Source organism: Squalius cephalus (genome assembly GCF_949319135.1).
Source record: "Squalius cephalus genome assembly, chromosome: 18".
Lineage (NCBI taxonomy): Eukaryota > Metazoa > Chordata > Actinopteri > Cypriniformes > Leuciscidae > Squalius > Squalius cephalus.
This window is the reverse complement of record NC_137139.1, coordinates 33913633-33985721: the sequence shown is the minus strand read 5'-3', so window position 1 is coordinate 33985721 and position 72089 is coordinate 33913633. Positions and strand designations below refer to the sequence as shown.

The 72089-nt window shown below is 41.4% G+C and overlaps 2 protein-coding genes and 1 long non-coding RNA gene across 3 annotated transcripts; 2 read left to right on the top strand and 1 right to left on the bottom strand.

Annotated features, from left to right (window-relative positions):
• Positions 1-16449: 16449 nt before the first annotated feature.
• Positions 16450-45626, bottom strand: LOC307146010. Its single transcript, XR_013819035.1, has 3 exons — positions 45531-45626; positions 44143-44357; positions 16450-17544 (listed from the first exon to the last, which is right to left on the bottom strand). It is a non-coding gene; the product is annotated as an uncharacterized lncRNA (long non-coding RNA).
• LOC307146006 (uncharacterized protein) lies at positions 16805-46036 on the top strand. Its single transcript, XM_079849729.1, has 7 exons — positions 16805-16874; positions 17385-17938; positions 18168-18224; positions 18345-18479; positions 36854-37154; positions 37606-37701; positions 44185-46036. Exons 2-7 carry the CDS (start codon positions 17387-17389, stop codon positions 44241-44243), a joined length of 1200 nt encoding a protein of 399 aa, XP_079705855.1. The 5' UTR covers positions 16805-16874; positions 17385-17386; the 3' UTR covers positions 44244-46036.
• A 12459-nt stretch (positions 46037-58495) lies between these two features.
• LOC307146308 (E3 ubiquitin-protein ligase TRIM39-like) lies at positions 58496-69029 on the top strand (the record flags this gene model as incomplete). Its single annotated transcript, XM_079850206.1, has 6 exons — positions 58496-59050; positions 59979-60059; positions 63651-64070; positions 66365-66482; positions 68260-68286; positions 68409-69029. The coding sequence occupies 6 exons, from the start codon at positions 58496-58498 to the stop codon at positions 68960-68962; spliced, it is 1755 nt and encodes a 584-aa protein (XP_079706332.1). The 3' UTR covers positions 68963-69029.
• Between the last annotated feature and the right edge of the window lie 3060 nt (positions 69030-72089).

Genomic DNA, 72089 nt, shown 5'->3' with positions numbered 1-72089 from the left:
ATTGCTTTGAAAAACTCAAATGTAAATGTGTCTTGCCTGAAAATTTAGTAGAGTTTGATAAACTTCCTTTTTCTTTATTACATCTTAACACAAGAAGCCTAATAAAGCATCATAATGGCTTACTATCTCTCTTAGCTTGCGATAATGATGAAGGTAAAAACTCAAGCCCACTGATCATCACACCTGTCAGATAAAACGGACAAAATAACTTTAAAGTCTGAAAAGATTAACTATGGATGTGCTGTTTTTAGAATATGTAAATAAAAACTAAAAAAGAATTTGCACTAATCACAATCAAGTAGATTGTACTTACAAATATAAAGAAAATGAACGTGATACTAGTGCAAAAATGAAATGTATATACAGGCCCTTAAAAACATCAACTATAATGAAATATTTGTAAGTTATGTGTACGTGTAAATGGCTAATTTGTTACAAATGCCTCATCCCCTCTTTGGATCTCTCCGTGGTCCTGACGGCCTTACAGAGAGCACCCTCTGAGCCTCTGCAGTCAGTGGAGATTAAAATCCTGTCCCTTAAGACAGCGCTCCTGACTGCGCTCACTTCTATTACAAGGGTGGGAGACCTGCGGGCATTTTCAGTCTACAAAGTTTCAGGACTTTGCAACAGCTCTTTGTCTGCTATGGAGGACAGCTGAAGGGAAAGGCTGACACTAAACAGAGGTTACCCCACTGGATATCGGATGCCATCTTCTTGGCGTATCAATCCCAAGATCAGCCGTGCCCACTTGGAGTGAGAGCTCACTCAACATGCGGTGTGAGCGTTTGTGCACGGCACGTCTCTGGCAGACATATGCATAGCTGCACGCTGGGTGACACCCAACACACTCGCCAGATTTTATAATCTCCGAGTGGAACCGGTGTCCTCCCGTGTGCTGTCTACAAGTAGATTGCCACAGGTCCCGTTTGCAGCACCATTCCCCACCAAGGATGGGATGCAAGCCCTTATTTTGCTCCTCAGATGAGCTCCCCAGACGGTGAACCCTGTTGGAGTTCCTCCAGCATCCTCGGCAGTCAGGTGTTGTGAAGACACACAACTACTCGTGGATATGCCAGGTTGGTCGGCCCCTGTACTAGACTAGATGCCCATATGTTGTGATTCCCCTCCTTAGGTGATACAATACGTGTAACCTCCGTGATAACGGAGTTACTCTTTCCATCGGCAGAGCCTCTCTGCCATCTCTGTATAGCATTGAGTCCTCCCCTGAAACAGGCCGGATCTACTTCTGAGATACTCCACATGTAGTACTGCCCTGAAGGTCAGTCCATACGAGTAATTCCACGTTACCTAGGGCAGGTTGTGGCATCTTCCATAGGGATCCCAATTCGTCAGTCACTGACGATTATGTCAGATGTGTCTGACTGATAGGGAACATCTAGGTTACTAAGTTAACCCCTGTTCCCTGAAGGAGGGAACGGAAACGTTAATACCCGTCGCAAAAACTGTCCCTCCGCTGACAGCTGGGACCTCGTCTCGGCTCCTCAGCGGAAACTGAATGCGAGTATTGCCCGCACGCCCTTATATACCCCGAAGCGATGCTGCTGTTTGCAATCCAAATCTCACTTGCCAACGTGCTGTGGTAGATTTCCCCCTACGCACCTGAATTAAGTTTAACCAAAAGTCCCTGACACCTGCAAAATTATACCCAGGTGACTTCCCCTCTGTGTTGGTTGATACCGAAGTGTAGCTACTCTGACCGCATAAAATGCCTAAGAATTATAGTTTTACTGCATCTAACCCGACCTAAAAGTCTTACACTGAGTCTTACGTCGTTCCTTTTTGAAAACTATCACTAGGGAATAAGGTCTCTAGTGTTCCACTAACCTGCTGCGCAATAGCCTGACGTCGTCATACTCAGATTCTAGTCAGAATATGAGTCTGATCTGCTCCATTGGGCTGTGATTATGGGGCGTTTCAATCGAACCAGGAAAGAAAATGCCTCTGCACTCAATTGGATAGACCAACAACCAATCAGAGCAACGGAGTGAGTGACGTATGTTCTTCAATCATCTTTCCGATTCAATCGACAAATGCCTTGATTGCGGTTCTCGGTTCCTCTTTTAAAATGAATGCGCTGTCGATATCTTCTATAACAGACGCGATGCTGGAATCTAAACATGATGTTTCATAAACAAAGTTCGGGAGGAGCACGTTCACATAATCAATCCAATCAACTTATCATCAAACTATCACCATGTCTACCCTATCAGCATGCAACATGACATCATGACTTTGCGTAAACATACACGCCACTTTCAAGTCAAAAGTGGCGTGTTATTTATACGCATTTTGAGCTATTCGCGTGTATGTCCACGCCGAAACGAAACGTCATCTTCCACGTGTATGTCTACGCCGTTAAATGTCCGAGCGAAACGGAGCAAAATGTACGTGAAATAATCATGTTGGTCCCCTTTGGAAAACGTGTAGATGTCACAGTTTAACAGCCTCAGACGTGAATCTTACACGTAAGTTACCATTATCCCCGGACGTTTGCTAATCCTACCATCTAATCATAACCATTTCTTAAAACTATGTTTTAAAAACAACAGACAGACAAATATAATCACAATAATTTATTTAATGAGAAAATGTCAAAATCGGTACCAAAAGTTGATCACGTGACGATGTGTCGCAGTCCTCTCTGGCAGTGTTTGTGTATGAGGTAACAGAGCAGAATTTAAGTTATTAATTCAAATCCATGAAAATTTAATCCGTCTTCGGTTCGGTTCGGTTCGCTCTGAGGGCTGCGCGGCAGTGCGCGCTTCATTTCAAATGTGAAGTGAATGTGCATGACGCAATCTGTGACGAAGCAAGCGAGGCGAGAGCCAATGAGCGTTTGATATTACTGCCGTAACCATAGTAACCTGTCGTAACGCTTCTTGAGGGCGCAATTTTTGAATTTGAATTCATAACAAGCGCGGGGTTTGACGTTTACGGTCAAGATGACGATTACTGGATAAAGGGCTGAGTTTGGATCTTTTTCTTGCAAATATGGATTCTGAAGGTTTGGATTACATCAAGCTAATAAAATTGGCGTATTTTGTGAATCGATGTTGTGTTGTAAGGTTAATTATTGTGATTATACTCGTCTGTCTGTTGTTTTTCTTTATAATCGTTGCCTAGGTAGTTTTAAGAAATGGTTAGGGTTAGGTTTAGGGGTAGGATTCGTGGCTCAAACTATATTTTAATGCCATATTGTTCATAAAAATGCCATTTTCCTATATCTGTCCATTACGTTTTATAATTTTAATATTGTCCATAAAATGGGTATGTTTAGGTGTGGGAGTAGAGTTAAGGGATCTTACATTTATAATCTATTGTATTGGTATTAACCCCAGTGACGAGTAGGTTAAGGGACGGAGTTGGGGTAGGTCATATTTATAATGAAGGCTAACGTTAAGTCAACGGCGTTGATAAACACGCTGAAAAGCGATTATGCGTGTTGATAGCACGCCAAAAATAGAAATCGAATTGGCGTGTCATACATACGCCATTTCATGAGATCAGTCTGCAGCATGAGAGGAAGCTTATATTTATTAACTCTGTCAACTCACCTAACATTCCTTGACAGTTTCCAGCATCCCTCCACTCACTCTCGGCCTGTTCTTCCACAGCCTGGAATACAGGGGGAGTACTTTGGGTTCGGGCCGATACCGATCCCGGAGCCTCTGCTCGGACAGCACGCCAAATATGCATTTATTCGATCTGACTTATTTGTAAGTGTGAACTCGTGAAATCTCAATTCTCCAGCGGCAGCCATCTTTGTTGTAAACGAATTCAACCCAAGCGCTCTTTGGTGACGTGGATGATTACGTTACTGTTGATCATCTGTCCATCATCGTATAAAGCCCGCCCTGACAATTTGATTGGTCTGAACAGCTCTGGTTCGAGCATAGTTGCTCCACAACGGATCAAGTCCAGACCGAACTTCCCGACCTAAAAACGGGGCTAAGTTCGGCTGGCATCCAGGCTAGCTGCGCAGCATTAACTAGACAGACTCCAGTAAATGCCTTAGAACAGTGATTCTAAAACTTTACACCAAGTACCACCTCAGCAAATATTTGCTTTTTACAATATTTGGTTCACCATAATGACCAATATTAAAATAGAGTAGTAGACCTAACTATTCAGCTACGCACAGCTCATAACAATGCTTCTAACCACATTTCGAGAGCTGTCATTCCAACCACACAACTTTGCAATGCTGTTTGTGAATGTTCATTGTGCCTTTCCCAAAAGCATCGTTAGCCAACTATGCTCGCAAGTTCCGTCGTTATCAGCAGTTCAACGAGCCTGTGTTTCCCGAAAGAATTGTTCCAAACGAACATTTGCAAACAGCATTGCAAAGTTGTGTGTTCGGAACGATCTGTAGTTTCTTGTTTGCATGAATGACATGTGGACTCAATAAATCCTTATCTTGAGCAAAATAAGCAAGCTGACATTCAGTACAATCTGTATCTTTTACTTAGAATACATACAAATGTAATTTAAGTCTTTTAGTTTGTCAAGTGATTTAAAGCATAATTTTTTAAAGAGTGCACATGTGTGAATATGCTCTACTAAGAACAAGCGTGGAAATAAAGCAAAATAACTGAGAAAAATGAGAAATAGTCCTCAGATGCCATGTCCGTAATTAATAGCAAAACATCTAGCATTAAAGGGGTAGTTCACCCAAAAATTAAAATTCTGTCAGTAATTACTCTCCCTCATGTTGTTCCAACCCCGTAAGACCTTCGTTCATCTTCGGAATACAAATTAAGATATTTTGGATTAAATCTGAGAGCTGTCTCGCTCCCTCGAGTTTTTTCACATAGTAAATCTGCGCAGCGCATCTGTGTTGTATGTCACACGTAGGCTCACTATTGGCCGACGCTGGTCATGTGTGTGATGCGTGTGACGTGCAACACAGACGCGCTGCGCAGATTTACTATGTGAAAAAACTCGAGGCCCAGAGAGAAGGAAATGAAAAGTGGAATAAAGTCGTTATTTTTTTTGCACAAAAAGTATTCTCGTCGCTTTATAAAATTAAGATTGAGCCAGTGTAGTCACTTGGACTATATTAACGATGTCTTTAATGCATTTTCTAGGCCAGCAAGTTATAATGTTTTAGAAGCCTATGGAGAAGTGATCCAGCACTCATATCTTATGATATCTTATCATATCTCATATCTCATAATACCTTAATTTTAGTTCCGAAGATGAACGAAAGTCTTACGGGGTTGAAACAACATGAGGGTGAGTAATTACTGACAGAATTTTCATTTTTGGGTGAACTAACCCTTTAATTCGATCTCAAACAGATTCGATAAAAGTAGTTATTATTCCACCACCTGCGTGACGTCAATTACCAGCGTGGTTGAACGACCAATTTGCAACCAGTTAAGCATCGAGTTACTTCATTGTGCGGGAAACACACCCCTGATCCGCACTCTCTTGCCAGATTGAAGCCATGATAGCAGTTATATTGAACTTTTCATAATTTCATCATTCACCAATAACATTAATTTAAAATGTATTCAGTGATTCCACTGCATACCACTAGAGAGAGAACCACACTTTGAGAACCAGTGCCTTACATTATGCTTTAATCACGACCGGAGGACCTCAGACAAATTTCAGAGAGAGTCCCACCTGAAGAAAAAAATACAACAGTTTTTATAGAAGAGGAGCACGGCAAAGGTGACATGATACATTACATAATTTTTCTGCAATATGATTGGTTCTTCTTCATATAATTGTGAGCTCTTTCTTTAGTGGTTTTACCACTTTAAATCAGATTTCCCTCAGACGGACCACCAAAACATCCGTTAAATTTAAATGTCTGAGATTCGCGCTTCAGGATCGTGACGTGTGTGTGCACTCGTGCAGAGGTCAGACAACAGACAGCATTGCTCTTGTATTTTCTGCAATCAATTCTGGTATAATTTCCTTATAGAGGTGTGTTGAAATCAGTTGATATGCCCATAATTAACCCAACTGACAGAGTATGTGGTAAAATTTGTTTTTTTACAGTCCAAGAACAATAACAAATCTATTCGTTCTCTATGTTTAAAGGAGGTTGTCGCCAAATCTTGCTCTATTGCTTATTGGACTAAATTTGTTAATGACCTTGATTGGGAAAGTGTCTGGTTATTACCTCATAAGTTTTTTGTTACAAACAAGGTCAAAGAAATCTCTTTCAAGATAATAGTTTTTCTACAATATGATTGGTTCTTCATATGTATAATTCAGCAAACATTCTGTTACTTTGTTACTTGAAGTCATAAGTTTATATATTTTGACATCTGTCTAGTTTAATTTCCCTTTTTGTTATATCAGAGATGATTCACACACACACACACACACACACACACACACACACACACACACACACACACTAACTGACTGAATGTTTGGGGACATTTCAGGTTTCAAAAGCATATAATTGTTAATCCTGCAAGAAAAATAAATGTTAGTTATGATTAATAAAAAAAAATCCATCACAGTGCATTGGCTCGTTCTGTTACCACTTGAAGGTGATTGAGCTCTCAGTCGAGATCACAATTCATCAGTCACTGATGATTAACGTATCTGTTCCCTCATTCAGGGAACGGGGGATTCATTAGTAACCTAGACGTTATTTTATATAATTATTATCATTTGAGATAACTGCAACTTTGCACTTTACTGTCACCAAATAAGTGAATGTTAAAGGAGAACTCCGGTCAATTTTAACATTGAGCTCATTTTTTTGTACATTTGGAGTGCTGTCAATACAGAGAACAACGACAAAAATCGGTGTTGCCTACACCGTGTTATCCTCTTTTTAAAATTTGCACTCTGTTGACTTCAATAGGGCAAGTACTAAACCTGCTTTTAGCCTCTTAACATCCTTTAAGTGTCATTACAAGTGCCCAGCCAATGTGAGTGATTCCTTCCGAGTGAACACGGGTGAGTCTGACTGCAGTAGATGTGAGAGATATTAATAAAAATGAAGTTAATTCAGCCAGCGCTCAAACCTGTTTACATCCTGTTTTCGGTCGAAGGCCATAGTAATCGATTGTCGAGTTCACGCGCGTGATCATAGGTAACTAAACCTATGCGCATGAACTCGACAATCGACTACTTTGGACTTCAACCGAAAACATAATGTAAACACAGGTTTGTGCGCTGGCTGAATTAACGTCACTTTTATTGATATCTTTCACATCTACTGCTGTCAGATTCACCTGTGTTCACTCGGAAGGAATCACTCACATTAGCTGTGCATTTGTAATGACACATTAAGGATGTTAAGAGGCTAAAAGCAGGTTTAGTACTTGCCCCATTGAAGTCAACATAGTGCAAATTTTTTAAATAGAATAACTCGGTGTAGGCAACACCGATTTTTGTCGTTGTTCTCTGTACTGACAGCACTCCAAATGTACAAAAAAATGAGCTCAGTGTTAAAATTGACCGGAGTTCTCCTTTAAGCAAAGATAAAGATGCCATGAAATGTGTTTTTACATCTCGTTTTACAGTCTGGGAGCACATTAATTGAGCGCTGCAAATCATCTCACATCTTCTCTGGGAAGTTCTTGGTTTTGTTAAGAAACTCATACGTAGGCATCATTTATATTCGTCTGTGTTTATTAATTGTATTAATTTCGAAATGTGAGAGATGGCAGAAGGCAGTAGATGTGGCTTGAGTTAGGCAGAATAACACTGAGAAAAACTTGAAAAATCATCATGTCCTTTTACGTGCTGTGTCTAGATAACACTAGTTGTGTGTTGTTAAATGTCTGCGCTTCATAACACAGAGTCAGTTCTCCTGCAGAACTGCTGTAGCTTAAAATAATTATCGCAAATAAAAAGTGCACATGTTAAAAAGGTACTGACAACTTTTGAAGCTACAATAAAAATCACACTTTTTAGCTTTTTTAAATTTTTATTTTTTATTTTTTTATTTTACCTTTATTTAACCAGGTGAGCACGTAGAGAACACGTTCTCAATTGAAACGGCGACCTGGCCAAGATAAAGCGAAGGTGCAAGATAACATAAAGTTACACAAAGTACACAAGGGGATAAAAATTATGAATAAAATACAAGTTTTCTAGGCAGTAATAAAAGGAGCCTTGGTATGTAAACAATTAGTGCATCATAATCTACAATAAAGGATCAAAAATGATAAAAAAAAAAATATCAAGGCAACTACATAAGTAGTAATAATACTGGGCATAATTGTGCAAGGAGAGATTGTGCAAATAGCATACAACACACAAACAGAGTGCATGAGACTCTCAGCAGGGCACCAACGGACAAAAAGGCACCAGAGCAGAGGTAAATTGAGTGCGATATTATAATAAGGGAAATCAACATGTGCAACGAAGAGGAAAAAGCTCTGATAGTCGTGCTTTAAAAGACGTGAGAGAGATGGTGTTCTCAAGTTTCATAGTCTTTTGTAACTCATTCCAGTCGTGTGCAGCTGCAAATTGGAAGGAGCTACGGCCGAAGGAAGTATTTGCTTTATGGGTTACTAGGGAAATGTACCTACTAGAGCGCAGGTTACGGACCGGTAAGGCAATGGTGAGTAAAGAGTTCAAATACAGAGGGGTTTTGTGTAGAATTGACTTATATATCAGATGATACCAGTGGGTCAAGCGCCGAGTATGTAAAGAGGGCCAACCTACTAATGCATATAGATCGCAATGATGAGTATTAAAAGGTGCATTGGTGACAAAACGGATGGCACTGTTGTAGACCACATCTAACCTTTTCAGAAGAGAGGTAGAGGCAGTCCTATAAATGACATCACCAAAATCTAATATCGGAAGAACAGTCATTTTTACCAGCGTATGTTTGGCAGAATAAGTGAAAGAGGTTTTGTTTCTGAATAAAAAGCCAATTCTAGATTTAATTTTGGATTGAAGCTCGTTAATGTGGAACTGAAAAGAAAGTGTATTATCTAACCAGATACCTAGATATTTGTAGGTGCTAACATAATCTAGACTTGATCCATCCAGGGTCAAGATGCTAGTCAGGTTGGCAGGTACGGGCAGTGTGCGAATGAACAGCATGCATTTAGTTTTGCTGGAGTTTAGGAGCAGTTTAAGTCCGCAGAATGCATGCTGAATGGCCTCGAAGCTCTTTTGAAGATTAGTTAGCACAGTATCCAATGCAGGGCCAGATGTATATAAAATGGTTTCGTCTGCATAGAGGTGGATACCAGCGGCAAGAGCAACATCATTGATATAAACAGAAAAAAGAGTTGGTCCAAGAATCGAACCTTGTGGCACCCCAGTTGAGACAGCAATAGGTTCAGACAGACCCTCAGATTTAACATGTTGAACCCTGTCCGAGAAGTAGTTGGTGAACCAGTCAAGACAGTTTTTCGAAAAACCAAGGCTACCAAGTCTGCCAATGAGGATCTGATGATCGACCGAGTCGAAAGCCTTGGCCAGGTCAATAAATACGGCTGCACAGTAATGTCTTTTATCAATGGCAGTTGTAATATCATTTAAGACCTTGAGTGTAGCAGAGGTGCAGCCATGACCAGCTCGGAAACCTGATTGCATCGCAGAAAGCGTATTGTTTGATTCAAAATGTTTGATCATCTGTTTGTTGATTTGGCTTTCGAAAACTTTACTGAGACAGGGCAGGATAGATATGGGTCTGTAACAATTGGGGTCCAGCGTGTCACCCCCTTTAAAGAGGGGAATGACTGCTGCTGTTTTCCAGTCTTTAGGTATCTCTGAGGATACGATGGAAAGGTTGAACAGACTGGTAATAGGGGTTGCAATGATTGCTGCTGAGAGTTTCAGGAAGGACGGATCCAGATGATCTAATCCAGCTGATTTATAAGGGTCAAGCATTTGCAATTCTTTCATGACATCTGCTGATTGAATTTGCATGAATGAGAAATTAGGGGGACTAAGGCAAGGTGATGCGGGGGGTGAAGAGCTTATGGCTGCATGGGTAGCCAAGTTAAACACTTGGCCAGCCCTAGCAAAATGCTTATTGAAATGTTCAACTATAGCAGTTTTAACAGTAGTACAGTAATAGTGTTATCTAGCCACAACGCAGTAGGCAGTTGGGAGGAGGTGTTCTTATTCTCCATGGTCTTCACAGTGTCCCAGAACTTTTTTGAGTTGGTACTACAGGCCACAAATTTCTGTTTAAAGAAACTACTCTTGGCATTCCTGACTGCCTGTGTGTACCGGTTCCTTACTTTTCTGAAGAGTTGCATGTCGTGTGGGTTTTTTGAGACTATAGCAGTTCGCCACAAGGTGTTTTTGTGCTGGGCTAGAGCGGTCAGATCTTGAGTGAACCAAGGGCTGTATCTATTTTTGGTTCTAAACTTTTTGAGAGGAGCGTGTTTATTTAAGACAGACAGGAAAGCATTTTTAAAAAATGACCATGCATCCTCCACTGTCGGTATAAGGTCAACTTTCTTCCAAGGTACCCGGGCTAAGTCGATTAGGAAGGCTTGTTCACTAAAGTGCTTCATTGAACGTTTCACTCTAATGAGTGGAGGTGGTTTGATTACTGACCCATTACGGATACATGCAATAAGGCAATGGTCACTGAGATCCTGACTGAAAACAGCCGAGGTATATTTTGAGGGCATATTTGTTAAGATAATGTCAATAAGGGTTCCCTTGGTCACATTTTTCAGATTGTACCGGGTTGGTTCATTAACGATTTGTGTAAGATTTAGGTCGTCTAATTTCGATTGTACATTTGCAGGAATGTTGAACATGTCCCAGTTTAGATCACCTAATAATATGAACTCAGAGGATAGGTGGGGAGCTAACAGTTCACATATGGTGTCAAGGGCACAACTAGGGGCTGAGGGTGGTCTATAACAAACAGCAACAATAATAGACTTATTTCTGGAAAGATTGATTTTCAAGACAAGTAACTCAAATTGTTTAGCCACGGACTTGGATAGAACAATAGAACTCTGAAAACTATCCCTACAAAATACAGCGACCCCCCCTCCTTTATTAGCTCTATCTTGACGAAAGATGTTATAGTTGGGAATGATTATATCAGAGTTTTTTGTTGTTTTTCTGAGCCAAGTTTCCGAAACTGCTAAGATGCCAGGGTTAGCAGAATGTACTAGAGTAGTGAGTAGATCAAGTTTGGGCAGTAAGCTTCTAATATTCACGTGCATAAAACCCAAACTAGTATGGTCGCAAAAGTCTTTAAATGATAATACCTGAGGGGTTGAGGTATTAGTATGGGCTATTGGGCCAGGATTTGTCTCTATATCTCCAGAGGATATGAGAAGGGCTAAGATGAGTGATCGAGTAATGGCTTTAAGAACTGGTCGTTTAATACCTTTATGAAAGTAAAAGAGGGGGAATGATTTCGGGACAAATTGAGTTAGATTTATAGCATTAAAAGCAGAGAGTGATGATACATACGTATTGACCTGAGATGGTAAACCAAGGTGTTTAGTGATGAAGAAAGAGGCAGCCTCTCAGGAAAAACCAAATGAGCCCGAAGAAGTCACAAAGAAGTTTGGAGGGGGTATCATAAATATAACTCGTGTTTGATGAAAAGGACATCTATAATAAGAATAAGCTAAAAAAGTTAACAAAAGCAACCAAAAACGGGCCATAATGTCCGGATGTAAAAATTGTCCAAAACTATCACAACAAAAAAAAAAAAAAAAAAAAAAAAAGAGCTTCTCCCTTTCTCCTCCCCAGAGAGTATACTGCGCATGCACTCTCAGAGCGGGGAAATCAAAACAATGCTTCCTCGGAAAGGTAGATCGCAACAGTTAGTATTGTCTTTAGCCTACGAAATCCAGGCAATGGTCAGACCAACAGAGCATAAGCATCACCCCGACGAAGAGGGATCGCGGTAATCGGCTGCACCAGAAATCCTTCCATCCCGTGGAGCCGACCGAAGAATGAAGACAGAGAGCCGCCGAATCGGGCCCGGGCAGGGGTGGCCAACCGAAAAAAACGGCGCCGCCACAGCAGTCAGCAATCGAGCGGGCAACGGATGAACTAGCCGCAGCACCGAAGATCACAGCACCGGAACTTCAGCAGGGGAAATCTCCCGGGACAAATTGCCTCGTTGGTCAGGTGGAAGGTACGTCGGGCTTAATGCCGTGTTGTTAGCCAGTGATGTTATTGTCAGCTCTGTTGACAACGGGGCTAGTCAATAATAGTAGCTGGTTAGCCGTGAATATTTCTGATGATGAAAAGTATGAGTCCAAAGGCACTAGAAGTAATGATACATCACGCAGGCTGGCTGGAAGTTGTATGAGATCGTATGTCGGCTAGGCATAAATAGCAAGTATATTTTGAATAGGTTCCCGATCTGGTAAATTGAATCCAGGGGAGATCCGTTGTGATTTAGGAAGGATCGTATAAAGAAATAAGTGCAAAAAATAAATAAAAGTGACAGACAGGGACTATACACTGGACAGAAAATAGCGTGACTTGCACCTTACGCCATCTTGGACATCTGCATCAAAAAAAAAAAAAAAAAAAAATAAAATAAAAATTGTTGTCTTTGACTCAAGTGAAACCATCTTTCTTGTTACAGGTTCTGTAATTACAAGTGTAAAATATTATGAAAAAGTAATAAAATGAAGAACTCAGTTTAACAGAGTAAAGTGAGTCCTGTGTGTCTCTGGATCTCTGTCTGTTCAGAGGGTTGATCTCTGCCGCTCCACTGAATCCTGTCCATCAGTCACACACACTCAAACCTCTTCCAGCTCCTGAGGAACACAGAATCACAGCGACTTTCAATTTATATAACAACTGTTCCTCTGAAGGAGACTATTTAAAAGAATAATAAACTGTAAGAAGACTGGATGTAACATTTATAGATATGTCAAAACAGCAGGAGAGTCCATGGAGCCGTTCTACACTTAATACACTAAATACACTAATACACTTTATTGTACATACACTGTAAAAAATAATCCTGTAAAAAAACAATAAACTACTGGCAGCTGTGGTTGCCATTATCATACTGTTAAAATACGGTGTGTTACTGTTTTTGAAATTAACAGCTAAATACCGTTTTGACAACTACAGTATAAAACTGTAATTTTACAGCCCGGTATTTAACAGCTATATGCTGTAGTTGTCAAAACGGTATTTAGCTGTTAATTTCAAAAACAGTAACACATCGTATTTTAACAGTATGATAATGGCAACCACAGCTGCCAGTAGTTTCCCATTTTTTTTACAGTATCATTTTTTACAATGACACCCCAATAATTTCAATTTATAACCCTGCACATTATTTTTGTCATGGATTACAAAAAAGGAATAAAGCCAAGTTAGGATTTTTTTTATTATTCTGATACAACACCAGATCAATTCTGCTCAATTATTGTGAACTAAAACAGGCAAATAAAAAAAATATAGTAATATAGGAGTCAAGTAATATTCAGTGCATAGAAATAAGCACCCATCAAAATGCAAAAATGGCTTAAGAAAAATCAAACAAATACACAATATATAGAATTGACTTACCTGTATATAAAATACAAATCTAGTCTCAAATGAGGTTTTAGCAAACATTAGCCCAAAAACAGTTGCACTAAAACAAAGTAATTATTTAAAATAATTAAATCATTAAAAAATAACCTCTTAAATCAGGCTTTAAAAAACACCAGCCCTTTTTAATATCTAAAGAACTATGTATAAACAAAATAATAACACCAGGCCACCATGTTTCTGAAAACAAACTGCATGTGTAGGGAGTGTCAGCTACATTTTAAATGAAGTGCCACTTGAAGTACATAAGTCTTTTTAAAAGATTTGATACTTTGGTACTGACGGTTATGGTCTTCTTCTGCACGGTTTTCCCAGATTTTTTGGACATCACTTTTCCCCTTGCAGCCTTGGTCCCCTTTTCTGGATTAATTACAACAAAACGTCTGAAAAATAAGAGGAGAATATCTTCAGTGAACAATGATTTAAAAGGAATAGTTCACCCAAAACAAGAATTTATCCCACAATTTACTCAATCTCAAAATATGGCTTTCTTCTTTCAGCCAAACACAAATAGAGTTATATTACATACATCCTTCCCAGCTTTGTAATGGCACTGAACAATGCCAAGTTTTTGAAGCTCCAATAAATGCATCAATCAATCATAAAAGTAAAAAAAAATGTTCTTCTGAAGAAAAGCCATGCATTTTTGTAAGAAAGATATCTGTATTTTATAATTTTATAAAATATAATCACTGGCTTCTGGCATGGCCGTATGTGTGTTCATGATTGAGTTGAGTTCTGGTGGAAGGGTGACCTCTGACCTGACGTATAGCAAAGACGTAGCGAAAGATTAGGTTGGAACTGACGAATGCGGAAGTGCAGAGGATAGAGTAAAACAAAATGCAAGTCATGAATTAGAAGTCTAAAAAGAGACGTTTTGAAAGAAAAGGACTTTGATATAAGATTTCATATGTCGGGTCAGAGGTCATTCTTCTGCCGCAACTTGACTCTATCATGAACTCGTGTACGGCTGTTTCCGGAAGCCAGTGATTATAGTTTATAAAAGTTATAAACATGGATATTTTTAAGCTTCAAAAACTCGGGATCTATTTAATGCCATTGCAAAGCTGGGAAGCCAGTATATTATTTTATATAACTCTGACTGTGTTCGGCTTAAAGAAGAAAGTAATATACACATAGGATGGCTTGAGGATTCCATTGTCCATTAGACACATTTAAAGTATATAAGACAAGAATTTAAAATGTTGTTCATACCTCACTACCATTTACTGACAAAAAAGATTTGAACATGTTTCATAAACACTTATAATTCAAAACTCAAACTTTATAATTCCCTTGCATGCTTGACAGTACAAACGCGTTATGAGTGTGCGTGCAAATCTTACCCATTCACTAACCGGATTCACTGGATCTTTATATATATTGTTATTTTATAATATAGGCCTACTTGATAACAGGGCGATTAAAATAAGCGCAGAGCGGCAAATTAAGTTACACCAGCAGATAATTTGTCTATGTCTCTAGATAATGTCTCTCATGGACTGAATGTGCATGTTAACTTGCCACACAAGAAGAAAAAATATATATATTTCGTTCATTCCATTCATCTATTACTTGGATAAAGTTTGGTAATGCAGGTTGAATGAAAATTAGGTATTCTTACCTGTGTGTGTGATAAAATGGCTGTATGGCAGTCTGGGCTCAATCTCACTCCGTTGACCAATTATTTGCCTATAGTTAAAACACATAATTTAATGGAGCCATCTTATTTAAATCACAGAAGCTTCATTAGATGTTTAAGATGTTATATTTTAAAGTAATAGGTCATTTAAAGATAATAAAATAATAAATCGTTGAAAACCTACCTCATTCAGATAATCCAAAATGTCGCCTTGTGCACATTGGACGAAAATAGGGTATAATACTGTTAAATAACAGTGACAATTTGTTGTTGATCGACCACACAACCCGAAGTGAACAAGTCTTCCCATAATGCATTGTAAAAAAAAAGCAAAATGCTGTTATTACATGGAAACAGCAATTTGCTGTTAAATTTCCATGTAAATTTACAGGATTTTTTTACAGTGTATAAACATTGCAGTCAAAATCTGCAGTCATATCAAGATGTTTGGATTGTGAGAATCGAATCAATGAATCAATTTGATTAGTTCATTAGCATAAAGAAAGAAAAAAACGGGGAAAGACAAACAAACACAGAGTTTCAGGTAATTCTGGTATTTAAGGATGAAGTGAATCTTTATTATGTACAAACCTCTCGATTCCTTCAGTTTCTGGTTTGTCTCCATCATCTTTACCTCCAGTGATGCCTTCTCTTTCTTCAGCTGACAGATTTCTGTGATGAAACTATCAATATCCAGGATGGACAGATATATTATCTACATTTAACAGGTTTACATTTTAAACATGCTATTCTCAAACTTCTACTGGTTTCTTCAGAATCTGTGAGCACTGTGTGAACTCCTTTCAAAAGTAAGCTACTGCTGCTGCTTCGTTTCGTTTACAGTGGATCTTAAACTAATAAATAGTGCATTAGCGCCACCTATTGGCAGTATATGGACCAGAAAACACCCTTCATCTCTGGAGGTATCAGAGCTCTCAGTCATCGTTTCCAGCTCCTCCTGTATCCACACTGAGCCTCACACACCGTCCAGAGCAAACAACAAGCAAGCACTACACACTATAGCTACTGTTAGCATATTTGAAATGTTTATAGATATATGTTTTAACCTCCAGTGAGCTCTTTCTTTAGTGGTTTTAACAGCGGGTAAAATCAGATTTCCCTCAGACGACAGACGGCTGAGATTCGCGCTTCAGGATCGTGACGTGTGTGTGCGCACTCGTGCAGTGGCCAGACAACGGTCAGCATTTTATTATTGCTTAATATAAATGTATGCAAATCATGCACACATTTTATTATTATAAAAACAACTAACAATCTTCTTCTTCTTTTTTTTTTTTACCACGTCTTCATCATTTATTTTTTGCTAACCGAAAGCCTTTAAATGTTTTATTGTTTTACCGATCCAGGAAATCAAGGCAAATTACACTAAATCATATGTTTAGTGTGTCTTTTTAAACAAACTTTTGTATAACAATTGTATAAACTGTGATAACTTTATATTTGTTCTCTTCAAAAATTAAGGAACTGAATAAAACTACACATATTCTAAAAGTTTCTTACACTGTTTACTCACTCAGCATGGATGGATTAGGAACAGTTTAATATTTATGATTATGGGCGGAGCTACAGTATATGACGTCACTGCACGTGTGTAAAGACTTCGGTGAAAATGAAACTGAACAGGTGAACTGGAAGCTTCTTCAAACAACACTTCTTTTCAGAAACCCTGAAATTAACAATCAAATCTGACATTCACTCACAGGTAAGCGATGGAAATGTAAGTTCACTAGTTTAATGGCATGACGCAGTACAAGAACGTTTGTAAAATTAAAGTCTGTGTTCATGCAACATATCAGAATCAGGAAGTATTTGAACTTCAGACAGAATAAACAAAGTTCAATGAAAACCATAACTCGATTAAACAGAAATTACTCTTGGTGGTTACAGATGTTTATTTAGTAAGTTATTTGCTTGAAAAATTACAGTTCCACTCATTTTCTGTGTTTTTTTAAAAAAATTTTTATAAATCTTATGATGGTATTAAAATGTCTTTGTGAAAACCTATTATATTAGTAATTAGTAATTATACAGTACCTAGTACTGTGGCTCCTAGTTTCTGTTTAGTTTCTGTATTTAGCTTCTTCAGGTTTTTTTCTACAGGTAACATGCAACATCCACAGCCTAATTAACTATTTAGTTATAGTACATATAATTATCAAAATGGCTCTCTTCAGGAATGTAGAAGATATATTGACATTACTTATCTTTTCAGTCATGGCGTCCTCCAGTGGTCCATCACTAAATGAGGAGCTTCAGTGCTCCATCTGTCTGGAAGTGTTCACTGATCCAGTCACCACTCCATGTGGACACAACTTCTGCAGAACCTGCCTGAGCAAGAGCTGGACGAACACACAGACCTGCTTCTGTCCACTCTGTAAAGAAACATTCAGCAGAAGACCTGATCTCAAGATTAATACAACACTCAGAGAGGTTGTGCAACACTTTAAGGAGAAGCTCAATCCAGGAGAATCTGAGGTGTTCTGTGACATCTGTGGTGAAAGAAAGCAGAAAGCTGTGAAGACCTGCCTGACGTGTCAAAGCTCTTACTGTGACTCTCATCTGGAGCCTCATCGCAGAGTCCCACGTCTAAAGAAACACACACTGATCAATGCTGTGGAAAATCTGGAGGATTATATATGCCAGAAACACGAGAGACCTCTGGATCTGTTCTGCACAGATGACCAGATGTGTGTTTGTCTGTCCTGTACTGAAGGAGAACACAGGACTCACAACACTGTTCCTATAGAGGAGGAGAGTCGAGAGAAGGTAAAGAAATACAGACAAAACACTTTAAACACACTGTGAAATGCATCCTAAATCAGGTAAACGTTAATTTTGTAAATCTTTGAGAATTCAAGATGTTACCTTCAAAGCTGACAGACATGGACTAAAAGACATAAAAGACATCTCAAATAAGAAGAAAACAAATTGTGTTTTCAGAAGATCGAACGCTAGATTCAGTGATAAATGTGTCTGTGTTTTTCTCTGTATGTAGATGATCCAGGACAGAATTAAGAAGATTCAAGAGATCACGCGCTCAGAGCAGAGAAAAGTGAGTGTAAAAAATTATTAGAATCATTTGGCTTCTTGCAATTTGAGCCGCAACTTATCACAAGCTTTGCGATCTTTCCTCGAGAAGTGTTGCTTGAACTGAATCTTCCTCTTTTTGCAGACTCTCGCCTCCATTGATTGTTCCCTTACTTCGTCACGGACCGTCCACATTAGAAAATGGATGATTATTGGTCTGGGTGTCCTGTTGGTAGCAACATTGATAGCAACATTGATCATCTTGCTTAAACAATATACCGTGAGTGTGAAGGAGTGTGTAAGTGTATTGGTTTAGGAGTGAGTGGTTTGGTACTTGCGGTTAAGTGTGTCTTCAGCTGCTTCTTGAACAATGTGATGGTCTCAGCAGTTCGGTTGGAGGTTAAAATAAATAAATAAAATATTTAAAATAGGGGAAAACAAAAAGTTAAAAAGAGCAGTAAAAAAATATGTTTTTTTGTTAGTGTTTGCAAATAATTTATATATATATCTATATCTATAAATAATATAATATATATATATTTTTTATATGCACCTATTCAGTCGTATTCATATACCTAATATGTTGAAAATGCAAAATGGAAAAAAAATCTAGTCTTCTAGTCTCCTCACAGTCAATGAATTACATACTGTAAATCACATAACTGAAAATTTCAACAACAACAACAACAAAAAATTGGTTTGCATCACTTGATAATATTGTTGTTCATTTAGCATTTAAACAGTGTCAGTGTTCTGTCACTTTGGTCTGTTTATTCTTGGCTTTGATGAGAGAACTCTGAAGCCTTGTTTATACTTTTGCCTGGCTCTGCAGCGCGAGTCTCCGCTGACTCCTACACTCAACGGCTGTCCGAATTCACTCACTCGTTTTCATTTACTCCAAGTGAAATGTATTAGTGGACTAATCTAGGGAATAGTGATTGAGGATTTAGGGGGCGATTTCGGATTCAGCCGATGTTTATTTTAGTACACTTCATCAAAACCAGAATACAAAGAATCGTGTAAAATATATGGATATGAGAACATATGAATAAAACGACACTCGGTTACTAACGTAACCTCGGTTATCTCTAGAGAGGGAACGAGTGTTGCGTAAGTGAGAACCGAGGTTACTTTAGTAATCAAGTGTCGCTCTCTTACGAGAGTACTCTCGTGTTGCCTTTAGCTTACGCTACGGGAACCCTATGTAAAGCGCCGTGCGTGCTAAGTTTCCAACACTTATGTCCCAAGGGCAGTAGCCCAGGGCTCATGTATAAGTGAAGTGATCGCAACGGCAGAACAGGGCGGGACGACTCTGTGTTATGAGATAGGTGCATACACATATATGTACACAGTTAACCCTCTGGGGTCTGAGCTGTTTTCTGGGCCTGGAGGTGTTCTGACATGCTCTGACATTTGTGGTTATTTCTGTTACTTGTGACATTTTCATGGCTAAAGTCTGATTACACTGTATTCAGCACAAACTCTGCTACAATAATATATCAGCAGCATGTGTGTAAAAGTTTGTAGTTTTGAGATAATGACATTTATGCGTGGTTTGTGAAAATACAAAAAAAAATTCTCACTGAAATAAGGTCATGAAACCCATACTGATTATTTCTTCACAAGACTTTTGAAAATTGTATGACGTAGCCTAGAATATTTGCTCTAAAACTATGTGAAAATCACCCTGACTGCTCATTCAGAGAAGACAATATATTGATTTAAAATTTTTACGACGGCGGATCACCTCATTAATATGTAAGTCTTTTCACACCTGAGAAAGACAAAGACACTCCCTAATGGCCCTATCATAATAGAATTGCCATTCTGACCAACCTTGCACAAAGAATGAGGAGATTTAAAAAAGAATGGCTTTTAGATTGTTTGGATTTATTTACAACACAACATAATCCAAATATACACAACAAATGACAAAAAAGCACTCATTGAAAACAATCATCCAAAGAAAGAGACCTTTGTGCCATTCCTAAAAACATTGTACATACATACATACCTTTCATTTCCAAGGTGTTTGATTTTCACTTTACCATGTTCATGTACAGAGACTCATGTGAATGTTGAAGTCAGCAGGACTCAGTGGTATCTGGGTCCTGAAAGAAAAAAAAAAGTGAACATAATGATATCAAGAGGAAGGCCTGCACGATTTTGGGAATACATTTTAGATTTTTCTGGTTAAAATTGCCTTTTAAAATTCACAGAATACACACACACACACACACAAATGTTTCCAATAATATATAATATAATGAACACCAGGTTTGTTGTGCCTTGTAGGCATAGGCTATGCGCAGTGCTGCATAAAATAATAACAATAACCTATAGCAGCATATAAATCTTCCAAAAGATTTCAGTAACAACTAAGCTAGAGAAAAATATATTGATTATCATGTTACTTCAAATGTTTTCATTCGTTATGATGATATGAAATGAGATAATAGTAAAAACATGAAGCCGTTTGTTGCGTTTTGCTTTTCAAACGATCCAAAATATTATACATTCAAACGCGATCGCGCTCAAATATAAAAAATTATGGTTACCATATACATATCTACGTTTGAGCAGATATCCACAAACACAGTAACAGTAAACACGGGTCTAAATATTATAATATTCACCTATATCTAGCAACAGTTCAACTGCAATGTGAAATTTATGCAACAATAACAAACTAATATGTAAGAATTTCTTACCTTACATCTTTCTTGTCTTCAAATCGCGTTCTTCTTCTTCTGGGGGTAAACCCAATGTAAGCTCACGGCGCGTCTTTCAATCTCGACGAAAAGCAGAGACTGATGAAGTGTTTTGGTGTTTTGTTTTTGAGGTAATGAGCGCGTTCGCGTTCCATGTGGAGATTTGCATGTGAATATCTTTTGCGCGAGTGGGCGTGGTCAAATTAAAAAAAATTAGGAAGCGTTTGAGAAGCTGGACATCTTGTTGGTTTTATACAAATTACTTAAACAGAGAATATTTGTTTTCAGTTTGAATCTGATCATTTAAAAGTACACACTTAAATGTTTATAAAGGTATATGGCTGATAAATGTGTGATAAGTATTCGCTGTGTTTTGTTTCAGTTTATAGACGTGCTCAAGAAAAAAAAGTTCACCGCGACGGAGAGGCAGAACGCACAGCCTGTTTATTTTCTTTATTTTACAAAAGCACAATGTTTTGATTTGATTGTAAGTGGACACATACAAAAGTAGAAATATCGAAGATTCTTTTTTTATATTTCTTTTTTCTGTATGACCATAAATGACGGAGTAATTTAAGTTTAAAGTGCTACAATGTGAAGAAAATCCAACAAAACGCGCCGGCGCGTTTTTCGACCTCAGAGGGTTAAAGGTCCCGTTCTTCGTGATCCCATGTTTCAAACTTTAGTAAGTGTGTAATGTTGTTGTTAGAGTATAAATAATATCTGTCAAATTCTAAAGCTCTAAGTTCAATGCCAAGCGAGATATTTTATTTAACAGAAGTCGCCTACAGCGAACGGCCAGTTTGGACTATATCCCTCTACTTCCTTCTTTAATGACGTCACTAGAATAGTTTTTTGACTAACCTCCGCCCACAGGAATACACAAAAAAGGGGGCGTGGTCTTGTTGCACTCTCACGGAGAAGAGGAAGAGTTGCGTTTGTAGAGTGTGTTTGTCGCCATGTCATCGAGACGCTGTTATTTTCATCCCGGAGTCCAATCACCTTTGTTTGGCACTGAGCGCATGCATCTCCACGTTATGGTAAGAGGCATGACCTTTTCGGGCAACGTCTGCTAAGCTACTGTCGAATCACAACACAGGAACCGCTGGCACAATCAGAACTCGTTACGTATTTCTGAAGGAGGGACTTCATAGAACAAGGAAGTCATCAGCCCATTCTTAGGACAGTGAAAACAGCGGTATACAGATAAGTAAATTGTGTGAAAAATACTGTGTTTTTTACACGCGAAACATGAACACATGTTATATTGCACACTGTAAACACAATCAAAGTTTCAAAAACACACGAAAAACGTGACCTTTAAGGCAGTATGACCACCTTCAACTGCATAAGCCCACAGGATGTTGCAGCATATCAACAGTCTAATCAAACTGGGTTGGGTAGACAATGTTAATATGGCATAATCACACTGAGAACAGCCTGGCCTGTAAGGCGGGTACTTCCAGGTTATAAAACCTTACAAATGTAGACATCGAGGCCCAGCCTGCTGCCATACAAATGTCATGAAGTGAGACCCCACTTGTCCATGCCCACAACGAGGCCATACCTCTAGTCGAGTGGGCCCTAACCCCCAAGGGGCAATCCAGGCCCTTGGACGAATAAGCTGACGCAACAGTGTCTACTATTCATCTGGACAGGGGCTGTTTCGAGACGGCTAGCCCTTTGACGCGGCCACCGAACGAAACGAAAAGTTGCCCTGTTTGCCTAAAGGCGGTAGAGCACTCCACATAAATCCTTAAAGCCCTTACTGGGCAAAGGAGGTTAACCCCAGCCTCACTGTCAAACGCAGGGAGGGCCGAGAGGGAAATAGCTTGCGCTCTAAAAGGAGTCGCAGGCACTTTTGGGACGTAACCGTGCCTTGGTTTGAGGATGACCTTAGAGTCATTAGGCCCAAATTCCAGGCACGTAGCACTCACCGAGAGCGCATGCACGTCGGCCACCCGTTTTACTGAGGCTAGTGCCAGCAGAAAAGCGGTTTTGAATGACAGGTAGTTTAGCTCCACCGCGTGTAATGGTTCGAATGGTCTCCTGCTATCCAACAGCTCTTGTAGGAAAGAAAGCACCACCGTAACCTCACCATCTAGCGAGTTTAAGTCATGAGCTGAGCATCATTCAGCGAACACTGACCATTTGGACGCATAGAGCCGTCTAGTAGGCGGAGATCTGGCCTCTGTGATCGTGTTCAGCACTCCCTCCAGGAGGTGAAATGGTGATAAGTTGATCGGCCACACATGTAGGGCCCACAGCTCGGGGTATGGATGCCAAATTGCGCCCTGGGCCTTGGACAACAGGTCCTTCCTCAGCAGAATCGGCCATGGAGCTATGTTCCCCAGTTCCGTCAGTTCTGGGAACCAGACTTGATTCTCCCATAGCGGAGCTACCAGCAGTATCGAGCATTTGCTCTCCCTGACTCGCTTGATTACCTGTGGTAACAAGGCGACCGGAGGAAACGCATAGAGAGGGTGTCAGGGCCAGTTTAGGGCCAGCGCATCTCTTTCTTTTGAAAATGGGGGAATTGGGGTGGGATTAAATAAGTTGTCTTCTTCCCACTCGCTTTCAGGCAGAATTTGATCATCATATTTGAATATTGTATATTTTGTTTTGTTTTGTTTTTTTTGCACTATGATTTAACTATATTTTGTCTACCTTGTACTTTTTTTTTGTGCCATTGCCTGAAATAAATGAATTAAAAAAAAAGAACATTGGGCAGCGAGCGTTGGTTTGTGACGCAAACAGGTCTACCTCTGCTCTGCCGAAAATGTCCCAGATGTTTCGCACCGCCAGAGGGTGCAGGGACCACTCCCCTGGGGAGAGTTTTGCCCTGGATAGCATATCTGGGTCCACGTTCAGGACGCCCGGTACATGCGCCGCTCTCAGGGAGCATAGATTGTGCTGGCCCCATTTGAGGAGGTGTTTTGCTATTGCAAGGTGGCTCCGGGACCTGAGGTCGCCCTGGCGATTTATGTAGGACACCACCGACGTGTTGTCCGTTCTGATCAGAACGTGGTGGTTCCTCAGTGTGGGGAGGAAGAACTGAAGGGCATTTTCGACCGCTTTCATCTCTAGACAGTTTGTGTAGACTCTTCTCAGCGTCTGTCCACAGACCCATTGAAGGTCTCCCTTCGTATAGGGCGCCCCAACCCGTGTAGGAAGCATCTGTCGAGACTACTTTAATTCGTTAAGCGATGCCCAGGTTCACGCCGGACTGGTACCAGCTGGCTCTCATCCACGGTTTCAGAGCTGCTACACATGTCTGATTCACTGTGAGACGAAGCAGACCTGATGTCCATGCTCGCGCTGGCACCCGCCATCTCAGCCACAGCTGAAAAGGGCGCATGTGCAGCACCGTCGAGGCTGAGGCCATGAGACCCATCATCCACTGAAACACTCTGAGCGAGCTGGCCGCCACCGCACTCTCTATGGGCAGCTGCCCTGAGTGCGAATAACTCTCAATGTCGACCCTACGGGCTCGACTTTAAGTTTTCGACCAAGCTGTCGCTCCCCCTTTCTCTGCCGGGCCGCGCAGAAAGAAGCGCCGCTCCCAGAGACCACCGGAGACCGAGGTGGCACTGAAAAACTCGCCGGAACCTTTCCCTCAAGCTTCTCTCTCGCTCTCCGCCCCCCCTCCCGGCCGCACAACCGCCGACTCTCGCCCGCGCCACCGCGTCAGGGGATGAAGCGGATGAGGTGGATGAGGACGCCGCCGCTGACAGCTGCTCCATCCTGGCCTCTGACAGTGAGGTGTGGTCTACCGCCTCCTCGTCAGTCCAGGAATCCGGCCGCACTCGAGCCGGCGAGGACGCAAAGCTTCTGCGCCTCCTCACCAAGGCCGTTGACCAGCTTGGCCTCGAGTGGTCACCGCCGAAGGAGCCGGCACTGAACAAACTCGACAGCTGCTTTCTGCAGAATCGCCGCCGCCGAACATCCCCATCCAGGATTGCACTCATGTATGTAAAAGTTTGTAGTTTTGAGATAATGACATTTATGCGTGGTTTGTCAAAATACAAAAAAAATTCTCACTGAAATAAGGTCATGAAACCCATACTGATTATTTCTTCACAAGACTTTTGAAAATTGTATGACGTAGCCTAGAATATTTGCTTTAAAACGATGTGAAAATCACCCTGACTGCTCATTCAGAGAAGACAATATATTGATTTAAAATTTTTATGACGTGTTTTGTGCCACAAAGCTTTATGCCGGAGCTCATTAATATGTAAGCTTTCCACACCTGAGAAAGACAAAGACCCTCCTCTAACTGCCCTATTAGGAGCTATCAGGCCCCTATCATTCTGAGCAACCTTTCACAAAGAATGAGGAGATTTAAAAAAGAATGGCTTTTAGATTGTTTGATTTATTTACAACACAACATAATCCAAAGATAACCAATTATCCAAAGACAGAGACCTTTGTGCCATTCCTAAAAACATTGTACATACCTTTCATTTCCAAGGTGTTTGATTTTCACTTTACCATGTTCATGTTCAGAGACTCATGTGAATGTTGAAGTCAGCAGGAGTGGCATCTGGGCCCTGAAAAAAAAAAAAAAGTGAACATACTGATATCAAGAGAAAGGCCTGCACGATTTTGGTAAAACATTTTAGATTTTTCTGGTTAAAATTGCTTTTTAAAATTTACAGAATACACACACACACACACACACAAATGTTTCCAACAATAATTAAATGAACACCAGGTTTGTTGTGCCTTGTAGGCATAGACTATGCGCAGTGCTGCATAAAATAATAACAATAACCATAGCAGCCTATAAATCTTCCAAAATATTTCAGTAACAACTAAGCTAGAGAAAAATATATTGATTATCATGTTACTTCAAATGTTTCCATTCGTTATGATGATATGAAATGAGATAACAGTAAAAACATGAAGCCGTTTGGAGCGTTTTGCTTTTCTAAAATATGATACATTCAAACGCGATCGCGATCCAAAATATGATGCATTCAAACGCGATCGCGATCCAAAATATGATACATTCAAACGCGATCGCGCTCAAATATAAAACATTATGGTTACCATATACATATCTACGTTTGAGCAGATATCCACAAACACAGTAACAGTAAACACGGGTCTAAATATTACAATATTCACCATATATCTAGCAACAGTTCAACTGCAATGTGAAATGTATGCAACAATAACAAACTAATATGTAAGAATTTCTTACCTTACATCTTTCTTGTCTTCAAATCGCATTCTTCTTCTTCTGGGGTAAAGCCAATGTAAGCTCACGGCGCGTCTTTCAATCTCGACGAAAAGCAGAGACTGATGAAGTGTTTTGGTGTTTTGTTGTTGAGGTAATGAGCACGTTAGCGTTCCATGTGGAGATTTGCATGTGAATATCTTTTGCGCGAGTAGGCGTGGTCTAATTAAAAGTAATTAGGAAGCGTTTGAGAAGCTGGACATCTTGTTGGTTTTATACTAATTACTTAAACAGAGAATATTTGTTTTCAGTTTGAATCCGATCATTTAAAAGTACACACTTAAATGTTTATAAAAGTATATGGCTCATAAATGTGTGACAAGTATTCGCTGAGTTTTGTTTCAGTTTATAGACGTGCTCAAGAAAAAAAGTTCACCGCGACGGAGAGGCAGAACGCACACCCTGTTTATTTTCTTTATTTTACAAAAGCACAGTGTTTTGATTTGATTGTAAGTGGACACATACAAAAGTAGAAATATCACAGATTCTTTTTTTATATTTATTTTTTCTGTATGTCCATAAATGACGGAGTAATTTAAGTTTAAAGTGCTACAATGTGAAGAAAATCCAGCAAAACGCGCCGGTGCGTTTGTCGACCCCATAGGGTTAAATAAACTTATCACTTCATCTAAAACAAAAACATGTTTATTAGATCCTATACCCACTAAACTACTGAAAGAAGTGTTACCTATAGTGGAAGAGCCTCTCCTCAATATTATTAACTCATCTTTATCTTTAGGTCATGTTCCAAGAACATTTAAACTGGCAGTTATAACACCTCTCATTAAGAAACCACAATTAGACCCACATAATCTAGCAAATTATAGACCCATTTCAAATCTTCCTTTTATGTCTAAAATACTCTTTCTTGCAAGAAAATGACATCTATGAAAAGTTTCAGTCTGGATTCAGACCGCATCGCATCATAGCACTGAAACTGCGCTCGTTAAAATCACAAATGATTTACTCTTAGCTTCTGACCAAGGCTGTATCTCAATACTAGTTTTACTTGATCTTAGTGCTGTGTTCGATACTATAGATCACACAATACTCTTAGATCGACTACAAAATTATACTGGTGTTCAAGGACAAGCATTAAGCTGGTTCAGATCATACCTATCTGACCGCTACCATTTTGTCAATTTAAATTGAGAAAAATCGATCATAACTCCAGTAAACTATGGAGTGCGCAGGGATCTGTGTTAGGCCCTCTGTTATTCTCAATATATATGCTGCCACTTGGAAATATTATAAGGAAACATGGAATTAGTTTCCATTGTTATGCTGATGACACTCAAATCTATATTTCATCACGGCCAGATGAAAACGCTAAATTATCCAAATTGACAGAGTGTGTTAAAGATATAAAAGATTGGATGACGCGCAATTTTCTTTTATTAAATCCAGACAAGACAGAGGTACTACTTATCGGTTCAAAAAACCGCCCACAAAACCTCTCACAATACAACTTTAACCCTCTGGGGACCAAAAACGCACCCTCGCGTTTTGCTCGTTTTTTTTTAGCAATGCAAAATAAACACTAAATGCTCTGTTCATTTTGATCTTTCATTTTCGTGTTATACATCAAACGATCCTGTTCAGTTTCTATTTTTTTTCTGTATACTCACAATAAAAATAAAGTGTTTTGCTTTTTGCCAAATAAAGAAAAATTAACATGATGCGATTTCTGCACTCTCTCTGTCAGTAAACTCCAATTTGAAACGCGTTCGAAAATGATCTATAACTCCGCGAAAATTCAGTCAAACAGGCAAACATACCCACAGGCATAAAGCTTGAGATCACATCTTTTAAATGGAGTAATTTATATAAAAAACAAATATTCTCAGCTTCTGTAATCTGTATAAAAAGAGAGCGATTCCAATCGAGCTCATTAGAGCTCATTCAAATGTAATGTGACCATGCCCCGGAGAGCGCGTGCTATTCAAACGCAAATACTGAGAACCATTTCAAACCTGTGAAACTCCCACATCAGCTGTAAACACAGCGCGTCGCGAGTGAGGCATAATAAAGCCTACCTTATGGAGAAAAGGTTCCTCAGAACAGTGCTGATATGAGGAGCAATAGATCCCGCTGAGGCAGTGGCGGTTCTACATTGAATTACACCCTGGGCGAGACCCCTTTCGAGAATTTATTTTTATTTATTTCCCCAGAAAACAAGACTTAATATCTTATGTAATTTGACTACTTTAATAAAATAAGAAATGTTTGATATTTGGACTGGAAACAAGACAAAAATACTAAGTAAGAAAAGCATTTTTGCAGTGTAGTAACAATATTATGGTGAAATTAGATCTCGTGTTTGAGTTAAAAACGAATTATTATTAAGCATAGCAAGAATCATAGCAAAAAGGCTAACAAATAAAAGTTATACCCACCAATTAATATTACCCCTTCATTCATGACATGGATACCGTAATCATATAGAGAAAAGATAGTTGCATACCTTTATCTTTCGCTCGTTTCTAAATTGGGAACCTAATGGCTTTGACCTTTCTTGTCCATCTCTTATTTGGCACTCGACATCGACAATCAACCACTGTCTATGCAATCAACAGATCCCCTGATCCCCCCATAACTGTCACTCACGCTCACGAGTCACGACCAGAAGTCAAGACTAAACCAATTCACCTTGGTGGTGGTGACCAAGTAATCGTTTTGTATTACCTAATTTTATTAGCCATTCAGACCATTCAGAAAAACAAAAATGTGCAGGAAATATAGAGGCCCGTATTTATAATATTATGAATGAAATGTGCGTTATTTAGAAGAAAGTCGAGGTGTGACTGACTTCGATAACTATATGGATCCCCCCTCTTGTCCGTTCCATTTGGGAGAGACTCAGAGGTGAACTGTCATCCGCGCCTCTGCGCCTCCTCCCCTTTCCCCTTCTCAAACAAACAGCTTCTGTGCACGGCATCTTCTCAGCAACCAGGTGCGCAAATTTGCCAATTCCCCACACAGTGAATGATAGATAATAGAAACCCGCTTCGCGGCGCAGATTTTTTTTCCCTGCTCGTGCCGGCGGTGCTGCCCCCCCAAAAATGCCGCCCCGGACGATTGCCCGGTTCGCCCGTGCCTAAAACCGCTACTGCGCTGAGGAGTGAGGTAGGCTGTTATCTTTTCTCAAGTGTTAATGTGGAATAACGTTATGGAATAACGTTAGTGTAGGCCTATGTAAACTGCAAAAAGATGAATCGCATTTCTATAATATGAATCGCGTTTCTGTGAGATGAATGAAGGGTAAATATTTGTAAAGACTGTTTAGCCTAAATATGAATCGCGTGTCTGTGTGTGAAAGAATAAACCGCTTTAATCAACTAAAATGCTTTGCTATAGCCTACTGAGATGAGTAAAAATCGACTAAAATATGTTGAATTAAAATGTCTTTGCTTTAAGCAACGTATTAAACTGCAAATTAACATTTATATGCCCTAATATTTCATAAAAACAACGTTACAGTCAGGCGAAATATGAAAGACAACATTTTGTTGACTAGATTTGGGTACAGTTTTTACTGTAGTATATACTGCCACATCAAATAAGCTTTTGTTTAGCAATTTCTGCTCATATGTTATATATATATATATATATATATATATATATATATATATATATATATATATATATATATATTAGGGCTGTCAAAAGATTAATCACGATTAATCCATCCAAAATAAAAGTTTGTGTTTACATAATATATGTGTGTGTACTGTGTATAATAATTTTGTATATATAAATACACACACATGCATGTATATAATTAAGAAATATTTGCATACATATACTGTATATATTTATATCTAATTTATATTATATATAAATATAATTTTTTTATATATAAATTACACATTTTTCTTAAATATAAATACAAGCATGTGTGTGTATTGATATATACTTTTATTTTGGTGTATTTATTTTGGATGGATTAATCGTGATTAATCTTTTGACAGCCCTAATATATATATATATATATATATATATATATATATATATATATATAATACTATTTTTGTCAAAAATAAAGTCATAGACTAAGATGTTAGATGTTCCAATGTTGGCTATATTCAAACTAATGAATACATATGATAAAATGTAGGCCTATAATCATTTTTTTTTTTTTTACAAAGAAAGAGTACACTTGAAATATTGTTGAAATTGTAATTATTGTTGTAATTGTAACCTTTTTAATAAAATAGCAAAACAGATTTACAAGATAGATGTATGCAAAATCTTAAATGGTCAATATAAGTCTTCTTCTAAATATATCTTTTGTCCTTGCATTGTGGCTCAGTCAGTGTCACACCTGAATGAATGGCTCATTATGCAGAGTGGGTGGGACATTGTATTCTCAGGTATAAACTACTCCTCCTTCACGCCCCCCTCGCATATTGGCTTTCCAATCAAAACCTGTTTTACACAATTTAAATCAATGTATTGTTTTATGTGAACGATAAAGCAAGACTATTTTCAGATCATTTTGAAGCCAGAACTCGAAGCGACAACATCCATTAGTCAAAAGTCTTGTGGACATATATTTAGTATGTGTTTTGTGGTCTTATTTCAGCAACTTTCATTTTTATTTTTTCCAATAACCACGCATAAACATTATTCTCTTAAAAATACAAACATCTACATACATGTTGCTGGCATATTATGGTAGCCCTGTTTGTGCTATATAGAGTGAATTTACACCTTTGCCATTAACATGTTTATAAATAACTGAAAAAAGCACAAATGTCAAGGCATGTCAGAACATCTCAAGGGCCCCAAAAACACATTGGTCCCCAGAGGGTTAACATAGTAGGATGTCCTGTTACTTTATCCTCTACAGTAAAAGACCTGGGTGTTATTCTAGACTGCAACCTGTCTTTTGAAAATCATATTTCATATGTTACAAGCACAGCCTTTTTCCACCTTAGAAACATTGCTAAGCTACGTAACATGCTATCAGTTTCTGATGCAGAAAAGTTAGTTCATGCATTCATGACCTCGAGACTAGATTACTGTAATGCTTTATTAGCCGGTTGTCCTGCATCCTTAATAAACAAGCTACAGTTAGTCCAAAATGCTTAGCTCCAGTCTATTTAATGGATCTTCTATCGCCCTATAATCCATCGCGCTCTTTAAGATCACTAAATTCAAGGCTTTTGGTCATACCTAGGATATCTAGGTCCACCAAAGGAGGGAGAGCATTTTCATATTTAGCTCCAAAACTCTGGAATAGTCTTCCTGATACTGTTCGTTGCTCAGACTCGCTCTCCCAGTTTAAAACTAGATTAAAGACGCATCTCTTCAGCCAGGCATTCATATAATACTTTAAAATTTTACAGTTAAATCCGACCTCTAGTTCATAAACGCCAGAGGAGAACTGGCCCCCAACTGAGCCTGGGCTCTCCCAAGGTTTTTTTTTCTCCATTAGGTCACCTGATGGAGTTTTTCGGTCCCTTGCCACTATTGCCTTTGGCTTGCTCAGTTAGGGATATTTGGGTATATTTAATTTAATGAATCAATCAACAATACTATTGATCAGCATTACCAAACGTGGACGTTTTCCACTAGAAACAAACATTGTTTGTTGTATGTATTATGATGTATTATTTTAATTTAATACTGTGAAGCTGCTTTGATACAATCTGTATTGTGAAAAGCGCTATATAAATAAACTTGACTTGACTTGACTTGACTATTGCAGCGTTCGCGGTGATGACGCGCGGCCATGCGATAGGAAGGAACAAGCTCATAATCCGTTTCCTTAGAGGAGCCGGACGGATGTATCCCCCGCGGCCCCCCTCGGTTCCTATTTGGGATCATTCTTTGGTCCTGGAGGCCCTGAAAGCTTTTTCCTTTGAACCGCTAGAATCCGTTGATTTGAAATACCTTTCGCTCAAAACTGTTTTTCTGATAGCCCTGTCTTCAGTAAAATGCGCGGGGGATATACACGCGCTATCTGTTAGCCCCGCATGTCTCGAGTTCGGACCAAATGACTCCAAAGTCATCCTCAAACCGAGACACGGTTACATCCCCAAAGCGATTGGCACCCCCTTTAGGGCGCAGATCATCTCCCTGTCGGCTCTGCCAGCATCCGATAGCGAGGACAGTGATAACCTCTTATGCCCCGTCAGGGCGCTGAGAGTTTACATCACGCGTTCCGCCACCTTTAGGTGTTCAGAGCAGCTCTTTGTTTCGTTTAGTGGGCGCACCAGAGGTCTCGCCGCCTCGAAACAGAGCCTGTCCATGTGGATAGTGGACGCTATCGCAGCAGCCTACGCCTCCAAACACCTGCAGTGCCCTATGGGCATCAGAGCTCATTCCACTAGAGCAGGGGTCGGCAACCTTTTTGTCATAAAGTGCCATTTTTAAGTTTCCGAGTTCATCACTGTGCCACAACACACACATAGTCTATATATATATATATATATATATACATATATATATACATACATACATATATACATATATACATATACATATACACACACACTCATATAAATAGGCTACACAAACATTTTACATTTTCATAATGGCTTACACAGAAATAGTAGGCCTACAGAAATGTAAATATTTCTCTTGAAATTTGTTTTAGATTTTTATATATATTATATAAAAAATATCATATCCTTTTACCCAAACTGAATAATAAAAACAAGTTTAAATGGGTAGATTTTATATAAATATTTTTGAGTCTTCATTTTCTTTTCTGACATAACCTAATCCAGTTCTTGTTAAACACACTAGACATGCACATTCTGTGCATTTTAGGCACTTTTGTTTGAAATCATATTTATTTTGTCCATCAAATGTGTGCTTTCACTTTAATTGAGCGTGAGCAGCGCAGACAAAATAGACTAGGCGGCGAAATCCTCGCTTCACTGCTGCTCACGCGACGCTCCTGAATGCACTCATTGATTAACATGCACGCCGAAAAAAATATGCGTGAAACGGCCGTAATTCACGAGGTTTCCTACATGTGCGTTCCGTGTGCACATGTGATGCTGGTGTTGCGCGATGTTAATCATGGGGAGCCCGAGACCAAGTGCATTTGACCGGCATAAAATCGGCATATGTCAGACTGACCGGCCGGTCGCCGGTTATGGCCGATCACGTGAAAATCGGCTGATTTCGGCCACCAGCGGATCAATCGGTGCATCTCTAACTTAATAAAATAAGCTTTTTTTTACTATGAGGAATTATTACATCAAAATGTAGATCTGTGTGCAGGTAGACTACTTTATCTGAATGAAATACATACACTTCTCTCGCATTTGCTTGCGTGTCAGCGATTAACCCTCCGCGTGCCAGTGTTGGCACGCGTGCCTTAGGTTGCTGACGTCTGCACTAGAGGCATGGCCTCGTCGTGGGCTTGGTCCAGCGGAATTTCTATTCACGATATTTGTATGGCGGCGGGCTGGGCCTCCCCATCTACATTCGTGAGGTTTTATAACCTGGAAGTTCCCGCCTTGCAGGCTAAACTGTTGTCAGTATAAGTGATATGCATGTTCTGCCCAGTCGCTCATGTGCAGACTACGTTCATGTACTGCTAGTATTTCTGGTAAATGGCACTAAGGGAATAGTTTCTCTGTATACAGACCGGCTGAGCCACTCTGTCTTTTTTCCCCCGTCATGCGCCTGTGTACTGGTGCTGGCCTGCGCCGCTGGCCTCCTATCCTCCTCTCAGTTGCGCTGGAGATTATTCTCTCTATACATAGACCGGCGAGACCGCTCTATTCTCCCTATGATGTGCTTATGTACTGTGCTGGCCCGCGCTGCTGGCCGCATTGTCTACATTTACACATAGACCGGCAGTGCCGCTCTATTCTTATATAAAGTGCTTATTACATGCGCTGGCCCGTTTCTCCGCTGGCCACCTGGTCCAGCATGTGGTTTTCCCCGGTTACCCTGGGACTCATGCACTGGATGCTCGGCGCGCACAGCGTTGACAAAGGGTTCCCGTAGCGTAAGCAACTTACGCAATACGAGAGAACCTCTCGTAAGAGAACGTACTCGGTTACTAGGGATGTCCCGATCCGATCCACGGCATCGGTATCGTGCCGATACTGGCCCAGAACGCTAGATCGGATATCGGAGGGGAGAAAAAAATATATCCGATACCTATGATCCGATACCTATTAGGGGAGGAACGGTAGGCCTACGTGTATTCGTGTTGAATGTACGTTCGGTACGTTCGGTGCATGGATTTACACGGAGAATACAGTATAAAAATAAATAAAACTCGCGTGCTAATTAATTAATGTAATGCGGAACTACTGTTAGATACGTTCATAGACATATGCAGGTTCTTTAGGGACACCTAATCTCTGTAAAAAAGTTCGAGCTCGGCCAGATTCGGCTCGAAGTCGTTCATCTTCGGATGCGGAGCCGCGCACGTCGTTACAAAAAAAGCCGTGCACACCGCCAAGCGAAATGGGGTCTTGCGAACCCAACGCGCACGACTAACCACACCGCAATGACGTCATTTTTGCCGCGCGCACCTTTGCGCTCGTGCGGACGCATCGAGTATAAACCTAGCTTTAACCAAGCTTTAGCCGAAGCCGGTTTCATTTTTTGTGTGCAAAGGCAAAGGCTTAATGGCCCAATGAAAAATAATGAAAACCAGGACATTTTCATCACTTTATAAAAAACAGCCAGGACGGCCAGGACAGGACGTGAAAACAGGACATGTCCTAGGAAAACAGGACGATTGGTCACCCTAATAAAACTTAATTAATAACAGCAATCTCTTAAATATTTTCTTAATCATGGATCTTTATTTTCATTAAAAAGGCTTATTTCTGCTATTGTAGGCACTTTATGTAAATGTAAGACATTAATTTGGACAAACTGGGTGTCTGATGGTAGACAACGATCCTGCTCGGACAGAATCGGCTCAAAGTTGTGTATCTTCGCAAGCAGAAAGTAATTTTTTTTTTTTTTACAAGGTTACAAACAATGCCGTGCACACCACCACGTGAAATGCGGTCTCATGCTCTCAACACACACGACCGCCCGCCCGCACCGTGATTACATAATTTTTTGCACAGGAACTTTCGTGCTTGTGCGGACATGGCCAGTATAAACCAAGCTTGACACTGCTATTCTCTTGTCTTGTCATGGTGAGCCTGTGGTTCCCTTTTAGTTGCTCACTCCTGACGTCAGGTTAGTGACCGACGAATTGGAATTTGGCTAGAGAGGCCAATCTACTTCGAGTGTAACTAAAATGAGCCAATGCATATCACAATGCGATACTTGCTATCAGCTGCGCAGCATCGTGGCACAAGCATATAATGAGCAGAAGGTGCATCGAGCTGAGCGGTTTATGTCTGCTCTCTAGGGTGCTGCAGCGGGGCCGATTTCCTCTTTGTTTGTTTGCCAGTTCACTGAGCAAAAAGGCTGTTTTCACAGCTGGTCGGGTGCGCTGTGTGAGAGGGCGCCTTTAAACAGTGAAGCACATGACAAACTGCACTATTCCCTGTCTGAGTCGCTGCGACTGTTCCTCTGCGTGCTTCAGCACTGAGAGAGTACTCTCTAAAAGAGCTTACACAGGTTTGAGCTTGGGTCTTTTTAAAGATGACATTAAACCAGTGTGTTTCTGGATGCGGTTGTTACCTGACGCAGAGGGATGGTCACGATTGCTGTGTCACGTGTCTGGGCTTCAAAAACGCTCAAATAGCGTTCATGGATGAGTCATGCACCCATTGCGGGAAGATGATCATCGCTGAGTTGCGGTTGAGACTCCAATACCTCCAAAGAGGTTGGGTCCCCGTGTCTCTGCCTCGATTTAATCCTCCTCAGAGGGGGATGACCAGATGTTGATCGCTGCATCGGACGATGAGCCAGACTTCTTTGGAGGTGACTATTCGGCTATGTTGCCTACTTCGGGAACCATAGCATTGCCTGAGTCAGATCCAGAGATGATGGCTATGCTTTTCTGGGCCGCTCAGATGGCCAGGCTCAAGTGGAACCCACCACATTGTCCCGAGCCTGAATGATTGTCCCTTGAGGCTGGAAGATTGGTTTCTCGGGGTGGGACGCTGAGGTACCTTGCTTTCCGAAGGTGCCTGAGGAGCTCACTACATCGTGGACGGCACCTTTTACTGCCCGAATCTGTCTTGGTAATTCCTCCCCCCCTCACCCTTGATGATGCCCTTGAAGGGTTACACGTCGATTTTCACTGTGGAATGGGCCATTGCTATGCAACTGTGTCCTAACTCCACCTGGCAGGGAAGCCTGTAAGAACTCGTTTGATTTAACCAGCAAGGCCGCCTCTGCCATACACATCATGGCGTGGTTGCAGGTCCGTCAGGCCAAGGCACTGAAGGAACTGCATGAGGGAGGTGCACAAACTTCATTCCGCAACGGACCTCGTGCTTCACGTCACGTCCCGTCGCCACATCTGCTATGCCCTGCTGGTTCAGTTCACCGGCTCGGCTCCTCAGTGAAAACCTTAAAATGCGATACACCTTCTGCTCATTATATGCTCGTACATTGGCATTGCATTGGCTCGTTTTAGTTACACTCAAAGTAGATTGGCCTCTCTAGCAAGATTCCAATTCGTCGGTCGTGATGTCCGGAGTGACCGACTGAAAGGGAACCACACGCTCACCATAACAAGACAAGAGAATAGCAGTGTCAAGCTTGGTTTATACTGAGCTCTTCACTGATCTGATCCGCTCCGTTTAGAGATGTCAGTCTGAGCTGCTGAAGATGGAGGAACAGCAGAAAGCAGCAGAGAAACAGGCTGAAGATCTTATTAAAGAGCTGCAGCAGGAAAACACTGAGCTGAGGAGGAGAAACACTGAGCTGGAGCAGGAAAACACTGAGCAGAAGAGGAGAAACACTGAGCTGGAGCAGGAAAACACTGAGCAGAAGAGGAGAAACACTGAGCTGGAGCAGGAAAACACTGAGCAGAAGAGGAGAAACACTGAGCTGGAGCAGGAAAACACTGAGCAGAAGAGGAGAAACACTGACCTCACTCAAACTGGTGAGTTAAAAATTATGTAACTATCCTTGTATAAACTTTATTTGAATTTATATATCTTTATTGTCCACTGGATGTAAATAGACTCACTTGCGATGTAAATCTCACTCACATTGTGCATTGACCTGTTCTGTTACCACTCAAAGGCTCTCAGGCGAGATCCCAATACATCAGTTCAGTCCGACTTTAAGTCTCCGTTCCCTCCTTAAGGGAATGGGGGTTACATTAGTTACCTAGATGTTTTCTTTCCTGTGTCCTGAAGAACCTGTCCCTTTTTTTAAAACAGCTTCATCCAATAGTGTTTCATTACATCTCATAAAAGCTAATTTTGTTACCCTCAAAACTATCAGACATGAATTAAAAGATTAAAAACTATCATTTTAAATGTTTTTTTAATAAGACAGTCAAAGCTATATTCAGTGATAAATGTGTCTGTGTTTTTCTCTGTATGTAGAATCAGCTGGTTCAGACACAGACAGACGCTCATCAGATGATCCAGGACAGAATGAAGAAGATTCAAGAGATCCAGCACTCAGTAGAGCTGAGAAAGGTTTGTGCTTCGATCAACCCAAATTCATATGGTCATTTCACTAATGGTCATTTCACTCATGGGTCCTATCTTGCACCCAACGCAACTGACTTTGTACATAACGCATGTATCATTCCTATTTTGTACCCGACGCACAGCAGATTTTTCCCTCCACAAACGCACGCTGGTAAATTCGGGAATGAACTTGCGCTTCCGGGGTGGTTCAGTGAAAAGAGGCGTGTTCCGGTGTAAACGTTCCCTGGTGCTATTTTGCAGTTCCAGAAAACAATTCCGCCACAGACCAGGAAAAACCTTGTCTAAAGTCAGTGGTGCGTTGAGATGCTATTTTAACCCTCTGGGGTCTGAGGTTTTTTCTGGCCCTGGAGGTGTTCTGACATGCTCTGACATTTGTGCTTATTTCTGTTACTTGTGACATTTTCATGGCTAAAGTCTGATTACACTGTATTCAGCACAAACTCTGCTACAATAATATGTCAGCAGCATGTGCTGCATTTATGCGTAGTTTGTGAAAATACAAAAAAATTAATTGTCACTGAAATATATATAGATATATAACCCATATAAACCATAATCAATATGGGTTTTATGGCTATATGGGTTATGGGTTATATGGGTTATATATGTATATATAACCCATAATATTTGCTCCAAAACTGGTGATTTGCTGAAAATCACCCTGACTGCTCATTCAGATAAGACAATATATTGATTTAAAAACTGTAAGACATGTTGGAACAAGCGCGCCTGCTCTTAAAGGGAATGTGAGATGATGCTCTGATTGGTTTATTTCATGTTACACCCAAACCACACCTATGAGTAATGAAGCTACTTCAGACCAACACATTTTAGATTTGCGTCGGGCGCAAGAGGCATAATTTATTTTCGTCTGTGTTTATTAATTGTATTAATTTTGAAATGTGAGAGATGGCAGAAGGCAGTAGATGTGGCTTGAATTAGGCAGACTAACACTGAGAAAAATCTGGAAAATCATCATGTCCTTTTACGTGCTGTGTCTAGATAACACTAGTTCCCTTTCGTTGTCACTCCGAGTTACGTCGGATGACGACGAATGGGGTTTCGCTTAGAAAGCCTATCATCTTCGAGTATATAAAAACGAGCCAATGGCAATGAAATGCCATGGGTCTGCGGAATTTGCATAGCGTAACTCCGCCCCACCCTGGGGGTATATAAGGAAGTGCGCTGGCAACATGCAGATATGTTTTCGCTTCGGCCAATTCTGAGTTATCATTTCTTTCTCTTCGAGACGAGCCTCTCTCCAAGTGTTGGTGTGACAGCGAGTTCCAGCGAGTGCACATTCCCTGCTTATCTGTGCAGTGATTTGCCAGTGTGTGTGTGTTCTCTCCCTGGTCGCTTCAACATTTGCGGAGAAATCTCCTTTCTAAAAGAACTTACACGGTGCACGTCTTTTTAAAGATGCCTCGCCCGTGTACTTCTGGTTGCGGTCTATTTGTTTCTGATTCTGATGGGCACAATCTCTGCCTTGTGTGTCTGGGTGTCGAGCACGCTAAGGCAGCGTTTGTGGATGAGTCATGTTCCCACTGCGGGAACATGCCCATCGCACGGTTACGGTCGAGACTCAATGATCTGTATAGTAGAGTCCCCTCATCCGCACCCCAATCTACGAGCTCCGCGAGTACAGTCCTCTGACTTGCCGCGGGTCTCATTCGGCGCTCCAGATGAGGATTCAATGTCGATCGCTGCATCTCAAGGTGGGCAGGAGTCCTCGGGAAGTGATGGTTCGGCTGTGCTGCCACCCTCGGGTGTGCCAGCATTGCCCGAGTCAGATCCCGAGCTGACGGCCATGCTTTCCCGGGCAGCCGTGGCCATTGGACTAGAGTGGTCCCCGCCACCTGGTCCAGTGCGCTCGCGGCTGGACGATTGGTTTTTGGGTGCGGCCGCCGACCCCCGTCGGCGTCCAACCCCAATGCCTTTCTTCCCGGATGTGCATGAGGAGGTCACGAGGTCCTGGAAGGCACCCCTGTCTTCCCGTGATCGCTCGGCGACCTCCTCCGCCTTGCCTCCTCTCGATCAGGCGGCCGCCAAAGGGTACACTGGGGTTTCCCAGGTTGAACGCTCTGTTGCGATGCAACTGTGTCCTCAGAGTGCTTCTTCCCGCAGTGACCCTAAGCACCCCTCCAAGGCCTGTAGGTTCTCCTCCACGCTTGTGGCGAAGGCCTATAGAGCTGCAGGGCTGGCGGCCTCCTCACTGCATGCCATGGCGACACTCCAGGTCTACCAGGCCCAGATGTTGCGTGACATGCACGAGGGGAGGTCTGACCCAGGGCTCTTTGATGAGCTGCATGCCGCCACCGACCTCGCTCTCCGGGCGACGAAGGTGACCGCACGCTCCCTGGGTCAGGTGATGTCCACCTGTGTGGTCCAGGAGCGACACCTGTGGCTCAACCTGGCTGATATGCGGGAGGCAGAGCGGACCAGGTTCCTCGACACCCCCATATCCCAGGCTGGTCTCTTCGGCGGAGCAGTCGAGGACTTTGCCCAGCAGTTCTCGACTGCGCAGAAGCAGACTGAGGCTCTAAAACATGTCCTGCCCCGGCGGCCCGCTGCTCCGGCAGCGCAGCCGTCGGCACAGGTGCCTCAGCCTGCGCGCCGCCGAGGACGCCCTCCTACGGCTCCCGCCCCTCCCGATCGGCCCCAGCAGTCCGCTGCTCCCGAGTCGCGTCGTGGAGGAAGCCGTAGGAAGGCGTCACAGCCCCCTCCATCCCCGCCCCCTCCATCCCCGCCCCCTCGCTAAACGCCAGGCCAAGCGGCGCTCCTGAGGGTGGCTGCTCAGAGATGACACCCAGTTCTGTGCAGGAGACGGTAGCAGGGCCGCTCCTTCCCCCGGTGGAGGGCCGGGGGAGAATCCTTGGTTTTCCCACTCCCGCTGCTCGTCCCTCGACGGGCAGCACCCTAATGTGGTTAAAGACAGAACTGACTCACTCATCTCTGAGCACACAGAGTTCTCGGATGACAGCATGCGCCGCCCACAGGCCACGCTCCTCTCATCCCCCTCTGTCGCCAGTCCCCTGCCAGAGCACGCCCCCGTGGGACGCTGGTCCTCCCCTGGCCTCCTCTGGCTGGACACGGCAAATGACCGTGCCCCCGCACAGGGCCGCTATGCCACCCTCGCCTGGGCCGGTCATTTTGCCTCGCTGCACCACCGACGGTACGTCTGTGGTTCGTATGACCCCGCTGGTATAGTTTCTAGGGGCCTGGCTAGAGCTCCCCAGGCTGTCCCGCTGGGTCGCGAGAACCATCAGGCTCGGCTACGCGATTCAGTTCGCGCGGTCTCCTCCCCGCTTCGCGGGAGTCCGCTCCACTATGGTCGGTGGCAATGCCCCTATCATGAGAGCGGAGGTCGCCACCCTACTGGCGAAGGGTGCGATCGAGACTGTCCCTCCAGCCGAAATGAGGTCCGGCTTCTACAGCCCCTACTTCATTGTACCGAAGAAATGCCGTGGATTACGACCTATCCTGGACCTGCGCGTCTTGAACCGCTCCCTTCACAGGCTGCCGTTCAAGATGCTCATGGCCAAACGCCTTTTCGAATGCGTACGGCCACAGGATTGGTTTGCAGCGATCGACCTGAAGGACGCCTACTTTCATGTCTCCATTCTTCCTCGACACAGACCGTTTCTTCGGTTTGCTCTCCGGGAACACGGGGTTTGCATCCTGAACTATCTCGACGACTGGCTGATTCTAGCTCACTCTCGAGATCAGGTTTGCGAACACAGGGACCTTGTGCTCCGGCACCTAGCTCGTCTGGGCCTTCGGGTCAACTGGGAGAAGAGCAAACTCTGCCCAGTGCAGAGGATCTCTTTTCTCGGTATGGAAATCGACTCGGTCGCCATGTCCGCGCAGCTTACGAGCGAGCGCGCACAGTCACTGCTGACTTGTCTTTGTCAGTTCGAAGGCAAGAGTGCGGTCCCACTGAAACGTTTTCAGAGGCTCCTGGGGCATATGGCATCCGCAGCCGCTGTAACGCCGCTCGGTTTGCTTCATATGAGACCGCTTCAGCTTTGGCTTCGCGATCGAGTCCCGAGGTGGGCATGGCAACACGGCACGCTCCGAGTCCCAGCGACTCCGACCTGCCATCAGACCTTCACCCCGTGGTCGAACCTCAGTTTTCTATGGGCCGGAGTGCCTTTTGAACGAGCTTCCAGGCATGTTGTTGTGTCAACAGATGCCTCCACCACGGGCTGGGGTGCCATGTGCAATGGACATGCTGCCTTTGGCATGTCAATTGCCTCGAGTTGCTGGCCGTACGCCTTGCCCTGCACCGCTTTCGGGCGTTGCTCAAGGGTCAACACGTACTAGTTCGATCAGACAATACCGCCACAGTAGCGTACATCAACCGTCAAGGTGGTCTACGCTCCCGCCGTATGTTGCAACTCGCCCGCCACCTCCTCATATGGAGTCAGAAGCATCTGAGGTCGCTTCGAGCCATTTATATTCCGGGACACCTGAACCAGGCGGCCGACGAGCTGTCTTGAGTTCGGCCTCTCGCTGGAGAATGGCGACTCCATCCCCAGTCGGTCCAGCTGATTTGGGATCAGTTCGGGGACGCTCAGGTAGATCTGTTTGCCTCCCACGACTCGTCCCACTGCGACCTGTTTCATTCCCTGACCGAGGGCACGCTCGGCACGGATGCACTGGCGCACAGCTGGCCGCGGGGCCTCCGCAAATATGCGTTTCCCCCAGTGAGCCTTCTTGCGCAGACCTTGCGCAAGATCAGGGAGGACGAGGAGCAGGTCATTTTGGTTGCCCCATATTGGCACAACCGCCCCTGGTTCCCAGAACTAGTACTGGATATGTGCCCAAGGTTTCTACCACTCCCTTTCGAGACCAGGTAGTGAACCTGCAAGCGCTGCCCTCGGAGGAGGCAGACCCAGCCTTGGCACTGCTCTGTCCAGTACGCGCCCTCCGTGCTTATGTAGACAGAACGCAGTGTTTCAGGACCTCAGACCAGCTCTTTGTCTGTTATGGTGGGAAGCTGAAGGGAAAGGCTCTCTCCAAGCAAAGGTTGTCTCACTGGATAGTGGACGCCATTGCTTTGGCATACCAGCAGCAAGGTCGACCGTGCCCCCTTGGTGTGAAGGCTCACTCCACTCGTGGTGTGGCCTCCTCTTGGGCTCTAGCGCATGGCGCCTCGCTAACAGAGCTGCAGGCTGGGCGACACCAAACACATTTGCGAGATTCTATAATCTCCGAGTAGAGCCAGTTTCTTCTCATGTACTCGCTTCAACTAGCCGGTACTAGATTCTGCTCAGGTGTCTTCACTTGCTCGCCATTCCTCTCCACGGACGGGATACGTGCGATATTCTCCTCAGGTGAGCCTAATAAGCCCTGAGTCTCATCCAGCACTGTTGACGTCAACGCCAGAGTTATGCCACCGGCAGCTCTCGCGCTTGGCTAGGTGCCTCCGTTTGCATGGTTCCCCCTCTGGGCGACCCCCACATGTGTATTCCACTGTAAGCCTCTCTGAGCATGTGTCTTTCCCTCGGCAAGCCACCTTGCCACCCCTGGGGTTGAAATATTCCACCTGCGGCTGGACACCCCAGTGTTTCTCCATATGCAGCCCCTCTGGGTCATATGTGTATTCCAAGTCCCCCCCTTCGGGCTGGGCGTGATTGCATATTCCACTGGGATATGCTTCCCAGTGTACCTTGGTATTCCTGTGTTAAGTAGGAGTCCTTCGTCCGTGCCAGTCTCACGACAGGGAGCTCAGACTTACGCAGGGCACTGGAAGACAGTCGAGAGGTGGCGTGATTACACTGGGAACCCCATTCGTCGTCATCCGACGTAACTCGGAGTGACAACGAAAGGGAACGTCTCGGTTACGTATGTAACCCTCGTTCCCTGAGTAGGGAACGGAGACGTTACGTCTCCCTGCCACTTCCGCTGTACCGCTGTACCGCCTGAGTTCAGTCTCGGCTCCTCAGCGAAGACATATCTGCATGTTGCCAGCGCACTTCCTTATATACCCCCAGGGTGGGGCGGAGTTACGCTATGCAAATTCCGCAGACCCATGGCATTTCATTGCCATTGGCTCGTTTTTATATACTCGAAGATGATAGGCTTTCTAAGCGAAACCCCATTCGTCGTCATCCGACGTAACGTCTCCGTTCCCTACTCAGGGAATGAGGGTTACATACGTAACCGAGACGATATGTGTTGTTAAATGTCTGCGCTTCATAACACAGAGTCAGTTCCCTTGCAGAACTGCTGTAGCTTAAAATAATTATCGCAAATAAAAAGTGCACATGTTAAAAGGTGACTGAGAACTTTTGAAGCTATAATAAAAATCACACTTTTTAGTTTTTTGGAATTGTTCTCTTTGACTCAAATTGCTTCTTGTTACAGGTTCTGAAATTACAAATGTAAAATATTATGAAAAAGTAATAAAATGAAGAAACATACCGGAATGAATTAAATTATCATCATCACTCTGCTCTTCCTCAGCTGTGGTTTCTCTCCTTATCTTCACCATCATCATCATCATCCCTCTGCTCTTTCTTTAGCTGTGGTTTCTCTCCTCATCTTCATCATCTTAAGTGGCGTCTGCTACATCTGCTGTTCTCCAGCATTGCAGTCTGAACCCAGAGACTCTGCAGGTTTGATCGGTGGATCCATGACTGTCACACACACACACACACACACACACACACACACACACACACACACACACACACACTCTCTCTCTCTTCTGATCTTTCAATTTATATAACAACTGTTCCTCTGAAGGAGACTATTTTAAAGAATAATAAACTGTAAGCAGACTGGATGTAACATTTTAAGATATGTCAAAATAGCAGTATCTATCATAGACCATGGAGCCGTTCTAATATGTCACAACAAGCAGAAAACATTTTCCATTATAACAGAGTTAAGGTGCAGTAAAATGAGCTGTTGTTCTGTGAATTTTCACTGGTGAATTCCAGTCATTTCCATAAGAATCTACAAGATCTGCAATTTCGTGTGTGGTCAGAAATGTGTAAACCCTAACGCTCAAAATAATGAATTGGTTTGAGTAGGACAAACTTAAATTAAACTAGTTAGTTCAGTCAAATGAACTTTTATGAGTATTTAGCACTTTCTTTTTCTTTCAAGTTCACAGAACTGATATATTTTAAGTAAACTGTTTCATTGTTTTGTGTTTTATGAAATTATTTCTTTTAATTTAGACAAACTTAAGTTTAACGGAAACGGCTGGGATATATTACGGCTAAAATTAAGTGTAATATAATGGGTTTTTTTTGTGCAAGATTAATGTTAAGTGGGAGATTTAGTAGTGATTAATGTTTTGTTATGCTAATTTAGGAGAATTTCTGTTAATGTTGGTTTTAGGATAGTTATCATCATGGTGACAAGTGGTGCATGCAGCTTGATTTGAGAGCAAATGAAACCTTTATATTCCTACACTCATACAGCAAGTGCTACTGTATAACATACTATTGTTGACATGTCTACAAACTCGTGTGTTAGCAAACTAGCTTGTTAAAGCTAGCTAAGTTTATACTAATCAAATTGTTCACATTGAGATTGCGTGAAAGTTTTAAGTTAAAGGTGCAATGTGTGATATTTCTGAGGATCTATTGACAGAAATGCAATATAAGATCCTATCTCCCCTTACCTAGCTGCTTTGATGCTCTTATCCATAGCTCTTATCTTATACTAACTAGCATGGAAACAAGCTATGGTAAAGTCAGTGAATAAAAGACTAACTCAGTGATAAACAAGTAAAAATAACAAATCGCAATAACATGTGGTTTTACTGAATAATTAAGTAAATATAATATAGAAAAAACCTCATTGCTTGACTTGCTACTCTCTGCTGACTCAGACGACGACATCTTCCGATCCTACGTTGGCCACCGTAGCCTCTCATTCAAGTTTGAAATGTCAAGGAAAGGCCGCGAATTATTGACCGGTTGCAATTCGCAATTCTCACCACTAGATGCCGCTAAAAATCACACACTGCACCTTTAAATGTATGAATTTGTGTACTCAAACATTTAAAGTTAAGAACAATTAAAAATCTGCCAGTTCTGCTTAAACTTTGAATTTCTTAACTTAAAGTTTAGGCAACTGATTGCCTTACATTTTTGGGCTTTTGCCAACTTATTCAGGTTTACTGCTTTTGTTGTCAAGGAAAGAAAAGTTGCTGAATGAATTGCTTAAGGGATTACAAAATAATATCTGAATGCATTCAAGTTCTCCAGCATGCATGTATGTTTATAGCACTGTTATTTTAATTGAATCATGTTGCAAAACGGACCAACTGGAGTGAAATGTTCAATAAAGACAGAACTGTAAACTGCTCGTCTGAATTTATTTATTATATATATTTTGAAATGAGTGAAAAACAATGGAATTATACACCAGAAACTTGAAAAATAGTACAAATAAACGTGTGATGGTAAAGAGAGCTTCAGAAATCAGAATCAAGGCAGATCCAGTGGAAAAAGGTGAAGGCTGATTTGAAAAAGACTACTAGTTAATAGAAGATTATGATGGCAAGGCAGCGCAGGCTTGCATGGACAACTCGATCCGATGGTCAGACGTGAAGTGATGAACCCAGTGTTGGTGAAGACAAGAGTGAAGACATAAACTGCAACGGCGAACTTCCAGACGAAGACAAAGCAGGAAACACGAGGAGCCGAAGAAACGAGGAGCTGAAGAAACAGGAACACAACAAGCAACATCCACAAAACAACGATCTGACAAACACAAGACGCATGAGGTGAGTATAAATAGGCAGTGGTAATGCACACCACCTGTCGCTGATTTCCCCGAAGGATAATCAGCGACCACGCCCACACACACACACACACATTCATTCACAAATACACACACACAGCGAAAGGGAGCGTCAATGAATTCCTCAACCATGACAATTATTCATTGTTTTGATCAATTGGCATCCATAAAACGTAGTTATAATCTGCATTCTCATGTATGTATGTGCGCTGAACGCTAACCGGAAACTCCCGATATGCAAGTAGAACGCGGAAGTAGTTGTGCAAGTAGCCCATTGTAATTTGACTAGTAATAAATTAGTTTCAGATATCCTCAAATGTATTTTGGATATCTTTAAAAATGATAAATTAAAGATATCTTCAATTTGATTACAACTAGTCAAAAAACAGTTAGAGATATCTTGAATTATAATTTTTAGTAGAAATAATTCAGTTAGAGATTTAATTATCACTAGTAAAATTGTAATTCAAAATATCTCTAATTAGAATTATGCCTAGGACAAAATCAATTATTGATATCTTTAATTACAATTTCTACTAATCAATACTCATTTGAAGATATCTGGAAATATTTTCCAATGGAAGTCAATTTAAGAATATGACTAGTCATAATCACATTGTAGATACAGTACCTACAGCGAGGTGGAGGGTAGGGACCCGACTCAGGAGGCATAGCGTTTCGAAGTGGGGTGTGAGTGTGCGGAGCAACACTTACCTGACTCCACGGTTGTGCAGAGGGTGTGTGAGAGAAGGATTGAGAATCTGGGTACCGCTGACTGAGACGCCAGAGATGGATCAGAATAATGATTCAACAAAAGATTCTCCGCCCTCCGGGAAAAGAGCAGCTGTGTTCAACTCCGGGTCGCCCGTCTCAGGGGTGGCTGAGAAGGGTGCTGCCGTCTTCATGCGAAGGCTCGACGTCACAGTAGAGCTGGCTGTGGCAGAGGTTTGTTTTTAATTGACACCCTTTGCGACGAACAGACTGAGGAGCAGCCCACGAGTGACTCTGATAGCACATCAGGGCAAGTTCTTGGTTGCCTCAGCCTGCTTCTGAACTGCGGAGAACGGCTGGGCACAGTCCTCAACAGTGTCAACGAAAAGGCTGTCTCGTGAGATGGGAACATCGAGAAAGCAAATGTTGGTGATATCTAGGGTTGGGAACCGAAAACCGGTTCTTATCCAGAACCGGTAGTGTTTTTTGAAAAATACCGGAACCGTGCGAAATTCCTAAGTTTCGGTTCCAAAAACTGTTCTGGGCCGATTTGTGGGCGAAGTGCTGGAAGCTTATCCTTTAATAGCGACGTCTCACATTCACATTGAATATTAAAGGAGTAATGAAAGCACTCGTGCTACTCATATACGTTTTAAGAGAGAGAGAGAGAGAGACCCACGCGATCTTCACACAGGAACATTCAAATCTGTTTGCGGCGCTGTCGCTGAGAGAGCAGTTGTCAATATGAAACAGCTTTACTTTCACAATCTTTTCAACAACACAGCATCGGTATTTCGGTGTTACAAATATTCAAATGATCACAGAAGTACTGAAATAAAAGTTTAGAGTTCGAGAATAAACACTGATGTCTACAGTAGCAAGCAACCAAAACAGAGTAAATCACCTTTTGAAAGTCTCTTCAAATAACGAAAATTCGCTTCAGAATTTACTAAATGTAGCTATATAATGATGTAACATCATGAATGCCTTTTTTCAAACCGTGTTTTTGTCTTTTCCTGAATCACTACGTTAAGCCTGTAATAAGCGTTTATACTCGGACTACTTTACACCGGCACCGCTGCGGAGTAGCACAGTGCCTGAGTGACTCACGCGCGTCATAGAAATAAACATAGAGAAGTAGCTCCGGCTTCAATGTTCTTCCGCAAGACGCATGCAGTTCTGTTTATTTAACTGCTAGAGAGCTGATTCATCCAGTAATGAAGTGAAGTCTTTATGAATCAATCATTCAAATCGAAATATTATGTTTCACCTGTCTGGATCTTACATGTGTGTTCAAATATATTCTACCCCTTCTGAGAGGGTATTCTCCACTGCTGGAGATACAATAAGCTGTTCAGTTCTGCTCGCAGTTCAACCCCGACTCAGAACTACCCTCGTGCATTATGAGTGTTTTGGCCGTCACATGCAGGGAAGAGGCGGTCTACAGTAGCACTGCAGCCCCACCACTGAGGGTAGTGAGAGAAGAAAAACTTTTTCTGCAGATTTAGGCATGTTTGCCTTGCCATATTGGCACCAATATAACCCTCTCTCAGATGCAGCGATCGGCATCTGATCCTCAGCTGGAGCCCCGAATGAAATGCTAGGTCCATCATGAGAAGGACCAACAATCCCATCCGGAAGCTGCCAGGCATGCGAGACAGAGATTGTGGCCATCAAACTCGACAGCACACGGCGCGCTGAACGCTCAAGCGTTAATGAGAAAGGCAAGACGAACAATGTGCCAACAAGGTAATGCTCTCATGAGAGAACATGAACCACCCACGAATGCAGTCTCAGCATGTTTGCGATGCGATAAGAGGAGTGAGGGATCCACAGGTATTGGTTACCGGATGGGGAGACCCTCACTGTGATCCTCAGGTCACCCTGGCTATTCGCCGAAGAAGCCGTTTTCACAAGTTTACGAGAAAGGTGAGGCGAACAACGTGCCGACGTGCTCGTGCTCTCTTGAGAGAACTTGAACCACCCACGAACGCAGTCACAGCACGTTTAAGCCAAGGGATGTGAAACAGTAATCGTGGCCGTCAAATGAGGATAGGAAACGACCGCATCCAGAAACACACGGGTGGAACGACATCTTTAAAAAAGACGCAACGTCACACTCATGTTTGCTCTCCCTTTACTGGAGCAGCAGAAGAGAAACTAGATCGGGGCATAGGCGAAGGGACTCCACCTCGTTTGAGGAAATCCCCGCTTTCAAATGGTGCTTGACTCCCACACCTTATTAGCCCGCTGTGTACTCACACGTTCTTTGAAAGCACAACCTCTCTCTCAGGCTTGTGAAACAGCAACTCTTTGAAGGCGCAACAATCTCGAAGAACTGTGAAAACTGCTGTTTATGCAGCTCTCTGGAGTCCCGATCTCCACTGTGAGCGCTGTCACACCAACACCAACTCGAGAGGCTCCTACAAAAAGAACAACAGACTCGTCTTGGTAAACTCGTCTGTGAATTCGCAGAGCAGAACATATGAACTGCTCGGCTCTGAAGCGAAAGGCAAATATGAAAATAAATAAATAAAAGGCAGATAAAAATTTTGTCGGCCTAACCCGACGTGACGTCGGGAGTGACTGTCTGAAGGGAACACAGAAGATGTCACTGTGAAACATGTTTAGCATGTCGTTGCTATCAAGCTGCAATTGTATAAACTGTGATACATAATTGTGATAAACTGAGAATATAAACTTGATATTCTAAAACTTTCTTACACTATTACAATCTCAAAGGAACTGTTCCATATTCATGATTATGGGTGGAGCTATTAGTCCAAATTGCAACAGAAGCAAACTCAACTGATATTGTATCCTCAATATGTCCTGATTAAAGGGGGAAAAAGCCCAGAAGAAACCCATCAGGGGAAAGTTTAGAAAAAGACCCAAATATACCCTATTCATACGCCTCTTCATTCTCTTTCTCACGTGAATAGGATAAAAAATCTAACCTTTAGATATCACCATGAAAATTACTGAGTTGATTACTTACATCAAGACAAACATAAAATGTATTACAAGCTTTTTTAAATTGTTCGTTAACATGAGCAAACGGTGCATAATCTAATTACGTGTGCTAATTTGCATAAATACCAAAACAGATCTAAACATTGGGTATAGTGATTAGCCAGGTGAAAATGTCTTGTTGAATCTTGTTGACATTTAACAGTAAAAGACTTAATGTTAAGGTCTGAATGGACCCATTTAGGCGACCCATGAGCATTAATACATAGAGGCAGGAAGAATTACTTTAAACCAGCATTTATTAATTATTATTGCAGAGATTATTTCACCAATAATAGTCGTACCACAGCTCAATACACATCCAGATGTTCCCAATAAATTGTAGTTGATCACCAGGTATGTTTTATTAATGTAGGTTGAATAATCCATGTAGGAGAAACAAAAGGAAATCTTTCTTACCTGAGTGACAGCTTAGTGACAGTTGATTGACAGTTGAGTGGACCTTGAATGAATGACTGAATCTCTGCCCCTTATGGTGACATTTGTTTGACTCTATTGTCTTTTACTGTAAGATGTCAACAAAATTCAACAAGACATTTTCACCTGGCTATATCCAATGTTTAGATATGTTGTGTTATTTATGCAAATTAGCGCATACATTATTATACACCGTTTGCTCATGTTACCAAAAAATGTCACAAAATTTGTAATACATTTTTTGTTTGTCTTAATGTAAGTAATCAACTCAGTCATTTTCATGGTGATATCTAAAGGGTAAAAATTTTGCCTATTCACGTAATAAAGAGAATGAAGAGGCGTATGAATAGGGTATATTTGGGTATTTTTCAAATCTTTCCCCTAATGGGTTTCTTCGGGGCTTTTTCTTCCTTACTCAGGACATATTGAGGATACAAAATCAGTTGAGTTTGCTTCTGTTGCAATTTGTCCTAGGTGGAGCCTCATTTTGGCTTAAAATGATTGGACTATATAGCATCGCTGCAAGTGTGTAAAGACTTAAGAGAAAGTGAAGCTAAACATATGAACAGGAGGCTTCATCAAACAGCATTTCATTTCAGAAACTCTGAAATCAACGATCAGATCTGATATTCACTCACAGGTAAGTGATGGAAATGTAAGAGCTAGTTCAGTAGATTCATCAGATTGTTGGTAAAAGTACTGTATGTCTTTTTTTTTTTTTTTTGTGGTTGTAAATCAAAGTGTGATTATTTGTGGTCATGTCACACTTTAGAGACTTTAGAAACAGGAAGTACTTGAAGTGGCGGCAGAATGAACAAATGAAAAATCAGAATGATGACTTCTCTATAAAGTCACGTCTATTAACCCTCTACAGCACAGCGTTGAAAGTTTTCTTAAGCTCTATGTTCAGTACTATATGTTTCTATAAAAGACTGCAACCAATTAGAATGGTAAAAAATAATCAAAGAGCAGTGTAATAAGGTGTGGGAGTCGAGCATCATTTGAAAGCAGGATTTCCTTTTCTGACACAGTCACAGGAGCACATGATGTGAGAAGAAAGTAAGATTATTTTGCTTTAGTAATCTTATTTAAAATGACATGAACTGTACATTAAAAAAAAACGTGTGTGTGAATGAAGGTCTAGAGAAGGTTATATGAAGTTTTTATTTTATTTTGCATGTTCAGAAATGTAGTTTTTCCTTTTGTTGCCTCAGGGAAACGTTGTGCATTAAGGGGTACTTTTCAAGGATGTCTTTGCTAACAATGTGTTTGGACATAATCTCATATTAATTTATCATGTATTAGTGCACAATATAAGCTCTAAATACAGTCAGTAGATTTCAGAGGTGGAAAGTAACTAATTACAAATACTTTCGTTACACTTGAGTACATTTTTTTTCCACTTTCTTGAGTATAATTAAATCACTTTCTTGAGTATAATTAAATTAAACTTTTTCTTGAGTTGAATAAAAATAAAGTATTCAACTTGGCTACATTTATTTTGCACCAAAAATACAAAGTACTTTGACAAAGGTGCGGACGGAGCAACAAGGCAAGCTGACATTTGACAGACACTTTTCAAACTAATAACAGTAATAACACTAATAATAAATAACAGACAGATCTGAAGCGTTTCAGCCAATAACAGACAGATCTGAAGCGCTTCAGCCAATAACAGACAGATCTGAAGCGCTTTAGCCAATAACAGACAGATCTGAAGCGCTTCAGCCAATAACAGACAGATCTGAAGCGCTTCAGCCAATAACAGACAGATCTGAAGCGCTTCAGCCAATAACAGACAGATCTGAAGCGCTTCAGCCAATAACAGACAGATCTGAAGCGCTTCAGCCAATAACAGACAGATCTGAAGCGCTTCAGCCAATAACAGACAGATCTGAAGCGCTTCAGCCAATAACAGACAGATCTGAAGCGTTTCAGCCAATAACAGACAGATCTGAAGCGCTTCAGCCAATAACAGACAGATCTGAAGCGCTTCAGCCAATAACAGACAGATCTGAAGCGTTTCAGCCAATAACAGACAGATCTGAAGGACAGATCTGAAGCGCTTCAGCCAATAACAGACAGGTCTGACTCAGGTGCACAACCAACCAAAACTTCCAGTTCAGCTGGGGGGCGGGGTGTTCAAACTGTGCTTTGTCATTCAATCACTGGCGCTCGTGTTTTGAATCACTATCGCCAACGTTTCAAGGGGTGGTTGAGTATGATTTAACTTTTCTAACTTGAACTAACTAGTGTGTAATGTTGCTTTTTGAGCATAAACAACATCTGCAAAGTTACAACGCTCAAAGTTCAAAGCAAAGGGAGATATTTGCTTTTAAAGAAATCGTTTTTTAAAGACTACAACAAACGGCTGGTAGAGACTACACTACATTCCTCACGGGTTAGTGACATCACCAACCCTAAAATTTACATAAACCCCGCCCCCAGGAACACACAGTCCATAGAGACAGAGCGCAACGCGTCATAATCTGAAGACCACGCCCACCCAGGGGGAAAACAAACCAACCGTCCCCATTGACTTTGCATTGCGCGAGGCTGCCTCCTTGTCATTTCTTGCTTCTAACAAAAGACAGAAAAATGCCTAAAAGCTGATGTGTGACAAGGTGTACAGCAAACAAGCTAAGGAACCCAGAAATAAGTTTTCATAAGCTGTCGACCCCAAAAAACGAGTGTTTAGGACATAAAAGTGGATACAGGCAGTTGAGACAGAGCGTCACGTGTCTCATTACTCTGAGAACTAACGTACGCCCGCTGGAGGAGACCGTAATCGGCGACACAGGATAGTTTATCTTACAGAAATATAATATATAAAACAGACATTTGGATATTTGACTCACCAGTGACCAAATGTTTAACTTACTGCACACGTAGTGTATTTTTAGTGCATACTGAGTGTCAGGATCCCACAATTTACCCATTCGTTCCAGCCTGTATCCACTTTTATGTCCTCAAACGCTCGTTTTTTGGGGTCGACAGCTTATGAAAACTTATTTCTGGGTTCCTTAGCTTGTTTGCTGTACACCTTGTCACACATCAGCTTTTAGGCATTTTTCTGTCTTTTGTTAGAAGCAAGAAATGACAAGGAGGCAGCCTCTCGCAATGCAAAGTCAATGGGGACGGTTGGTTTGTTTTCCCCCTGGGTGTGGGCGTGGCCTAAATGCGCTCTGTCTCTATGTTGAGAAGAGGAAGAGATGTAGTAGAGCACATTTGTGAGTCAACTCAAACTGTAGCATCCGTCTTTTCACATGCAATAGAAAGTCACTCTGTGTGCATCTCACAACAATTCCTATACGAGCGATTTATAGATTATCATGACAGAATATGCTAATTGAAGATAGTTAACTCCACATCAGCAACATCAATTCATCAACTAACCATTCAGAGACGTCCTGTTGCATACTACGTGTTGTCACTTCTTCTTTAGTCTCTCCATCTTTGTCTGACTCCGTTTAAACATAAAAGGCAGAACAGTTTCTGTAATTTTAGTGTATGTCTGCATGAGGTAATGAAACCCCGCCCCCTGTGCCGGGAGCAATAGCATATTTGCATTTAAAGGGCCAGACACAAACCTCAAAAATTGAAAATTTTTAACATGCTATATAAAAATATCTGTGGGGTATTTTGAGCTAAAACTTCACGCACACACTCTGGGGACATCAGAGATTTATTTAACATCTTGTGAAAAGGGCATTATACCACTCCTTTCAATATTTCAGTGAATGTAAGTGAGCTATGCTCATATTCTGATTTTAAATTTTAATTATGGCAACTCCTGAAATGGGTCATACCATTGATAATAGCAGAGCACTGAGCAGTTGAAGTAAATAAAAAACTCGGTTCATAACATAGACACCGTTATTGCATGGACGGAGCAAGAACAATGTAAGTGTCTACAATACATGCACACTGTTCAATTAAATGGTAAAGCTCACCCTCTTTAATAATACAGTTAAACTAAATGTAGAGTTAATAGAGTCATACAGTGAATGTAAAGAGTCAAGTCAAGTCACCTTCATTTATATAGCACTTTTAAATGGTAAATGGACTGCATTTATTTATCGCTTTCACAGACCTATGGCATCCAAAGCGCTTTTACATATAGCCTCACATTCACCCATTCACACACTGATGACGGTGTCAGCCATGCAAGGCGCCATCCAGCTCGTCGGGAGCAGTTGGGGTTAGGTGTCTTGCTCATGGACACCTCGACACTTGGTCAGGTAGAACCGGGGATTGAACCACCAACCTTCCGGTTTGTAGACAACCTACATGAACCACTGAGCCACTGCCGCCCCCGGCACTGAGTAAGTAAGATTATTATTATATAACCCTCTACAGCACAGCGCTGAAAGTTTTCTTAAGCCCTATGTTCAGTACTGTATGATTCTATTCTATAAAAGATTGCAACCAATTAGAAAATCAAAAAATAATCACAGTGTAATAAGGTGTGGGAGTCGAGCAGCATTTGAAAGCGGGAAAAATGTCCTGGCACTGCCGCCCTGCCCCACCCCGCCCCATATTGTTTTAACAATATGGATTGTTTCAAAGCAGCTTTACAAAGATAATAGGAAATTAGCATAACAGATTGTTCAGGCTTTACAATATGATAAAGCTAGTGTTGATTGATTGAATCACTTCCATTGCGAATATCATTAGTTATTAACTTAGGAGCCGCTAACACGACACCGTTCTTACAGGAAAATGCTTAACGCGCTCCGGCCGCCCATCCGCACAAAACAGTGCCTGGTGTCTCGAGAACGCACTCCCTGAAATGGGTTCGAAGGTGCAAACGATTATCCGTTATCTCTGCGCAAACCTCAAAAACGCAAACCTGCGAAAACGCAGAGGTTGCGCACATGCGCATTATGTGTTCAGTCCATAGGTAAGCGCGTTTGAATATATATGTGCGCAGGCGTGTAGTCCTTCTTTACAAATCAACCCTCAATAAACTACTTGTCTGGCCTTAAAATTTATAATACTGATTTTTTTTTGTCGCGTCTGCATAGCCACGCGAACTGGAATTTATCCCGACAACATTTTATCTGTACAGAGGTAAAGGGAAGGGAAGGAGGCCTTCACAGGGGAGAGACTAGTTGACACTTCACGACTGCGTTGTCGTCGTGTCCAGGCGCAGGTCCTTCATCAGATCTGGATATGCCCTGGATCCGGCAGACTGCAGCTAACCTCGGATAAACAGAGAGACTAATATTAGCATAGACGCCGTTCTTCTTATGATGTAACAAGTACATCAGGATTTATGGGAAGTGTTTCCGGTTCCGGCTGACCTAAACTATGCAGCCTAACATTGAATTATAGAAGTCTATAATGTGTTATGTGTATGCTAGGCCAAAGAGATGTGTTTTTAGTCTAGATTTGAACTGACAGAGTGTGTCTGCTTCCCGGACAATTTAAGTGTCTAAAATACATTTAAGTGTCTAAAATATTTTTTTATTCATACTGTTGTAAATCTCTCTTTTTTTATCAGACCTCTCACTTAACCTTATTTGCTTTCAATTATGAAATGATTCAGATGAAAACATTCAAATGATCTTACCAGGACTTACTTTTCAAAATTAGTAATAAAACAATTGCTCTTGACAACAGAGAAAGCTAATATGTTTTCTTAGCATACCGTCAAACACTACAATTTATGAGTTTAATATCATGTTTTTCTCCAAAATCACAATACAGTACATGTCAGTCGTGTTTGAAATTACTTCTGTGGTTTCATGTTGCTTTTTAACACAGAGTGAGAATATATTATTTTACTAAATTCTATGATACAAGCTATGTTGATTAGCATTGCATTAAAGGGATAGTTCACCCCAAAAAATTTACTCACCCTCAAGTCCTTCTAGGTGTATATGACATTCTTCTTTCAGACGAATACAATCAGAGTTATATTAAAAAATGTCCTGGCTCTTCCAAGCTTTATAATGGGAGTGAATGGCTGGAAAAGATTTTGGGGGAAAAAATGACTCCACATGGCTCCAGTGGGTTAATAAAGGCCTTTGGAAGTGAAGCCATGGGTTTTTGTAAAAAAATACCCATATTTATAACTTTATAATCTAAAATAACTAGCTTCCGCCAGATGACCGTACGCATACTACGCAATTCGACTTGCGCCACAAGAGTAACCCGTAACACATGTATGACAAAGGATGTAGGAGTATCGTAAGCTTAGACGCCTCTCACGATTTAAACAAAAAGGGCTGACATTTCTCTTCAAAATTGCTAATTCGCGACCGGTGTTTGCGCTGCCAGAGAAAGCGAAAATCACCCGCACGTGTGAAATGCGGTTTACAAATAAACTTGCCTCGCCTTGCCATGTCTAATAGGCCTATATCACACTTCCTGCTTCCGGAACGTGGAGTAGGGATTTAGAACTTCCAGTCAACAGTATTTCTCCATAAGGATTTAGATTATCAGCCATAATGTCTAAACCATCCGAGGTAGAATGACCACGAGCTATGAGGTTGTGAAACGAAGGTTTTTGCTCCTGTAGAAGCTATAAGTTGGTATGAAATCAACCTTGTTTTAAGAAAAACACGTTTTATCCGCGATCTTATGAAAAAAAACTACACTACCCACAAACAAAAAAATCCTAAGCATAGCAGCAACGTCTGCTGATTGGTCCAACTCGCTGTTACCATAGAAACGTTTGCGCAGCTGTTGTTGTAGTGTACCGGGTTGCTCTGCGTCAGGACGTAGACAGCCATACCTCAGCTTTCACGCTTTTCCACTTGAGAGTTTTCATTTACCACGTAAATGGTGACGCGTTAACCAGAGGGTGACGCTGCCAATAACGCACATAACAGCTGTCACAAAGAACCGGCAAAAGTAATGATTATGAATGTGTCAAATATAGCAAGGAGACATTTTAATTGTTTATTAATAAACTAGTATTCTTGTGTCAGTGTCGGTTGCAAAGATTAAGTTGACGATGCTGACTCGTCATCTTCGCAGTGAACGCGTCTATAGAGAGAAATACACATTTCATACGGATTAGCCTACATAAGCAGAGAGTAGGCTATAGCTAGTCGGTTTCTTTTCGTTTTGAATTGTTTTGTTTAAAAGTAGACAATTCAAGCTTACTATATGGAATAACTAATGGAATATTGTTAAATTCGCTGATAATTGGGTGACCAGATCGCAAACCAGAATTCAAGCCGACAAAGCTTAAATTTATGGGCTCACTCACAAATCTCTTATTCGTCATGAATCCCAATGTTTCCATGGCTGCGATGTAACATTTAATTGCTAACCTATTATTTCTTTTGTAAACAAAGCTTTGTGCTTCACTCGTCTCATAATATTAATGTAAAACAGCATTCACATACAAAAAATATGTTTTGGCGGACCACCGCCGGTGCTACTCAGCCACAGCGGTGGTGCGGTTGTTAAGTTTACCGGCACAGCCCTAACTATGGCTCCCAGTGACACATTTAGTTTCTGTATTTAGATTCTTCTTCTGCGGCCTAATAGATCTAACTACAGCACATGGTCTCAGACTGGCAGTCAGAGGCGGAGCTTATAGGCTCAGTGAGGTTAGAGTTAGAGGCGGAGCTTATAGGCTCAGTGAGGTTAGAGTTAGTGGTGAAGAAACTTCCTGTCAGAAACTGCTGACTCATATACGCCAGTTTATGGCACGCATGGCTGCTTTGACTGCTTGACAGTGGTTCATAGTTTAAGTTGTTATAACAGATTTTAGTTATGTTCATTTTTAACCATGCAACATACATTTTAGAACACAAACTAAATTACTCAGTGAACATTACTTGCTCTTTTCAGCAATGCAGATGATATATTGTCGTCATTACTTATCTTTTCAGCCATGGCATCCTCCAGTGGTCCAGCACTAAATGAGGAGCTCCAGTGCTCCATCTGTCTGGAAGTGTTCACTGATCCAGTCTCCACTCCATGTGGACACAACTTCTGCAGAACCTGCCTGAGCAGGTGCTGGCCAAACTCACGGACCTGCTTCTGTCCACTCTGTAAAGAAAAATTCAGCAGAAGACCTAAGCTCAAGATTAATACAACATTCAGAGAGGTTGTGCAACACTTTAAGGAGAAGCTCAATCCAGGAGAATCTGAGGTGTTATGTGACTTCTGTGATGGAAGAAAGCAGAAAGCAGTGAAGACCTGCCTGACGTGTCCAAGCTCTTACTGTGAGACTCATCTGGAGCCTCATCACAGTATGCCATGTCTAAAGAAACACACACTGATCAATCCTGTGGAAAATCTGGAGGATTATATATGCCAGAAACACGAGAGACCTCTGGAGCTGTTCTGCAGAGATGATCAGACGTGTGTTTGTCTGTTCTGCACTGAAGGAGAACACAGGACTCACAACACTGTTCCTATAGAGGAGGAGAGTCGAGAGAAGAAGGCAAGAGTTAAACACAAAACACTTTAAACACCCCGTGAAATGCAGTTCCCTATCAGTCTGTCACGTTCGACGTTGCATCGTACTGAACTGACGTATAGGGATCTCGCCTGAGAGCCCAATCACCATAGAGTGGTAACAGAACAAACCAATGCACACTGGCGAAAGAGATTTGCATCTCAAGCCACTTACCGCTTCCAGTTATATAAGGCAGTGTGCAAACTCACACATTAAGCTTTTGCTTCAGAGCAGAGCAGATGTTGTTTCACTCTGCTCTTCAATCATCGTTCAGTGAGTGAGTTGTTCCTTTGTTGGTGTGACTCTCCCATGGGGGACCCAGCATCTCATGCGGGGCTCCAGCAGAGGACCGGATGTCGAGTGGAATCCTCCAACCATGTCCCGCGGCTGGATGACTGGGAACATCGAATGTGACTGATAGGGAACGTCTAGGTTACTAATGTAAGGCAACTCCTGTAACCTTCGCTGAAACGGCCGGGACCCCGTCTCTGCTTCTCAGCAGAAAACTTAATGTCAGAGTTTGCATGCAATGCCTTATATACCCAGAAGCGGGGAATGGATTGCAATGCAAATCTCACATTGGCTTGTTCTGTTACTACTCAAAGGTGATTGGGCTCTAATGCGAGATCGCAATACATCAGTTCAATCCAACGTAACCTCTCCTTTCCTTCCTTCAGGGAATGGGGGTTACATTAGTAACCTAGACATTTTCTTTCCTGTGTCTGACATGTTGAAGAACCTTTCATTACATCTGATAAAAGCTGATTTTGTCACTCTCAAAACAGTCAGACATGGACTAAAAGATTCAAACTATAATTTTGAATTCATTTGATCGTTAAATGGTTTTAAAATAAATAAATAAGAAGATGGAAAGCTATATTCAGTGATAAATGTTTCTCTGTATGTCATACAGCTGGTTCAGACACAGACAGACGTTCATCAGATGATCCAGGTCAGAATGAATAAGATTCAAGAGATCCAACACTCAGTAGAGGTGAGAAAGGTTTGTGCTTCGATCAACCCGAGTTCATATCCTGACTCATGGTCGTTTCCGATCCCCCTTTCACTTTCACTTTCTGTTCACTCTCTAACTATCCTAGCAAAAAATACATTTAAAAACAATGATATGCATTTACATTTACATTTACATTTAGTCATTTAGCAGACGCTTTTGTCCAAAGCGACTTACAAATTAGGACTAAATTAAGTGAGTCATTGTGAAGAGGCAAGAAACAACGCAAGAAGTGCTCAAAATTCGAAGTTCAGGCATTGTTCAGAGTAGCATAAGCCTGATAAGCGAGGATTTAAAGGAAAAAGGAAAAAGGAGATTTTTTTTTCATTTTTTTTTTTTTTTATGAGGTTAAGTGCTCACGGAAGAGATGGGTTTTCAGCTGTCTTTTGAAAGTTGTCAGGGATTCTGCATTCCGGAATAGGGTGGGAAGAGCATTCCACCAGCATGGAACTGTGAATGAGAATGTTCTGGAAAGTGATTTTGTGGCTTTCTGTGATGGAAAAACGAGACGTAGCTCGTTGACCGATCATAGGCTTCTGGTAGGGATGTAGGCTCGTAGGAGTGAGTGAAAGTAGGAGGGAGCTGAGCCTGTGATAGATCTGTAAGCAAGCGTCAATGCCTTGAACTTGATGCGAGCAGCGAGAGGTAGCCAGTGCAGAGAGATGAACAGAGGAGTGACATGGGCCCTCTTGGGCTCGTTGAAGACAAGACAAGCTGCAGCATTCTGAATCATTTGTAGAGGTTTAGTTGCACATGATGGAAGTCCAGCCAGAAGAGCATTGCAGTAGTCAAGCCTAGAAATGACCAGGGCCTGGACGAGAAGTTGTGTTGCATGCTCAGTTTAGGCGGGCATACACTGTGCAATGTCTGTGCGATTTCAGCAAGGAACCTACTCACACTGAACAAGTATATCGCATGCGATGTAAAGCCAAAGCTCAGGATTTATGTGCTCACACTGTACGGTCCGAACGTCGAGCTGCGACTTGACTGCTCACACTATACGTGTGAAATATGCGCGAATCAGCGAGATAAATCCTCGTGCCGGGTTGTGCCTATGGACGATATCAGCCTATCCAGAGATATTGTCAAAACAAGCATCAGCTATCAATATCAAGAAGATTTAGCATTTCCAATTTATATATTAAATTATTAGTAGACTAGTATTATTGTATTATTATTATTATTATTATTAGGGAAGGCCTAGGCTACTTTTATTATTAAAGTGATAGGCTATTATAATTAAATTGCCACGCAACAATTTCATAGCGCATCACCGCATAACCAACGCGCTGTGAGGATAATAAAATATTACATAGAAGCTTAGTTCTCCTCATTGAAAATTGTCTAAAACATTTAGGTCGATTACAATGAATTATATAGGCTACATATAATTAATTATTAACAGTCTATGTCCGACCACTGCAAGAATTCATCAATGAAAATTAAAAACAGCTTTATTTCAAAAACATTTTTTAACAATAAAAGAGGCAAAGTGTAGCCTACATCGCAGGTGGCTTGGAAGAAGTGGGTAATGGTTAATCCATTTTGCAACACGAACTGGAGGTAAGCAACAGTAATTTGTAGCTTTGAACTACAGAACTTAAATAGGCATATCTCCCTTTTCTTTCTTTTTTTTTTTTTTTTTTTTTTTTTTGTTGTTGCTGCAGATGAAACTGTTTTCGCGCAGGCGCAGTGAGGGAAAAAACACTGCGTTTAGGGCAATCGGTTCGTAGCTCTCCTTCAACTGTGCGATATTGTCACGAGGAGCGACCAAAATTTCTAACATGCCAGAAATTCATCCGACCATCCGATTGCCGGTCGTGAGAGGTTAATCGCCTCTCGTTTCCCCCTGTACACTGCACGAACACTGCACGACAAACGACGCACGACAAAGCTGAAAATCGGCCCGACCCGAAAAAGAGTCGCCCGAGTCAGAATTCGGCTCAAAATCGGACGAAAATCGCACAGTGTATGCCCGCCTTTAGGAAAGGCCTGATCTTCCTGACGTTGTGCAGTGCAAACCTGCATGATTGAGCTCTCTTTGAAATGTGATCTGTGAAGGTCAGCTGGTCATCCAGTATTACTCCAACATTTCTGACCGACCTTGATGGGGTGATTGATGATGAATCTAGCTGGATAGTGAAGTCGTGTTGTAGAGATGGATTGGCAGGGAGGACGAGAAGCTCAGTCTTTGCCAGGTTGAGCTGCAGGTGATGTTCCTTCATCCATGCCTCCACCGTAAGCAAAGTATTTCTAAACTCTCTAACTTGTAGCTTTTGGTTTATTTCTCTGGACATGTGACCACTGTACCAATCGCACAGAGACAATTCAAATGAAACCAAACATGACGGATGGGGGATGGGGTTGGGGCTCACAACTTTTGAATAAGAAACAATATCAAGTCTATAAAACTTGAAAAGGAGAAAAGGAGTCAACAAATGAAATCCATGCAGTCGATCAGCAACTCTTTCTCCATAGCATTCTGTAGTAGGCTAGGCCAAGTGATTCATTCAAAATTCTACTTTTGTGGTTATAAAACAAAGAAGGACAAACAGCACTAGAACACCAGACCAGGGTGAATTAAGTTTCGTTTTAGGGTGAACTGTCCTAACTGTTTTGTTTTAGATGTGTGTGTGTGCTGTTACGCATGTTCAAATCCAACTCCACTAGCCTTATAGTTGTTTTAACAGGTGATAGAATTAATAAAAATAAAGATATTGCGGGTGTGGGCGGGAGTGGAACACGCGTTGCGGGAGCGGGCAGTACTGGACAGAAATTCGGCGGGAGCGGGATTAAAAACACAGCAGGGCTCTAGTCTACGGGACATAAATTAAGCCTTTAAATAAAAGGGTGTTTGAGCTGTTTACACTGTCATATACAATAAAAGAGGCTGCAAAGCGACAGGAAATAGAGATGAACACAAAAAACCTGCCTAGTGCCAACCTTACACAACACTAATGGTGTAGTTGCGCTCAGGAGTAAAGCGGATTAATTCTTTCTACACACACTGCAGCTGTGAATCCGCTCCTTAAAGGGGGGGCTATGTAACGGTCAGCAGCTGGAGTGCCCTTGAGAGCCACCAGAGGGCACTCCACACCAGACTCTCATGTTCACTCACAGACTACATCTCCCATCATTCTCTGCCTGGACTCATCAGCACTCATTATCACATTCACCTGTATCTCATCTTCTTGTTTAGTTCACCCCATATAAGCCTGGTTCACCCCTTCACTCACTGCAAAGTTTTGTATGTTGTTGCACTGCACTTCTGAGCGTTTTCCCTGGTTTTCTTGTCTCTTGGTTTTTTGGATTTCTTGCCTGTCCCGTGGATTACTCTTGTGCCTCTGACCCCTGCCTGTTTTGTTTTGTTTTGTTTGTTTGTTTGGACTGTCTTCCTGTGCTTGACCCTCTGCTTGTTGGATTACGATTCTTTTATCCCCTTTAATAAAAGCTGCATTTGGATCCTCTACCCCCGTGTCTCAAAGAGGTTTGTGACAGAAATCTTTGCCGCACCGAGATCCAGCAGCCATGCCAACCATGTGTCCAGACGTCAAAATCATTTGTCTCTGTCAGGAGAATCGGTCCATCGAAGACTACGTCGCAGATTTGATTAAACTGGCACATCTCACGCTAATGAGCACCGAGTGCTTAATGATCTTTTTCCGCAGAGGATTATCTGAACCGCTCCGGTCATTGATGCCCGACCATGATTCTCACGGGACATTAGAACAATATATAGATCTGGCCCTGTTGTTGAGCGGTTCATCGTTTATTGTGGGCGTGGAGGAGAAGGAGCTCCGTGAACCAGCAGTATCCCCTCAGCCTGATCTTCACGTCACGCCAAACATAAAGCCTACCACCGGATCGGTTTATGGGCATCCAGGACTTATTTCCAACGTGACAGATCCACCGCTGATGTCAGCACGTACTGCCAAGAGGACCACCGTTCCAGGGCCATATCCTAAGATGGTCACCGTTCCTGAATCTCTTCACGTCAGTCCTGCCGAGCCAGAGCTTCACGTCAGTCCTGCCGAGCCAGAGCTTCACGACATCACGTCTGCCGATCCAGAGACTGTTCACGTTACTTCTGCCGATCCAGAGACTTTTCACGTCACGTCTGCCGAACCAGAGACTGTTCACGTCACGTCTGCCGATCCAGAGACTTTTCACGTCACGTCTGCCAATCCAGAGACTGTTCACGTCACTTCTGCCGATCCAGAGACTGTTCACGTCACGCACGCTGAGCCAGTGTCTCCGGACAAGATGGCCGCCGCCGCCGAACCAGTGTCTCAGGACAAGATGGTCTCCACCGAGCCAGTGTCTCCGGACAAGATGGCCGTCGCTGCCACCGAACCAAAGTCTCAGGACAAGATGGTCTCCGCCGAGCCAGTGTCTCCGGACAAGATGGCTGCTGCCGAGCCAGTGTCTCAGGACATGATGGTCTCTGCCGAGTCAGTGTCTTCGGACAAGATGGCCGCCGCCGAGCCAGTGTCTCCGGACGAGATGGCCACGTCACCTGAGCCCTCAGCAGAGATGGCCGCCGACACGCCTGAACCTGAGCCCTCAGCAGAGATAGCTGCTGCCACGGTGTCTGTTCCTGAGCCGGTGTCTGTTCCTGTGCCATGGTCACCTGCAGGGTTGTCTCCGCCCTGGCCTCCTGAAGGGTCGTCTCCGCCCTGGCCGGCTGAAGGGTCGTCTCCTCCCTGGCCGCCTGAAGGGTCGTCTGCTCCACCCTGGACGCCTGAGGGGTCGTCTCCGCCCTGGCCGCCTGAAGGGTCGTCTCCACCCTGGACGCCTGAGGGGTCGTCTCCACCCTGGACGCCTGAAGGGTCGTCTCCACCCTGGCCGCCTGAAGGTTCGTCTCCTCCCTGGCCTCTTATAGGGTCGTCTCCACCCTGTCCGCCTGAAGGGTCGTCTCCTCCCTGGTCGCCTGCACTGCCTGCTTCGCCCTGGTCGCCTGCACAGCCTGCTTCGCCCTGGTCGCCTGCACTGCCTGCTACGCCCTGGTCGCCTGCACTGCCTGCTTCGCCCTAGTCGCCTGCACTGCCTGCTCCGCCCTAGTCGCCTGCACTGCCTGCTCCGCCCTGGTCGCCTGCACAGCCTGATCCGCCCTGGCCTCCCGTCTTGCCGCAGTCTCCAGGTCCTCTTCCACTTCACGGGCCTGACCCTACATCCCGCCCCCGGGTCATCCTCTGCTCCACCACACTCCTGGACTGTTTTTCTGAGCGTCTGGAATCCGCTCCTTAAAGGGGGGGCTATGTAACGGTCAGCAGCTGGAGTGCCCTTGAGAGCCACCAGAGGGCACTCCACACCAGACTCTCATGTTCACTCACAGACTACATCTCCCATCATTCTCTGCCTGGACTCATCAGCACTCATTATCACATTCACCTGTATCTCATCTTCTTGTTTAGTTCACCCCATATAAGCCTGGTTCACCCCTTCACTCACTGCAAAGTTTTGTATGTTGTTGCACTGCACTTCTGAGCGTTTTCCCTGGTTTTCTTGTCTCTTGGTTTTTTGTATTTCTTGGCTGTCCCGTGGATTACTCTTGTGCCTCTGACCCCTGCCTGTGTTTGTTTGTTTGTTTGTTTGGACTGTCTTCCTGTGCTTGACCCTCTGCTTGTTGGATTACGATTCTGGATGACCCCTTTAATAAAAGCTGCATTTGGATCCTCTACCCTTGTGTCTCAGAGCGGTTCGTAACAGCAGCAACGGTCACAATATGACGTTACATTCTGTGCGTATGTTTTAAAAATACGTATGTTTTGTTTCTTGTGCTTCAGTTCAGTTTAGTCTTAGGGACTGTTTAAACAGCACCAGTTTCAACAAAAAACATAAAACTTTTTATGCGTTTTGGTCGTTCGTTTATATGATAAGCGTTTTTGGATGCCTAAAAACGCAACATTTTGAAAACGGGTTTCAAAGTACAAGTTTTGATTTATAGAACATTTTATTCCTAAAAACATGGTGAAAAAAATTCTTTTTTTTTTCTGTCTGTTGACAGTATGATTTATGTAGTGAGAATTAAAAATTTTTTTTTTTTAAAAACCCTCATTACAAACCTTTAACTCATTTGCATATTTAAATATTTCGGAAAGGTTTTAATACAGATTATATTAGCAATTTTTAAAGTGATCAATCAACTATAGGAAGTATGGTAATATCCATCCATATCCATACAGAGGTTTTGCCTCAGCTGTGTTAGAAAGCTCCTGTGTAAAACATATTGAACTGCTTTAAAAATAATGATCATATTTAACAGTCCTCTCTCTCTCCTGCTGTAGATGAGCTCATCCCTGAACACTCGTCCACACACCAAGAACTGGACTGAGATCAGGATTGACTCTGATGTGAATGTGAACTCTCTGTATAGAGCTCTGACTGAACTGAAGAAAACTCTAGGTGAGACACTGAATGAAAAACTCAGTCAAACTGGTATGTGAATATCAAATACAGCGTATAGATTTTTTTGCTATTAACTTAGAAATTACGTTTTTCAGGGAATATTATGGGTTGAATAAAAAGTTGATCACCACAATTATTTTGTCTCAGTCGGCAAAAGATCACACTGTTTGAAAAATATAATCATAACATAACTTAAACTTGCCATGTTAGCATTAGACTGGTATGATAAAATCACGTACTAAACGTAGAGTATTTAAAGTTATATCCAATTTTTAACTGTTATAACCAGTTATTGCAGTATTACTTTAACTTACTTTAGAGACATGTAAGTGATATGATGTGACTATTCATGAACAAACACTAATACAAATCACTGTAAAATATGTTACATGTTATTTAAAAAAAAATTATAGTAACAATATTACACATGATATTTTGAGTTAAGGCTTGATTTAAGGCTTGATTTCTTTAATAAATTCTACCTGAATAAATCATGTAAAATCTAAATTATATAGTATATGACACAATGAATTGAATATTTTTTGTGTGAAATGTGCTATTTTAATTTAAGTTGACTCTCAAAAGTGTATGATTTTGACTGAACGGAAATGACCTGTTTTTATTGGACATTAAAGGAATAGTTCACCCAAACATGAAAATTAGCCCATGATTTACTCACTCTCAAGTCATCCTAGGTGTATATGACATTCTTCTGTCAGATGAATACATTCAGAGTTATATTAAAAAAACTATCCCTTTAAAATTATGGTAACAATATTACACATGATTTTTTTTGTAGTTTTTAAGGCTTGATTTCTTTAATGAAATCTACCTGAATAAATAATGTAAAATCTCCTAAATTATGACACAATGAATTTAATATTTTCTTTCTGAAATGTGTGTTTTATTTATTTATTTAAGTTGATTTTCAAAAGTGTGTGATTTTTTGACCCTGATGGATTTTTTCTCCCAAGGTTTTTTTTCTTTTTTTTCTACATTCTGTCACTGATGAAGTTTTGGTTCATTGCCACCATTGGCTTTTGATGAACTGAGTAAGTTCAATGATCTGGACTGTGATGCTATTTTCTTCTAGAAACAAATTTTGTTGCATTATTTTACTGTTATCTCTGTAAAGCTGCTTTGAAACAATCTGTATTGTAAAAAGTGTTATATAAATGAAGGTGACTTGACTTTAAGTTATGTTGAACAAGACTGTATCTGCCCAGCACAGCACAATACACAAACTTGTTACTGCACTGGTATTAGCAAAGCTATTGCTTATTGAACAAAGCAACATATTATTAGTACATGCAGTTATTCATAACCTATCCATAAGCTCTACTCTTCAATGGAAACGATCAAAACATCAACATAACAGAAACTCTTTCACATGTCAAACATAACTGAACATTAAACATAAAATAAATATATATATATATAAATAAAACTTAATTTCAATATTTACTCTCCATTTCCAGCCATGTGCAAAGTATGCTGGGAACTAACAATGGTGTCTCTAAATCAAACTGCATAATTGAACTAATTCTCTAAAAATAAATAGGTAGCCTTCTTTCCTTAATTTAATCAGCTTAATCGGTTCATCAATTCAAGCCTCAAAATTGCTTAAGTTTCCTTAAGAAATGAGGAAAATGTCTCTCTTGGTTTTATTAGTGAAATGTTCTCATGCCACTGATGCTGCCAGTGGATAGAAACTCACTGTTAACCTGAAATTATTGCTATAAATAATTCATTATATTGTCATCTGTGTCCACAGGGTTGAAGTTTGTGCAGAAGTTTGCAGGTACAGTGTGACTGACACCATTTTCTTCAATACACTCACAATACTGTGTTAATCTGTATTATATACTGTACATCTGAAAATGTTTGTTCTGAAGTTGATTGATAATGTCTGATCTCTCTCAGTGGATGTGACTCTGGATCCTGATACAGCGGAATCATATCTCATCCTGTCTGATGATGGAAAACAAGTCAGTGATGGAGACATTGAGCAGGACGTCCCAAAAAACCCAAAGAGATTTGATAAGGGTCTTTGTGTTCTGGCAAAGCAGGGATTTAGTTCAGGGAGATTTTACTATGAGGTGCAGGTGAAGGGAAAGACTGAGTGGATTTTAGGAGTGATCAGAGAGTCCATTAACAGGAAGAAGAAGACAATCCCACTGAGTCCAGAGGATGGAGTCTGGACTGTGGCTCTGAGGAATGAGAATCAATATGTAGCTTGCGAACATCCATTTGTCTGTTTATCTCTGAGAGTGAATCCTGAGAAGGTTGGTGTGTTTGTGGATTATGAGGAGGGTCTGGTCTCTTTTTATGACGTGGAGTCCAGATCTCATATCTACTCTTTCACTGGTCAGACTTTCACTGACAAACTCTATCCATATTTCTGCCCATGCGATAATGATGAAGGTAAAAACTCAAACCCACTGATCATCACTCCTGTCTCACCTTTAATGGATTAGAATATGTAAATGAAAACCAAAAATAAATCATGTAGTTTTTACCATAATAATTTATAATAATACAGTAATAAAGCACTTAAATCATTTACAAACTATTAGTTTATAGTTAATTAATAGTTTATAAACTGTAGTTAATACATTAATAAACTATATACAAATAGTGAGTTCTTCATTCATTGTCACTTTAATAAGTGTTTAATTTGCTCATATATAAAGAGTTAGATTATGCTTTGTTAACAATTTATTAATCATAAATAGTTGTAACCTTCCACTGTAAAAATTAAAGGTGCCTGGAGGAACTTTTGGGGTTCTTCACTTCACCGGCGGAACCGTCTGTAGATCCTCTAGACACGCTTTAAAGGGTCGGTTCTCTGAGGAACCACACAGGTTTCCCGAGGAACTCTTATATTAGTGTGTGGAACCGGTTTTATTTACTTATTAATTTCATGTTGTTACTATGGTTACCATTAACTTCTATTATAATAAACAAACTGAACCAAAATACAAAAATAATAATGGTTTATTACATATTTTAGATCCATTTGAATACATACACTTCCATGCACTTGGGGGAAAAAAGCTAGTAATAGATTAATATCAATGAATAGAATACACAAAAATAGTATAATACATAAGCAACGTGAATAATCAACCATGTATATACAATAGGCTATACAAGAAAAGACATCTCAACAAAATGAATGGAAACACATGTTCCATGTAATAAATCAATGTAAAAAATAATTGACATTAACATTTTGACTATCCTAATTAAAAATGTGCATCTTCACTTAACTTAAGTTTTGTTAAGCTTGTTAAGTCTGACGTCACTGTTTCCAAATCCAAAAGCTCTATCAGATGCAAACAGACAATGCTAATATACACTCATTGTGCTGTAATATTACTGAAAATTATGATCCTAACTTTGACCTCTATACCGAAATCTCAGATGGTTAGTTATTCAGCTATTTTGAATCGTAAAATATTAAAGTCTGGGATGCCATGAGACTGGAGACTGTAATGTACACTATGGCTTTTGAAGAGGTTAAATGTGTGACTTGAATCAACAGTGCTCATATGGTTGTTGAGTATTCTCACTAGAAACAAGATAGAGGAAGTAGAAGTAGAGGCTTCGACCCGGAAACAGTATTCCTAATATGTCACAACATGCAGAAAACATTTTCCATTATAACAGAGTTAAGGTGCAGTAAAATGAGCTGTTGTTCTGTGAATTTTCACTGGTGAATTCCAGTCATTTCCATAAGAATCCACACGATCTGCAATTTCGTGTGTGGTCAAAAATGTCACTGTAAACCCTAACGCTCAAAATAATTAATTGGTTTGAGTAGCACAAACTTAAATTAAACTAGTTAGTTCAGTCAAATGAACTTTTATGAGTATTTAGCACTTTCTTTTTCTTTCAAGTTCACAGAACTGATATATTTTAAGTAAACTGAACTGTTTCATTGTTTTTAGTTTTATGAAATTATTTATTTTAATTTAGACAATCTTAAGTTTAATGGAAACGGCTGTGATCTCTATTTCCCAGCATGCTTTGCTGATGGCACTCGAAAGGGAGAGTAAATGCTAAAATTAAGTGTAATATAATGTTTTTTTCTTTTGTTTTTTTTGTGCAAGATTAATGTTAAGTGGGAGATTTAGTAATGATTAATGTTTTGTTATGCTAATTTAGAAGAATTTCTGTTAATGTTGGTTTTAGGATAGTTACCATCATGGTGACAAGTGGTGCATACGGCTTGATTTGAGAGCAAAGAAAACCTTTACATTGCTGCACTCATACAGCAAGTGCTTCTGTATAACACACTATTAACATGTTTACAAACTAGTATGCTAGCAAAGTAGCTTGTTAAAGCTAGCTAAGCTTATACTAATAAAATTATTCACACTGAGATTGCATGAAGGTTTTAAGTTAAATGTATGAATTTGTATACTCAAACATTTCAAGTTAAGAACAATTAAAATATATAAGTACAAAATAAAAATCTGCCAGTTCTGCTTACTTAAACTTTGAATTTCTAAACTTAAAAAAAATAAAGGGCAGCTGATTGCCTTACATTTTTTGAGTTTTGCCAACTTATTCGGGTTTACTGCTTTTGTTATCAAGGAGAGAAAAGCTGCTGGATGAATTGCTAACTAATACTAAATTACTAAATAATATCTGAATGCCTTCATGTGGTAAAAGTTCTCCAGCATGTATGTATGTGTATAGCGCTGTTATTTTAATTGAATCATGTTGCAAAACGGACCAACTGGAGTGAAATGTTCAATAAAGACAGAACCGTAAACTGATCGTCTGAATTTATTTATTATATATTTTGAAAAGACATGAGTGAAGAACAATGGAATTATACACCAGAAACTTGAAAAATAGTACAAATAAACGTGTGATGGTCAAGAGAGCTTCAGAAATCAGAATTAAGGCAGACCAAGTGAAGTGAAGGCTGATTTGAAAAAGTTTACAAGTTAATAGAAGTTTCAGTGGAATTAATGACATTGATTAGTACATTGTTATGTATGGATTGTGCTTTCTGTGTTGATGCAGGTTTATTTGTGGAATACAATAATAAACCACAAGGTGGGAGTATTGTATTGTATTGTATTGTACAAGAGATCCGAGATGGGGATATTTTGCTGTTCAGTGATGAGCGCCAGTGCATTGAGGCCTATACAAATGCTTACTGATTTTAAATGTGTTTGTTTGGGAATAAAGGCTACATTTAATCCACAGCAAGCACATCTCAACATTATCCTACTTTAAATATAGAATAGGAAGAAAACCTTCTTGAGTCTCCTCTGCATATTATATGTCACTTCTACACGTGCCCCAGATACTTTTTATTTTCCATACTTTTGAATAACGTCTGTATAAAGCAGTTTATAATAACTCCAAGACACAGGACTTTTATTATACAATTCTTAGACAAAATGGCGGATGCCAACAGTTTCCAAGGTAGGATTGGTTAAAAAAATGTTTAAGGTGTAGTTTAGCAAATGTGAATTTGCATGCATGTATCTATAAAGGAATTTTGACTAGTCAGAATGTTAATTCCAGATATCTACATTGAAATGCTAGTGACAAAGCTAAATGCAGATATCTCCAAAGAAA

Bases quoted from the DNA above. Each gene is read 5' to 3' on its own strand.
- LOC307146006 (XM_079849729.1), top strand. From the start codon at position 17,387: ATGGCGTCCTCCAGTGGTCCATCACTAAATGAGGAGCTTCAGTGCTCC. The intron at 37,155-37,605 runs GTGAGTTAAAAA...CTCTGTATGTAG, and splicing joins CACTGACCTCACTCAAACTG to AATCAGCTGGTTCAGACACA. The intron at 37,702-44,184 runs GTTTGTGCTTCG...GCTCTTCCTCAG, and splicing joins ACTCAGTAGAGCTGAGAAAG to CTGTGGTTTCTCTCCTTATC.